At 46.8% G+C, this 72,089-nt stretch overlaps 3 long non-coding RNA genes across 3 annotated transcripts in view; all 3 read right to left on the reverse strand.

The window, feature by feature from the left end:
- Positions 1 to 36,382: 36,382 nt before the first annotated feature.
- LOC142930984 (uncharacterized) lies at positions 36,383 to 40,770 on the reverse strand. The gene is made up of 3 exons (XR_012946979.1): positions 40,578 to 40,770; positions 39,046 to 39,551; positions 36,383 to 38,699 (listed from the first exon to the last, which is right to left on the reverse strand). It is a non-coding gene; the product is annotated as an uncharacterized LOC142930984 (long non-coding RNA).
- An 8,550-nt stretch (positions 40,771 to 49,320) lies between these two features.
- Positions 49,321 to 51,423, reverse strand: LOC142930966 (uncharacterized). Its single transcript, XR_012946963.1, has 3 exons — positions 51,371 to 51,423; positions 50,932 to 51,013; positions 49,321 to 49,591 (listed from the first exon to the last, which is right to left on the reverse strand). It is a non-coding gene; the product is annotated as an uncharacterized LOC142930966 (long non-coding RNA).
- Positions 51,424 to 69,556: 18,133 nt separating this feature from the next.
- The window catches only part of LOC142930985 (uncharacterized), a 3,275-nt gene continuing 742 nt past the window's right edge, over positions 69,557 to 72,089 (reverse strand). The window contains exon 2 of the long non-coding RNA XR_012946980.1: positions 69,557 to 71,692. This is a non-coding gene — a long non-coding RNA (uncharacterized LOC142930985). The remainder of the gene's footprint in view (positions 71,693 to 72,089) is intronic.

Below are 72,089 nucleotides of genomic sequence, written 5' to 3' on the forward strand. Positions count from 1 at the left end.
AACAGCAATGGCAAATATTTGATCAAGTCCTGGGCCTCCCCGAGGTCGACGGAGCCTTAAATGAGTACCGGGCACGATGTGTAATCATCAGTGCTGGGGAAACAAAGGCAGCCGAGCCTGGTGTTGACTACCCACCCCTCGTGTAATCCTGGATCTTCAGAGACGCTTGCTAACAGCACTTGCCCCAAGTCTGTTAAAGGTGATACGATTTTTGTTTTTGTCGTGTGTGTGTGCGTGAGCAACGCCTCGACTTCTGTACGTGTCTGCATGTGTGTGTGTGTGCACATGCACGTGCAAGTGTTTGTGACTGCTGGATTAGTGCATGTCTCTGTGTTCATGGTGTGTGTGTGTGTGTGCCTTCACCGTGTTTGGCTTTTGCAGACTGTGCAGAGCTCTTCTTTGGTTTCTCTGGCGCTTTCATCAGTTTCCAGCGACTACAGATCTACAGAGACGGGTGATATAGCACTCAACGGGTTCTCATCACTCACTCAGTCAACTACTTAAACACTCATTCACTTACTCAGCCACTCAGGTACTCGTTCAACGATCCAACCACTCATGCACTCAACTACACTCTCTCACCTACCCAAGCACTCACTCAACCATTCATTCACCCACTCATCTGCTCAAAAATGCACTCAAATAACCACATTAATCACCAAACCACTAAAATTCCTCACTCAGCACCCATCCGCACAAGTGGTTTGTGAAATGGAATGATGGAGATAATGATGATGATGGAGATGATGATGTGAGCAAAATGTTAGCACACAACAATCACGTGTTACCTCAAACACTTTTGAGTTAGGATCCAATTTCTTTTCTTTAAATGGCAGAGATTTCCCGTCACTGGATGGTAGATACTGCAAGCACAAGCACATGAACAGATGCACAAGCGAACTTTTTATTTTCAATCACTTCCTCGAGTCCCCACGTCTTCATGTTTCCAGGATTTCTGCGTCAATGAAGACCGTTTTATCCAAATCCTAAGTGACCCCGTGTCACGTGTGACCCTGTGCTAATATTGTGTCTCTATGCCTCCTATCTGTCTCTCATTTACCATGCCTCCTGTGTGTTCCCCACGTCCCTAAGTCGCTTGTATCGCTGCATTGTCTTGGTGTCCTTGTAATTCCCGTGTCTCAAAGTCCATGTATCTCCTTGGCACTCAACTACCCCTGTGCCTCCACATGTCCCTGTCTCCCCATGTCTCACCATGCCAAAGGGGTTGACGAACGTCTGCAGGACACGCGCTGCCTTCATCTGGGGACGTGGAGCTCTGAGCAGTGCGAGCCTCGTTCTGCTGCTCTTCGCTGTCCTGCACACCACAGCAGAGCGCAGAGCGCTACAGCACATCGCAGCGCACTACAGCAACATGGCAGCAATTTCAGCACAGCTCAGAATGCGACAGCACACAAGAGAACGCACAGAACGCCCCAGCACATGATGGCTAACACAGCAAACACAGCACGGTACAGAAAGCTACAGCACACGAGATCACACACAGTGCTTTCGCCAGCGGTGTGGGAGATGAGACATGGGTTGGTTGTGGTCGTGTGAGGATGTTGGGCTCACGTCAAACAGGGTGAGGACCGGGCGCGTGGCAGGCACCGCCCTCCGTGCTCCCTCCACTGCACCACACAAAGACAAAAGTCAAAGATCCTCAATATAGCCTTGAAAAGACTTTTAGGGCAAGTGCTGTTAGCGAGCATCTACGAAGGTCAGCACAGAACACGAAGGGGATGGGAGGACCAACACTACACCCAGCCACCTTTGTCTCCCCAGTGCTGATGCTTTACACGCACTGAGTACTCATTTAAGGCTGAATTAATCTAAGGGAGCCCCAGGACCGGTTTAGATATTCGTCACCGGTGTTGGCCAAAAGCAGCAATCGAACTTGGGTCGCCAGGTTAATAGTGCAGCACGCTTACCAGCTAAACTACTGCTGTTCGTCGTGACCGGGAATGGAACTTAGGTCATCAGGAACGTGCCACTACACACTACCACTGCACAACCGTTCTCTAGTGACATACAGACATACGCTAGCACAGAAGATGCACAGAGATACAGACTGAACAATACACACGTGAACACACTCACCCACACACGCGCAATAATATACACGGCCACACACCTGTTGCAACCGCTGACACACAAGACATACGCATGCAGACAGGCAAATAAAGACACGTTAACACCTGTTTGACCACTAGTGGGCGGTATATACTCCGCGAAGGGACAGTCCTTTCTAACTACTGTTCGTAGGTTGGTTTCCTCAAGGTCCTTTCCCAGTCTGTTGGTCAGTAGTTGAGTGGTCCATATTTCTGCTGGACGCTTGGTTTCGTTCTTGATTGTCCGTGACAGGTCGTTGAGTTCTTCTGTTATCATTTGAATTCCTGTAAAGTCTTCAACTTCTTCATCTTCTGGATCCCTATGCTGCTCCGGCATTGACTGTGCCCATATTTGTCGGGATTCAAGGTTCATGACGGGTTTAAGGCGATTCAGTAGTTCGATCCCAATGATCAGCTCTTTTCCTGGGTTCTGCACGACATATAGTGGATGGCTCATGTTGACTTTGTTGAACGTGAGCTTCATCATGACCTTGCCCAATGGCCGCATGTGGGTCCCTTCGCATCCTGAGTAGGTGAGCCTACTTGGCATCATCTGTAACGTTTCATTCTTCCTCTGGACGGCAGTCTGGAGTTCATCAAACATGTCTCTGGATATCATGGATATTTCTGCTCCCGTTTCACAAAGGCCCTGGCTGGTCAGGGTGTCTTGCAGTATTACTTCCACGTGGACTCGTCCGACCGGTCCTACGGGAATTAATTCCCCCAGATGGTACCCTTTACCCTCTGGTACCACCTCGGTGACTGCTTTGGGGTTTCTTGAGTTTCTTATTTTCTCTTGGGCTATCTTTGCGTTGGGTGCGTCCTCTTCCTGCGTGTGTTCTGTTGGTATTCTTGTCTTGGCTGTTCGCATGGGAGTCTTCATACTCTCTTGATGTTCTCTTTCCATCCGAATATAGTGAGCGTATCGACTCCTGTTGGCTGCCTGTGGTCTATGCCCCATTGCTAGCGGAGGCGGCAGTGGGAGACGATATGGGGATTGGTTCGGTGGGCGTCGGCCTCCGCGGGGTAGGTATGATCCGTCATTCGCTCTCCATCCTCCATAGTTCCAAGATCCGCCCTCTTCTATATTCCAGGGCTGTGGCGGCCGTGGGTGCCAGGTCCCCCATGACCCGTTGTCCGGCGTGTTGCTGCTGAGTTTTGATCCTAGTGGATTTGGCGCCCTCTCCTGGGGTGTTTCATGTTCGTTCCGGGTGGTTCTGTTGTTATTCCCTGGAGACTCGTTTCCCTCCAGATTGAGACGTTCTTTGTCTTTGGTGATGATGTGTGTTTTAGCTGTGCTAGTGGTTCTCCGTCCGTTCACCCAGGCCGTGTGGGCCTTGCTTTCAATCTGGCGCAAGGAGGCAGTCTCGGGGTCTAGCATCGTTCCTACTATCTTCACTATTTCAGGTCTTAGTGATTGGAAGAACATAACTTTTAATATCTTCCCTTCTTCCTGGGCGTTGTCCACGTCACCTGCGGAATTTGCTCTCTTGAGGCGTAGGAGATAATCTCGTGGGTCTTCGTCCGCACGCTGAGTCATCAATTTTGCCGCGTTCAATCCTTCAGATAGTGTGGAGTATTCCCCAAATCTATTAACTACTGCTCGGCTTAATTGCTTAAAATCGCTCTTGACCCTATTTGGCAGGGATGTTACCCATGGTCTGGCGGTTTCATGTAAGCTCCTTGACAATAAACATGCTTTTTCTGCTGATTTACCCAGACCCCGGATCTTAGCCTCCTGTCCTACTGTAGCTATGTGGTTGTGTATATCCCTGGTTTTGTTGTGTGGATCGAAATAGGGAATTATGACGAGCGCTTTGTCCATCAATTTCAGAGTCTTACTACTGAATGAGTATTCGGACAGTTGATCGTCGTCAGAGGCGTCAGATTCAGAGGATTTGTCACTCGAGCTGTCCCTGCCTTCGCTATCACTACTGTCATGTTTCCCGTGTCTGTGTCGTGGTCTCCCTCTGTCCGAGGAGGATTCGTATCTGTCCCGTGGCTTGTGTCCCTTATTTCTATTATGTGGGTCTTGTGATCCATGCCTGTGGGTTGGTGTGCGTGATCTCCTTGAGCTGTGTCTATGTGGTGAGTGTTTTTGTCCTTGACCTTCACGCCGTCTACTACGTGTGTGGTGGCTGCTAGGTGATGTGCTGTGTTTATGTTTGTCTTGTGCTACATGGTTGTCGGGATTCCTGTGTTTGTCATTTGTGGTGCGGGTGGTTTTGCGTTGGTAATTTGTATGTGTCGTGCATTTCTCTGGTGAGCTGTCCCTTGTACCCGTGTTATGTTGGTCATGTTTGCGTGAGGTGCGTTTCTCTGGTGAGCTGTCTGAGCTATCTGCATCTGATGGGTCATGTTGGCGTGATGTACGCCTTCCTGGAGAGTGATCCCTGCTGTAGGTTCCACGTCGGTCATGCTTACGTGAGGTGCGTTTTCCAAGTGAGCTGTCTCTGTCATCTGCACCATGTCGGTCGCACTTGCGTAGCGTGCGTCTTTCTGGTGAGCTGACTGAGCTATCTGGAACTGGTTGGTCATGTTTGCGCGAGGTGCGCTTCTCCGGAGAGTAGTCCCTGCCATAGATTCCACGTCGGTCGTGCCTGCGTGGAAGGAGTCTACCAAGTGAGCTGTCTCTGTCATCTGCATCATGTCGGTCGTACTTGCGTAGCGTGCGTCTTTCTGGTGAGTTGTCTATGTCATGTTGCTCGTTTCGCCCCAGCTCCGCCCTTTGTCGCTCTATCAGTACAGAATACCCTGGTGACTTAGGGTTAATATTTTGCCTCTCTCTAACCTCGGGGTGGTCGGCCTCCTGTTTTCCTGTTTGTGTCCGTATTTCCCCTTCCCTCTCCTCGATTTGCGAGGGGGTTTCTTTATCAAAATCGCTTTGCATGGTAGCCAAGTTCATATAATTCGCTTTAAAGTTTAATGAGTGTGGATTGGTGTGTTTATAGTTTAGGTTCCCGAGTTCATATCTCATCGCAGGAAACAGATCTTACGCAAAAATTTCAGGAAAGAATCACACGACCACTTCTGTATTAATCAATTTATTTTCTAATTAAACCTTAACTATAATATGTATGTGAACTCTCAATCTCAGAACTTCAACACGGTATCCACACGGTATCAAGACAGTATCATCAACGACTGTACGATTTCACTTTGATAACACATGGACCCCGCATAAAGCGATGGTTGTTAGTGAAAGAGAGTTATTAGAACTTGCAAATGCTATACTAAACAAAAACCTTAACTTTATAATGAATGATTATACTTGAATTGTCCCCGCAGTATCGCACTCGTTATTGATCATAGATCATATGCAACCCTTATCACGTTGTTAGCACATTGGGTCACAGAACAGGTGATTATTCTGTAGAGTACGCGTGTACGTGCGGCGATTACGAACGAAAGGTACTTTAAAGATTATACGGCGGTAAGAAAAACAATTAAAACAGTTATTATTCTTAAAGGCACAAATCTCAACAGATACATCGGCAGATTATCTGACTACATAATGGCTTGGAGTAAGGGCATGCGATGCTGTGCTCCTTTCCCCTGAAGATCTTACCTGATACCAAGTTTTAATTGATTGTGGACCAGATCGCCTGATGAGGATCTGGTGGGACACACTCTTCCCCACAAGAGCGTGGCTCTACGGAAGAAGGTGTCAAAAATCAATTCGTATTGATGGATCTGTTGAATATTCATGCGATTAAGAGTACAGCCCACTAAATAGTAAAGAGGACAACTATGGATATACTTATAACGACGGGTGGTTGTCACTCGGTCTCGATGTGACGCCTTCACAGTCACTGATGGCCGATAGACTTGAGTGTTGGCTTCTGGTTAAGGACCCGTGTATGTTTGAATGACATGAATTGTTTTGAATAGTCAGTGTTCGGAGTCGATCTTTGTGTAAAACAGACGCCTGCTTGTCGTGTGGTGAGAGGGCGGTGCGCGTCATACGTATAAGTCAATTCGGCGGTCACCGTGTTGAACGGATTCGGATGTCGTCGATACGCTGCTGCAGTTCAGAACGCGGTCGGTAGATGGCGGCCACAGCTCGCTCGCAGCGTGCACGGTGGTTGAGTGTTGACCCGGGTGCGCACTCGGCTGGCGATGCACGGTGTGCACGCAGCCTCGTCGCCAAACAGCGACCCTCACCACCCCGGCGGCAGCAGAGACCTCCGCATCGGCAGAGGCTGACCCACGCAGGGGCGAGTTGAGCTGTCAAGCGGGTCTTGCCCGCCTGCAGATGAGAAGGGGAGCCGCTCCGATGAGTCGAGCCCCCGATGGCCGGCTCCGGTGAGCCGATCGAACTCATCTGAGTTCCGATGAACTGCGGACGAGTCGAGCCGACCCGCTGGTCGCAGCTCGCTCCTGAGTCGACCCCCTGGTCGAACTGAGGTTTCCATGCTCAGGATCCTCTTTTTATGCCCAAAAATCCCTTCACTCGGATCCTGCCCACAAGGCGGGGTTTCTTTCGATTTTTGCTGTGTCAGGATTTGTCCGTATGTATCTGCGTCCGTGTGTGTGTCCGTACGTGTGTCAGTGTGTGTCCTTGTGTGGATCACCCACGGTATATTCCGTTGTCATACTCCTACCATAAAACCCACAAGTAAAACAATCAAATGTTATAAATTGTCTCGAATGCGCCTCCCTGTCTGGGTGCACAACCTGGAGGGAGGGGCGATATTCCCTCCGACTTTCACCGACGCACAAAGAAACGGTTAAGGTTTGTAAAGTTAACATTTATGCCTCACAGTTTCACAGTTATGCTCTGTATGTAACCCAAGTTCTGGGTTACCTTCCAGAGTTGTTTCTCCTACCATGGAGAAACAACCCCCTGAGATTCCGATCAAAACCATCACGTTACCATACATAGCAGGCGTTACCAAAAATATTTCCAAAATTCTAAACAAACACAAGATCCAGGTCCGATTCAGTACAATACACAAAATACGTGATCTAATCCCATCCGTAAAGGATGTCATTTCTGACTTACAGTACCCTGGTGTCTACAAACTGAGTTGCATTTGTGGTGATTGCTATATTGGGGAAACGAAGCAACGTATCTGACCGCATTCACGAGCACAAGTCAGATTTGAAACACGATAGGACAAATTCTTCTGCTGTGGCTGATCATTGCTACCAAAGTACTCTGCAAGACATCTGGATACCACCAAAGATTTGTCCATGAATCCATCCAGATATACAAACATAGTCGTAACTTCAACCAAGAGGATGGTTTAAAATTGAGCATTCATTGCAAGGATGTTATTAATCAAGTAAAACTTTAGCTGCTTTAGAGTTTATATTCATATCCATATCTCCGGTCTTTTACTCCCAGCCTTACACACTACCATCACTAGGAAATTTGACGTGCAATGTTTCAATCGTGCAAATTTGTCCCCCATCCCACTCTCCCCCGCCCCCCGCCGCCCCCCCCCCCCCCCATCCGTTGTACATGAGTACCATGGCCAGGAGCTTCAATAATCTCTGTCCCCCAACACTCACCCCCCTCCCTACCCTGCATCCGTCCTCCCTGGCTCCTCACCCCCTTCTTACCATTTATAATCGCTTGTCACAAATAGCTCTCTCTACTCACCATAGTATTTTTTACTGTGGCTGTTCCACCTGATGACGGAAGCTTGTGTTGCCTCCGAAACGTCGTGATTTGATTTAGTTGTTTTCATTGTTTTTTTACTTTTTACCAACGTGACTTTACCGAAGGAACCAGAGTATACTTAACAATATTAAAACATTTAATTCCCACTCACAACCAACATCAGTGATGATAATCTGAATGGGTCCTGGGCCTCTCCTAGGTCAACTCGGCCTCAAATGAGTACCTGGTGCGGTGTGTGTAAACATCGCTACTGTTGAGTCAAAGGCGACCTTCATAAACGCTGTGAAGGCAGGCCATACAGGGGATCGTTGTCGTGTATGTTTTTGTGTGAGTGCGCTTACATGCCCCCTTGTGTGTGAAATTGTTGGGATCCATTATGCGCCTTCTGACAAACAAGCCAGCATCATCGGGAATCAAGGCAAGTTAAGTTAAAACTGATTTTTCTTTCTATTTACCAACATTTATTTGGTATGTTATGTATAATATAGTATTTATTACAGTATAAAATGCAAATGTACAATATTTTTATGAGTTTAACAATGTTTCCCTTTTAAAAACGGTAAAACAATTTATAGCAATGAGTTATGTGCATTTAAATATAATACATTTTTGACGACCGTCTTATAAACCGTTCGACTTATGAACAGGTGATAAGTCGAGGGCTGCCCATATATTTGACAATATTAAAACATTTAATCCCCCTCAACACTTCCCCCACAACAACAGACGAACTTAATAAGAGCGCGTCCGAACCGATGCAATCTCTTGCGGATGGTTGGTGATTGGGATTTGGGGACCTCAATATTTTTTTCTGCACTGTCCATGTCACTCTGTACCATGGCTTTCATTTGTTCAGCATCGTGAGGCTTAGAGTCTGCCTTAACCGTGCTCTCGGACTCCAGGAGAGGGTTAACAGTGTCGTCTGCGTTTATAGGCAGAGGCAATATGGAGCCCATGCTCGTCTCGGCTCCATTTTGGGTCGCCTCATCGACTGCCTCAATTGAAATATGAAATTCCTCAATATCCAGAGGCTTGATGTCCGCATCAATTCTGGTCTCCGACTCTGGGAGGGGGTCAGCAATTGATGCTGTCGAAGACACAGCAGTGTTCACATCTTCCACCTGAATGCTGCATTTTGTGGTGGATGTTGAGCTAGTGGCTGTAGGCATCTCCACATCCAAAATGGTTCCGGCGCTTAATGCAACAGAAGCAGAAGCCAGGAAGGCGTCAGTCCTTGGCTCAATTAAGGGGACTGCAACGGCGGCTGGAGATGGAAGGAAAGTGGCAGTGGACACCTTAGTGGCCAAAATGGGAATTGCCACTCCGGAAGAGCTGCTGCAAAATGATTCGACTGGAATTTGGCCAGGAGAAGTAAGTTGTGGAATTGAGGGAAGGTGGCAAGGTGCTGGAGCCGGGATGAAGAAGTTGTTGGGGTCCGAATCCAGCCAGCATAATTTGTAGGGGTCCATTGTCTTGGAAGGGATGTTGTAGGGGTCCAGAATAGGGAAGGACTTGGTTGCAGGAGCCAGATGGGAGTTGATCTTGCATGCTGGTGCCTGGTGAAGTCCAGGTGGTGGAGCTGGAGCTGCACTCATCCATGGGTGCTTGAGAGCACTTTTCGGAGTTAGACGGTCATTTGGGTTCCAGCTGAAAACAAAGAGACAAGTACCGATGAGAAGATCAGCAAAATATACATACCCAAATTACACATTATAGTGATACAATAAACTTACATCCACTTGATAAAGTATCTAAGGGTTTGCAGGTATGTGAAGATAGGTATGGTAAGTCCACGCTCAAAGTGTGCGTACACAATGTGTTATCGCTAAAGTAAAGTTCTTCCATTCGGGTACGGGCTTTCTGAGCGGTTCATGACAAACAACTTTATTCAGCTGCATGGCTGAGCAGTATAGGAATTCTAGGTATATGCGCGGAATAATATAATAGTACGTGGTGACGTACCCTTATCACAGTTTTTTTTTCTCGCCATGGGATGACTGCAAGCTAATTTTATAGTGAAAATGTGCAAATGTGCATGGTTTTTATTTGTTTATCTCTGTAATGTGTAAACGGTAATTCCTCACTAAATGCATTTTTTCTTAATACAGAACATCTATTAGCGCGTTAAATGAGGATACAGTACTGCATTTGCCCTTTCATTCTTTACCTAGTTTCTTCTGCAGAGAGATGCAAGATAGCTGTACATTGCAAAGGGGATGCATATTCCCTTATGATATAGAAATTTACTGGAATTTTGTTACAGTTGAGGGAAACTCAAAGAGTGGGACACTCACCATAGGATGGAGCTGATGAAGTCCAGGAACAATGGGTCTCTCGTTTTCAGAAACTCCTTGAGCGGGCAACACTGAGGGGTCTCCTGCAGACATTCCTTGGTCAGTTGCCCAAAGAAGTCTGCAGTGGGTACAATCGCAAACGATGTCATGCATTAAAATATTATTCATGTGCACAAGGCTGTGATGTACAATGAAGGCTGTGAAGGACGTGGGGAAACAACCCAACTTTCACGTAATTGTGCAGCCAGACGAGTGATGTTATAACACCTAATCGCATATTAAAAATAAAATTTGCAGTACTCACAGAAATACCGAGGACCGTCTGGTGCAGCGTGCAGCATCTCAAAGGGTGGTGTTCCCACAATCTGAAAATAAACGATACATTTGATCTCATGTCACTGGCAAGTTAAGAGGCGTTTTCTGTACGTACTTACATACATGGTTCGTATCATATTGATTAAATTATTCATTATTGAGTAATCACTTGATTTCACGTAACATGAAGCTGTTTAAAATTGAATTTGTACTCAAAGTCAAATGAGCATTGAGGCAGTGTTCATAGCCTGGCTGCAGCCCTGAGTCAGTGGTAAAACTCCATTCATACGTCACAGGTGAATATATCTCTATGACAACTAATGTCGACTTCCATAAAAAAGTAGTACTCATTTTATCGACACTGTAGGGCTGAATAAACCCCAACCAGATTTAAACCCTAACCAGATTTAAACCCACAATCTTTCGCTAATAAATATACAAAATTATAAAATTAATGTTACCTTTGTGATGCCAGCGATCTCCTGACTCTCGCTGCTCATTGACATCAGTCGTTTGCCAACAGATATCTCAGCTAGTATGCACCCGGCAGCCCACATGTCAATTGATGTTCCAAACGGCTGGCCCAGCAAGACTTCGGGAGCGTTGTATCCGGGCGTCCCAAAGAAATCATCGGCTGGAGAAAAATAAAAAATACAATATTGCTTAGGTGGCCTGTAGGAGTCATAGTTTCACTAAAAGAATCCCCAATGTGTTCGCACCCTGTCCTGCATGATATGTGACAGTTTTCAAGTTTCAAGTTTTCATTTATTAGGTATAGCCCTGTGAGCCATGCGGCTCTTAAGTCGGGTGCAACCGCAACAAACAGAATATGACAGGACGTGATTTTACACGGAAGTGGACATTCCCAATGCACGGTTGTGAATTGGAGGTCGTAAGGAGTTGTGAGCATTCCCTTAATACCTCGTGTGGAGCTACCATGCGCAGGCATCACTGCGTGATGCCTGTTCACATCCGCATCGTTCACGCAATTTGCATTAACGACGCTATATAAAACACAAAATTATTCCAGATAACAGGATCTGTAGGAATATTTAGAAATGTGATGATGTGTATAAATGTATATAAAGTGTAACTTACGAAATTCATATTCAAAAAAACTTCCTCCGAAGTCGGCCAATCGGATGGCTGCCGTGTGGTGATCTTTCACCAAGATGTTTTCCTGAAAAAATTAAGAAAACGGACGCATTATTTGTATTGTATTTAACCAAATGAGAGTCCATTAAGATGATTCCTGTCTGTATGGAAGAATGGCGTTCATTTTGTGCACTGTACATCTAACGTTATAAGTGTAAATGAATTATTTCTCGAGTCGGAAGCAGGGGGATCAATAACTCTCGTAAAGATGATCCAATACAACATCTTGTACTGAAGTTGGTCATGAAAACAAAACACTTATAATGGGAAGAATTGACATGGCGACTCTTCTCATCGGCGCGAACGGAGTTGTTCCGCAATTCAGGATGGTAAAAAAAGAAAAACCTGAATAATTACGTACAAGAATGAAAATAGGGTCACGGATAATTGGTGTTTCTGTGGACTCTACAGCTGCCATGGATAATGGGAGTCATAGGTAATATGATCACGGATAAGAGCTCTTCTGTATGAGGCAGCTGTGATGGGAATTCAACTGGCCACCACGTGGCAAAGAGCTACAGGTGCATGAGGCGCATACACTGCTCGATATGTTTAAAAGATCACCGTAAAGGTGCAGGCCTGCAATTATTTGCTCACCCCTCTACTTCCAGAAAGGCCTCCATCATTGAGTAGGTCGAGAGAGCTACTTAAATGGTTTTGGGCTACTCGTATACACAGCCAAATGTCTCAAAAGTGGTCGGAGTACCCACACTTTACGCCACCACTTGTGACTTTGTGATGAACTGTGTTGTACTTATTTATCCTTCTGGGTGTATAGAGGTGGTGGGTGGGTGGGTGGTTGGAGAGTTGGGATTTCAGAACCTGTCCACTGTTGCAATTGCCAAGCCGGGAGATCAAATTGAATCGATTCCCTCTGGGTTTAAAGTCTAGTGTGCTACCCATGACACCATGGCAGCGTCCCTTAGACCTGCTTAATTCCTCTAAAAGAAATGTAATGATAAACCCTTACCAGCTTGAGGTCCCCATGGACTACGCCGTTCTTCTTCAGGAAGGCCAGCACTTCCATCAGGGATCGGGCGTATCTCTTGACGGAGGACAGAGTAAATGCTCCGTTCGAGTTCACCACGTCAAAGAGGCTGCCCGCGCTGACAACGGAAAACGCACAACACACAGAGTGCAGGATGGTTAATTAAACACAGCATCAAGCACAAAGGCACCAGCACATCCACACATGCACGGCAAGTCCTAGAACACTAAAAGTGAGGTAAGACATTCGAGGTGTAACAATGCATGGAATACGTGCTGACTGCAGATAGTTGTTTTCTTTTTTGCAAAACTTGGTTACGAAATGGTTAATGCATCTGCTTCTTAACAATGCAGTGTAGCATAGCTAAGGATTGAGCACTGATCGAGATGAAGCAGCTGCCAAGCTTGTAGTTTTACACATCCTGTAAGTGTCACGCTTGTAATGGACTTAGTGTTCTTACTTGATGTAGTCCAACACGAGATAATGGTAATCTCCCACGACGAAGTTTTCCTCAAGCCGGATGATGCTTTTGTGTCTCAACATCTTGAGGAAGCCAGCCTCGTTATATACTTCCGCGTCCGTGACGCTGCGTGAAGAAATACAAACACTTCTGAGAATGTCGAAAATAGGATCATCATTAAAATAGAATTCTTCATGTCGAGGTAGGCACACGTGAGTTTGTGTTGCAGGAAAACTTTTCAGTGAAGATTGTGATGCACAATCATGACTTGGTCTCTCACCTTAATGTGGAGTCAATCATCTTGAGGGCCATCTCCTTGTGGTTCCTGTGGTCCCAGCATCTGAACACCTGGCCAAATGTTCCTTCACCCAGTTTTTCCAAAACCGCATAGCGATTGTTGAGGAGATTTGTCGCCATCTGGTCAAGAGGGAGTGGTGCAGAAGAGTGCAAGCAATCAGTACAAGTGGCCGTTTTGACAGTAGTTTCCTAACTCCTCATTACTCTTTAAATTGAAATTAGTTTCAATAAAAAAAAATCCACATGGGGTTAACTCAACCCGGCATGCCCCTTGGGTTCATTAAATAGGTTCGACTTTTTCAGTCGCTCAAACGGTGCTGGACAATTGTTGCACCCAGTCTCTTCAAATGTAAGTAAGTACAGCCCTGCAATTGCTTGCTCATACAGCTTATGGTGAAAGGGCCTCCACGAGAGGGATCTCTATAGAGTAGTCTATCTGCTCTTTCCCCCTAATGAGACGTATTGATAGAGGTGGGAGTCGCCACACTCGACCACATCACACACGACTTGCTGCCAAACTACCACCTGTGGTGTAACATTTTCACTTCTGGGTGAACATTAAATACACCCAAGAGGAGGACATCCGTGGAGATGGAGCAATGAAATCAGCTCGTTTTTAGATACTAGATGGATTGTTGCATCAAAGGACTTGTGGGAGATGGTAAAGGCTTATCAGGCCTTCATCCACCAATGAATTGATCATGTTTGATGATAGCCTTTATTTCCTGCTTGCATACATTCAGCAAGTTCACAACATTTCTCTCCCTTATCTACTCCTCTAATATCGCTAAATAGGTATCTTAAGTTTGGATATTTTGTCAACTCTCTTTTATAGTTATTTCTTGCCTATATATCTCATTCATACTATGTCTCTTGGCTACAACTCCTTACACCTCTAAATCTTATTTGTATCTAGTTTTATCTAATTGTACGACTTAATTTTGTCCGTATCTCATATCATATCCCTACATGTCTTTGTCTTGTTTGTGTCCTAATTTCATCTCTCTGCATCACCTATGTAGGTGTGATACACACGTGATAAAGCTAAATCACAGGCATAGGTATGCAGTACAGACAGGAAAAAGAGCTTCATAGCTCACCGGATTTCTCCAGCATAAATAAAGATTCTGATATCTTTGATTTGAAGCTTTCGTTACTGCAGGAATCCATACTCTCTGGTTCTTTCGGTAAAAGTCATGTAGATAGTAAAAAAAATAATGAAAGAAATCACGACGTTTCGGTCGCAACACAAGCGGCCGTCTTCAGGTGAGAAAAAATATCTGCTGTTGTGGTTTTATATAGGCACGGGGAGGAGGAGTTTGGCTGTAGAGAGGGGGAGGGTTTGTGGTGTGCATGGACGTGTAGGGCTGTAGAAATTAGCAAGTAAATTGACTTGTAGTCATCGGACAACAAGACACACGGGTGGGTGAGTGAAAATCAGAGAAGATGGATTCAGATTGAGCAATCATTGGAAGGATGTGATCAACTACGTTATATTTTAACTGCTATGATTTTCACTCACCCACCCGTGTCTTGTTGTCCGATGACTACAAGTCAATTTACTTGCTAATTTCTCCAGCCCCACCCGTCCATGCACACCACAAACCCTCCCCCTCTCCCCTGTGAACCTCTACAGCCAAACTCCTCCTCCCCCCCCCCCGTGCCTAACCCCTACAGCCAAACTCCCCCCCCCCCCCCCCGTGCCTAACCCCTACAGGCAAACTCCCCCCCCCCCCCGTGCCTAACCCCTACAGGCAAACTCCCCCCCCCCCGTGCCTAACCCCTACAGGCAAACCCCCCCCCCCGTGCCTAACCCTACAGCCAAACTCCCCCCCCCCCGTGCCTAACCCTACAGGCAAACTCCTCCCCCCACCCCCCGTGCCTAACCCCTACAGCCAAACTCCTCCCCCCACCCCCCGTGCCTAACCCCTACAGGCAAACTCCTCCTCCCCGTGCCTATATAAAACCGCAACAGCAGATAATTATTCTCACCTGAAGACGGCCGCTTGTGTTGCGACCGAAACAGTTCGAAACTAGTAATTTTGGTCTATATAACAGCTTTATGTCTTCCTTAATAAATAAAACAGGTCCCTGCAGGGTGGGCTGGTAGGAACATTGGAATTTTGCGCAATTTTATTACACCCAACAGCACGAGATTTCACTTCGTTAAAGTATTGAAAGGGGACGGACGGACACATTAATCTATTGCAGGCTGGTACACTCAGTTTACAACTTCGTTCCTACCAGTATCAGATAACGTATAGTGTAGTGTGTAGTGTATAGTGTAGTGTATAGTGTAGTGTAGGTAAATTGTAGCATCCAAACTATGAAGAAAAGTGCGCTTGGGTAGGACACGTGGCTAGGAGGGATGTCGATGTTTAAGATGAATCGATGCTTAAAATAAGTCGATGTTTAAGATAAGTCGATGGTTAAGAATAAATCGATGTTTAAGATAAGTCGATGTTTAAGTGGATGTTTAAGATAAGTAAATGTTTAAGATAAGTCGATGTTTAAGATAAGTCGATGTTAAAGATAAGTAAATGTTTAAGATAAGTCGATGTTTAAGTGGATGTTTAAGATAAGATAAGTCGATGTTTAAGATAAGTCGATGTTTAAGTCAATGTTTAAGATAAGTAAATGTTTAAGATAAGTGGATGTTTAAGATAAGTCGATGTTAAAGATAAGTAAATGTTTAAGATAAGTCGATGTTTAAGATAAGTCGATGTTTAAGACAAGTCGATGTATTAGATAAGTCAATGATTAAGATCAGTCGATGTTAAGATAAGTCGATGTTCAAGATAAGTCGATGTTTAAGATAAGTCGATGTTCAAGATAAGTAATTTTTTAAGAAAAGTCGATGTTTAAGATAAATCGATGTTTAAGATAAGTAGATGTTTAAGATAAGTCAATGATTAAGATAAGTCGATGTTTAAGATAAGTAAATGTTTAAGAACAGCACGAGATTTCACTTCGTTAAAGTATTGAAAGGGGACGGACGGACACATGAATCTATTGCAGGCTGGTACACTCAGTTTACAACTTCGTTCCTACCAGTATAAAATAGATTCTTACCTTGCGTTGAGAAAAACAAAAATATCTTGAAGTTTGGAGACGCGATTCTGCTGCTCGCGGCCGTCGTGGGAGCCCAATCGCGTAGAAGTGAAGTCGCCCCGCCCACGTAATGACGCTACGCTGCCCAGCCCCTCCCCCTTCCGGCGTAGCCACGCCCCCTCCAAACTGTGGCCCCGCCCTCCCACGCCACTCTCCCAACACGGCCCCGCCCCTATGTCTCTCCCACTGTCACGGCTTCTGTACATAGACGCCCGCGTTCTGTATAAATATATTTCCCCAACTCTGTACATTTGTAAATATATACACGGAGTGAAACATTTCTGAACATCGATTTTAATGTATTTAATTCAGTGAATGCAGTGTGAACTGAAATATAGCTTTTGTGTTATGGTCGAAACGTGAGAATTTTTATTGTTTTATATATATTTTATTATTTTATCGTTTCCCTTCAACGTGACTTTACCGAAAGAGCTAAGATTATGAAATATAGCTATTAATATGTATATCCCTGCTAACAGCGTCAGTTATATTTTAAAAATATGTAATAATAATATAACTTTTTTGCGAATGTTTTTATTATTGTGTTAGAGTTATACCAGCGATAATTGATCGAAATTATATGCGATATGAAGAAGGGCCATTTCGCAGACTATCCGTTTTCCTTTTCAGCGGTGTTAATGGCGAGTGTGTTGAGTTTTGTTTCGTGTTCGTTTTTGTTTGGCTGTTTTTGCTATAATTTCTATTTTCTGCACCGTTGTACATGTACATGTTTTCACTCTATCGCTTTTGTCATGTTGGTGACCCAGGTCTTGCGCTCTTCTCACCTGGTGAGCCTAAACGTCAAACCCAATCAACGAATCGTTCATTCTTTACACATCGATAGACACCCCTGTATCTTGTTCAACTTTTCCATACCTTAATTTTGTAACCTAATTACGATCCAAACTTGATTTGAAGCTTTCTTGACTGCAGGAATGACTCTTTGGTTCTTTCGGTAAAGTCACGTAGAAAGAAAATAAAATAAACAATAGAATGACATTTCGAGTCCTATTCGGCCGTCTGAAATGCTTTCTTTACGATATTAGGAAACCACTGGTGATATGCACTTTTAAATCTAGATTAAAAACTAACTTATAAAAAAAATGTGTTTAGTTTGTCCTTCCCCCGCATCTCCAATTAGCACGGTTGAATGCAGACGGTGCGAAATAAGTTCAACAACAACCTCCATTCGTGACTCCGTGGCGGTGACATCACCACGGTGATTATGCCAGGCGAAGTGCACTTTAAAGTGAGGCGACTGGCTGATGCACCACCTGTGCACCCAACTGTGCCCACCTACTATGTTTAGCCACCTGGCGCTTGCTCGGGTTTGTGAGCGTCGCTCCATAGCCCTCCGTTCATGCTGAAGGGCGACTGCCTCCAACTACCCAGTAGCGTCCTTCACAAGCCTCCTCCACAGAGGCCGATCTTGACACCGCTGGTACCAGTCATCGGAAAGCACACTTAGCTCTACATCCTCTTGTACCACATGATTACATCTCTTCTCGAGCCCCTGCCACGTCAATTTGGCCCCCTCTATCTGGCTAAACAAAAGCTATTTAGGCATGCGGTGGCTGTACATGCAGGCTCTATAACCCAGCCAACGCAGCCTTGCCTGCCGGAGCTCACCGATTAACTTTGTCGAGCTCTTTCAAGGATTTGTGAGGTCCTCACACAATCCAGCCTGGCTAAACCCAGGATGGATCGTAGGCATGCCAGCCTGAATGTGTCTTACTGGCGAAGATGTTCCATTGGGGGGGGGGGGTCCGCTTTTCCGCAAGAATACAGGAGGGCATGACGGTGGCCGTGAATACCCGAGGCTTCATGTGGAGCAACAGACCAGGAAGCTTCCACACAGCTTTACCCAGCCGATGAACAGATGCCACTCGACTGATTCGGAGTGAGACTTCTGCTATCAAATCGGAGCTGGTCATAAGCACACTGCCCAGGTATGGAAAACTCTCCACTCTCTCGACAACTGCCCCATCACCAATCGGGAGTTGAGGGGGTGGAGTGTTTGATGGCACAAAATACCCAGCCAGGTGCTTAGTTTTGGTGGGGCTGATGGTAAGTTTATAGCACGCTCCAGGTCTAGCAGCAGCGCTTCCAACTTCTTCTAAGTGAACAGCAATCACTAGATCATCAGCATAATGATTGTGAGCAGTCAGGGACTCCAAAAGCATGAAGAAAAAAGTTCAACATTCATTACCACTCCCCACCTTAAACACCTACACACACAGCGACAAAAGACACGTTTGACAAAGTCCCTCCTGCAGGAGAGAAGGCTTAAAAACGTAAAACCAAATTTATTTTTACATCATTTCTTTGCGGTCTAATTGTCAGCACCACAACAACCATGTGGGAACAAGTCATTAAACTGGTAATGTAGGGGGTGCAGGGTTATCAAAAAAGCTTGCGCTTATGTGTGCACATGTGAGTGCTAACATCTATGTTCATGTGATTCTGTTAGAGTGCATGGGCATTGCACGTGTGAAAACTTATTATTTACACGCGCAGGACATGAGTTTCTCATTATTTGATGGAAAGTATTAAAGCTGGTTTATCACTCATTTTGCTGGTGATGCTCAATGTAGCTAGCTGTAGCTGGTATTATCAGCTGTTAATGATAATGTGAGATGATGTTGGTGACACTGGGTGTGTTTTGGGGTGTTGCCGTTGAGTCTGGGTGTTACTGGCCACACAGGGTACTTGTATCCGTGTGTTGTTAACGTCGCAGTTACAGGAGACCCTGTGTGACTCGAGCAGTTGGTATAAACTACGCGTCTTATTTGTACTCTGGTAGACTTTACGAGTTGCTGTGAACTGTGTTGTTAGAATTTACTGGCCGAACAGATGTCGCTATCAACTCCCATGTATTGTTAGATACTCCAGTTGACTCGGTGTTGCTGTTAACTGCGTGTTGTTCGAATTCGCCAGTTGATCCTGGATGTTGCTGTTAATTGCGTTTGTTGTTGATGTCGCCTCGTATCAATGGGAGACGTTTGTTGTCCGCCCTGCACCAATGCCAGTTCACTCCCCTCCAGGACTCTCACCGCCTCTCTTCACATCTTCATTTTTTCGGCCACGCCTGCCGGAAGCCTCCCCTGCATCACGGAGAAGTGAGCAACCGCGGGTCGCACTGGGATGAAAAGTGGAACACTCCCGACCCACATGCCGGCCGCTCAATATAGGACCACAGAGCTTGAGCAATTGTTGGCACTGGTTCTGGCTATTTACCCCGCTTGTCTGTGTATTATCATGCCTCCACGCGAAAACTGCATGTGTTACAAATTCTACCACGTTTATAGATGGAATTTCCATGCAAGATGCTAAATACATGCAGAATATTATTATTTTTAAGATGTGGAGGGACACACACACATGGAAATGCAAGCATCAGGATTTGAGGACACAGATAGTGACCAGTGAATAAATTAAGAGAACAGCCGCCATTGAGTGATGTGACCGTAGCAGCTGTGCCAGGCTAGGTGCATTTTGAGATTATGGAACACAAAATCACCCACATGGAGATATGCAGACATGTGCTTGGCACAGAGGCACATGAAAACGAATGGTTCTTCAGAAATATTATCTGGCGGGCTACAAAAAGTTAGCGATGTAATATCACGTGCCACGCGTACATGTTACGTCACATGACTTATTTACGTCATAATGTCAGCTATGTGACAGCTAATCACCATAGTTTGTCTCCAACTCTCATCCCTATCTCTTGCATATCACTTTTCATCTCACTAACCTGTATCTACAGGTTTCCACAGTTGATTCAGGTTTGGTTTGTGCGATTTCACGTATATGCGACTTACCTATTTCTCCACAAAATTCGCTACATGTCTTTTGAACTCACTCTATATGCCACTTTGCGGTCAGATGTGACACAACATTGCATGTGTACGTATATACTACTCGGCAGGACGCTGTCTTGTGCGGTTTTACTTTGTGTGCCCTTTTTTTTGGAACGTATCCACCGCATAAAGTGAGGGAAACCTGTATTTATACCTCGGCAGGCCACTACAAAAGCCTTCACGGGCCAGATGTGCCAGTGGGAGAACCCTGTGTGATGACATGTGCTATAACGCATCGGTGACACACCGACACGCATGGTAACAATGCTACAGGGGGGCACGTGAAGACACAAGCAGACACGAAGTACCACTGACACAAAGCAACACTGTTGACACCGTTGACACTGAGACACACAAAGGCAAGCAGATGCATGTGCAGACACAAAGGCATACGTATACACAGGAACACACGTGAAAATGCACGGAACCGTGATCTATGATCTAAAGGAAGACGCAGCATGCGTAGTGACACGGAGGGACATGGGGACATGCGGGGAACTAACCGAGAGAAGGTGGGACATTACAGAGACATGTGCGTACACATTTAGACATGCGGCGACCCACAGGGACACACAAGGACATGTGGGGTAAACATTTAGATATGCAAGGTCCGACGCGGACACAAAAGACACGTGAATGCACGTAGGGCGACGTAGGTGATGGGAGAGGGATCTCCAACCGGCCACTGTGTCCCTGCATGTACGTCATGCCCCGTGCCGATCCTCTGAAGACTGTACGACCACCTTGCCCCCGCCCGCACAACTTATGCTGCACAAACACACAACGGATACACGCAAATGTGTACTCAACATCAAACACACACCACACAATGTGCATTCATGCGCACAACAGACACCACGCACACGACACAAAAAGCACGCGGAGCACAAAGATTCAACACACTGCGCAATGCACTACACGACGTGTATCGTGGTAATGGTGGTGGGAATGAAGATGATGTTGACAGTGGTACCAATGAATGTGGTTATGATGGTGGTGACGGCATTAATGATGGTGTTAATGACGTTAAAGGTGAAGGCAACACTGGTTACAGAGATGATGGTAATGGTGTTGATGGTGACGGTAACGGTGATGGTGATGAATATGGTGGTTATGACAGTGATCATGGTAGCGGTGATGGTGTTAAAAGTAGTGGAGATAATACTTTAGTTGTAGGGGTGATGGTTGTGTTATTGATGGTGATGGTGATGACAATGATAGTGGTGATGATGGTGATGAATATGGGAGTTATGATAGTGATGTTGGTAGCAGTGATGGTCATGATGGTGATGATGGTAGCTGTAATGGTGTTGATGGTAGTGGTGATGGTGATAAAACTGTAATATTAGGGGTGGTGATGGTGTGATGACAATGGTAGTGGTGGTTATGATGGCGACGATGATGATAGCGGTGATGTTAAGTACGTACGCACCTTGTCCTGCCGAGTCGTGTGTCTGTTCTGATCTCTTCCTCGAGAGCACCCGGCTGGAACAGGGAACAACTCGCTCACTCGCCCACTCAAACTCGCTCACATTGACCTTCACATACCCACCCTCACACATTGACCTTACCTGTGAAGATGTGTGTGTGTGCGTATCTGTGAAGATGTGCGTTTTTCCCACAATGATGTACATGTGCGCGTGTCTGTGTACCTGTGAAGATGTGGATGTGCACGTATGCACTTGTGAAGATGTGTGTGTACCTGTGAAGATGTGAGCGTCGGCCTCCGTGTACTCATGGGGGGTGAAGTCATCTGGCACGAGTGGTGGCGCTGGCAATGAGTCCGTGTCCGCGCGCTGCCTTTTCCCTCCGACCTCCGTGACCTCGGCTGCCCCCGGTGCCTCTCTACGTGTGGCACCCTGCCCATGGAAAGGGGTAAGGGAGAGGCCGAATGAGAGAGAATGAAGGCAACACAGTGGGAGGGGGTGGGGAGGGGAGAGCGGCAGTGGGGAGGTATTCTGGTTTGTGTCGGATTTTTGTCTTTTCCCCCAATGTTATCCCCACGATGCTACCAGCATCAAGTCACGAGTCACAGGATAGGGTATCGATTCGTTAACCCTCGTCGAGTTATCACCAGCGCACCAGGGAAAGAAAAAACAGTTTATTTCATTATTATTTACTCCTTACCTTTCTTATGCGATTCCCTGTGCACTTTATTTTTCATGCGGTTGCAATTTATTTTGCTCAGTCGGTGTAAGCCGCCGAGTTCGCGACGGGTTTCTTTTTACATTTTTATTGCTCTATGCCCATGTACCATTCCCATTCCGCTGTGATGCGCACCGATGCCCACTTTATTGACGGCAAAAATTTGCACGCCACGACGTAATTCGCTGAAACACATGCAGAATGTTCACAAGAATAACGCATCTGAATTCGTATGCAATTTTGTAAGCAATGTCTACCCCAACACAGGCTGGTGTTCAGATGGAATGGGAAAGGGCAGCAGTGAGTGGGGAGGGGGTGGGTGGGTGGGGACTTAAGGGCACCAGGAGGGGCCGGGTCCCACGAAGCCCAGTCACAAACGCAAGGCCCGGGGGTGCAGGTCCTGCAACAGGTTCCCAGTTCATACTCTTTGGTTCTATTCGGTAAAGTCACGTAGGTAAAAAATAAAACAACAAAAATCACGACGTTTCGGCCACAACACAAGCGGTCGAAACGTCGAGTTTTTTGTTGTTTAATTTTTTACCTACGTGACTTTACCGAATAGAACCAAAGAGTATGGATCCTTGCAGTCACGAAAGCTTCAAATCTAGGTTCCCAGTTCCCCCATTGGCCGTGGAAACGCCGGAGCGCGAGTGAGCGGGGCGCACCTGTTTCTGCTCTCGCACAGTCGGTACGGCGACCGGCTCCTCTTGAGGGCACTCCACCTTCATCTTCTTCTCCGCTGCAGACACGGGGATCCGTCACTCATGGCGCGTGCGTGCAGTAGTGTGCTGGTTAATGCACTGCAAACCCAGTGACCTGATTTCAATTCCCGCTTCCGATCAACAGCAATGGCAAATATTTGATCAAGTCCTGGGTCTCCCCGAGGTCGACGGAGCCTTAAATGAGTACCGGGCACGATGTGTAATCATCAGTGCTGGGGAAACAAAGGCAGCCGAGCCTGGTGTTGACTACCCACCCCTCGTGTAATCCTGGATCTTCAGAGATGCTTGCTAACAGCACTTGCCCCAAGTCTGTTAAAGGTGATACGATTTTTCTTTTTGTCGTGTTTGTGAGCAACGCCTTGACTTCTGTACGTGTCTGCATGTGTGTGTGTGTGTGCACATGCAAGTGTTTTGCGACTGCTGGATTAGTGCATGTCTCTGTGTTCATGGTGTGTGTGTGTGTGCCTTCACCGTGTTTGGCTTTTGCAGGCTGTGCAGAGCTCTTCTTTGGTTTCTCTGGCGCTTTCATCAGTTTCCAGCGACTATAGATCTACAGAGACGGGTGAGATAGCACTCAACGGGTTCTCATCACTCACTCAGTCAACAACTTAAACACTCATTCACTTACTCAGCCACTCAGGTACTCGTTCAACGATCCAACCACTCATGCACTCAACTACACTCTCTCACCTACCCAAGCACTCACTCAACCATTCATTCACCCACTCATCTGCTCAAACATGCACTCAAATAACCACAATCACCAAACCACTAAAATTCCTCACTCAGAACCCATCCGCACGTGTGCACAAGTGGTTTGTGAAATGGAATGATGGAGATAATGATGATGGAGATGATGATGTGAGCAAGATGTTAGCACACAACATCCACGTGTTACCTCAAACACTTTTGAGTTGGGATCCAATTTCTTTTCTTGAAATGGCAGAGATTTCCCGTCACTGGATGGTAGATACTGCAAGCACAAGCACATGAACAGATGCACAAGCGAACTAGCACACACGCGCAAGGAAACAAACAAACGACCCTGTGCATGTCCTATTTTATTTTCAATCACTTCCTCAAGTCCCCACGTCTTCATGTTTCCAGAATTTCTGCGTCAATGAAGACCGTTTTATCCAAATCCTAAGTGACCCCGTGTCACGTGTGACCCTGTGCTAATATTGTGTCTCTATGCCTCCTATCTGTCTCTCATTTACCATGCCTCCTGTGTGTTCCCCACGTCCCTAAGTCGCTTGTATCGCTGCATTGTCTTGGTGTCCTTGTAATTCCCGTTTCTCAAAGTCCATGTATCTCCTTGGCACTCAACTACCCCTGTGCCTCCACATGTCCCTGTCTCCCCATGTCTCACCATGCCAAAGGGGTTGACGAACGTCTGCAGGACACGCGCTGCCTTCATCTGGGACGTGGAGCTCTGAGCAGTGCGAGCCTCGTTCTGCTGCTCTTCGCTGTCCTGCACACCACAGCAGAGCGCAGAGCACTACAGCACATCGCAGCGCACTACAACAACATGACAGCAATTTCAGCACAGCTCAGAATGCGACAACACACAAGAGAACGCACAGAACGCCCCAGCACATGATGGCTAACACAGCAAATACAGCACGGTACAGAAAGCTACAGCACACGAGATCACACACACAGTGCTTTCGCCAGCGGTGTGGGAGATGAGACATGGGTTGGTTGTGGTCGTGTGAGGATGGTGGGCTCACGTCAATCAGGGTGAGGACCGGGCGCGTGGCAGGCACCGCCCTCCGTGCTCCCTCCACTGCACCACACAAAGACAAAAGTCAAAGATCCTCAATATAGCCTTGAAAAGACTATCAGGGCAAGTGCTGTTAGCGAGCATCTACGAAGGTCAGCACAGAACACGAAGGGGATAGGAGGACCAACACTACACCCAGCCACCTTTGTCTCCCCAGTGCTGATGCTTTACACGCACCGAGTACTCATTTAAGGCTGAATTCATCTAAGGGAGCCCCAGGACCGGTTTAGATATTCGTCACCGGTGTTGGCCATAAGCAGCAATCGAACTTGGGTTGCCAGGTTAATAGTGCAGCACGCTAACCAGCTAAACTACTGCTGTTCGTCGTGACCGGGAATGGAACTTAGGCCATCAGGGTCGTGCCACTACACACTAACACTGCACAACCGTTCTCTAGTGACATACAGACATACGCTAGCACAGAAGATGCACAGAGATACAGACTGAAGAATACACACGTGAACACACACACCCACACACGCGCAATAATATACAGGGCCACACACCTGTTGCAACCGCTGACACACAAGACATACGCATGCAGACAGGCAAATAAAGACACGTTAACAGAGACACAGGAATGAATACACACACATATGAATGGAAATGCACGCAATTGAACACAGACATAGACACAAAGATAGTGAAATAAATAATACGCACATACACGCAGCAGCCAAAGAAGGGTCATTGCTTAAAAATCACCTATTATGTAAGTTTTACTTTTAGGACAATGTTACTGAAAAGTATTTTGTTATTTTTGCTTGTGCCCCACTGTAAATGCAGTCAGGACATTATTTGTTATGTCACTAAATTATGTTTAATTTGTACACAGAACATGGCAATTATTTGTATGATTACTACTCAAATTATGAGTGTGATATTAAAAAACAGCACAGTATTTTTTTCATGTCAATATAATGAAATCTACTCGTGACAGGCTAGGTGTACACATCACTGTCACGAATAAAAAAATATAATCCATATCATGAGCTTTGCCGATATAACCAGCACAACTAAGTGTGAGCTACCTTCAGTACCGTGCCTTGTGATTGGCTGCCTGTCGTCCAATGATAAGCCATCGTGAGGACAGAAGAGAGGATTTTCCAATCGCTGTCAAAACACAGAAGAAAATTGATTGAACAATCAGTGCCACACTAGGGTGGGCATACAAATGATACCATTAATGTCACCTTTGGGGGATTGAAACATCTAGAATGTACTTTCAGGGTCAGGCCATGAACCAACAATCACACAGGGGTGTCAACCTACACAACAATCGGAACATTATTCACACTCTAAGGACGGACATGAACTGAGCTCCTCATTGTCACGACGGTTTGGGGACGTGGAATTTAAAAAAAGAACCACAAATGAGAGTTCTGTGCCGAATGAGAAAATGAGATGTAGAGTTGATAATCGCAAGTAAAGAGGGAATTTGTGTGATGAGTTTTGGTCTCTGGTCACCTCTGTCCGGGTGATGAATATTCTCGATGGAGCCTTGATGGGCGTTTCGCTCTGCGGGAACAGCAGCAAAGATTATTAAACAAACGCAACCTTTACTGCAACGAGTCATTATTTTTGCAGTCACTTGTGCCTAGTTGTGACCATCAACTCGCTACATTTGTGAACGTCGTTTAACCACGGGTGGCTGAAACTCCCAAGATCCAAAACCTAGGATCTTAGCCGGGTGGTGTTGGTGGCAAAGTCCTGTAACCCAGCACTATGGAGGCAACAAGGGTGGGTGGATCACACAAATGTTGTTAAACTCCCTTCCCATTGCTTTTCAGGTGTCATAGCATGGCCTGCTAGAAGGGGGTACAGCAAAGGTTGACTTCATCTATTCGTTCTGTATGGGATTGACTGTTGCCTCCTCGCATGTGTGGGTTTTCTCCAGGAACTCCGGTTCCCTCCCATATGTAAACACTCATTAATTGGTTGATAACACCTTCATATATAGACGACCACAAAGTTTGGGGGGAAATTTGGCACAGGCTCACCTCCTGGTAGCCTTTCCCGCTCGTCTGTGGTTCCTCCTCACGCCTCTGAGTCGTTCTCTCGCTTCGAGTGAGCGAATAATGTGCAGTGTCACAAGTTAAAAAAAAATATTATTGAAGCAGTGCCGGATCATTGTGTTTGACCCAGTATTGGCCCCAGGAGCCACCCAGTCACCACCTATATTAAATCCATACTCTTTGGTTCTTTCGGTAAAGTCAGGTAGGTAGAAAAACAATAGATCACGACGTTTCGATCGCAACACAAGCAATCGTCATCAGGTGGGACAACCACACCAACTGCTGTCTTCAGCAGTTGGTGAGGTTGTCCCACTGCTGTCTTCAGCAGTTGGTGTGGTTGTCCCACCTGATGACGATTACTTGTGTTGCGATCGAAACGTCGTGATCTATTATTTTGATACCTACGTGGCTTTACCGAAAGAACCAAAGAGTATGGATTCCTGCAGTCACGAAAGCTTCAAATCAAGATTATATTAAATGTTTTATTATATTTATTTATGAACATTCTGCCTCTGACCACTCGCTATCCCTCTCTCCCTATAACTTTCAGTCTCTGTCTCCCACTCTCTTTTGTCTCTGTTCTCGTTCTCCGACTCTCTTGCCCTATCTATCCTTCATCCGTATCTCAACCCTGGCCGTCCATTATGAACCCCTCGCTGCTCCACCGAGCCGCCTCCGCTTCTGCGCTCACCTTGATGAGCGGGACGAGGCGTGCCTGCTTGATGAGCTGCCACAGCTCATTGGCGTTCTGCCTCACGAGGGGCGGCACCGGATTGCAGCACGCGAGCACGCCCTGCAGCTCCCTGCGTCGGCAACGGCGATGTCAACATGTTAGAGCAGCGACACACGTCACAACACAACGCCAGAGCAATGCAACATCACGGCAAAACCACGTCACAGCAACAACACCATCTCACAGAAACAGCACAACGTTACAACAAGCCAGCACTCCCCCTCTGTCTTGCATCAAACAGCAATGGCGTGGACTAGGGTGCATATAGCCGTTGATACTGGCAAAAGCATAGCCGTTCAAGATGGCGTACATATATCCTATTCATGCTGGTGTACATACGTATATTGTTCATTCTGGCGTATGTGCGTATAGGCAGCTCAGGAAAGTCTATGGATGTATAGCCTAATAAAGTATTACAGCTTTCGTGACTGCATAAAATTACTCATTGGTTTTTTTCGGTAAAGTCACGTATGTAGAAATACAATAAATAATATGATAATATAATTTTATTGTATTTCTACATATGTGACTTTACCGAAAAAAACAATGAGTATGTATAGACTGTTCATCCTGGCGTACGTATGTATATTGTGTTCAGGCTGGCATACGTACGTAAAGCCTGTCTTGTCTGGCGTACGTATATATAGCCTGGTCATTATCAGGATCATACAAACCAATGCTATTACCACAATGCAACCTTCATCATCACCATCATACTATCACCATATCCATATCATCACCAGCATCCAGATCACCATCCACATCAAAACATTATGAGTGGCACCACCATCACCACTATCACTACCACTCTCACTACTAACAGCACAATCATCAGCCACCACCACTATTGCCAACAACAAGAACAGGCGCCATATGCCAATAAGTGTTGGTGACATCACCACGGCGGTTGTCTCAGGCCAGGTGCACTCCGAATCCACGTGCAATGTCGAAGGCTCGCTAACAGGAGCTCACGGAACAGAGCCAGGTCCCATGGGTTGACTGACTGCAATGACTGGGGCAGATGCACCAGCTGTGCACGCGACTGTGCCAACTTGTTGCATTTTAGCCGCCCGGCACTCCGCTCTTTATTGTGAGCATCGCTCTTCTGACCTTCGTTGTTGTTGGAGGGCGAATATTACCACCACTGTCAATACCATCATGGGTATCACTCGCACCACCATCCCAACTGTCCCTGCCACCACCGTGCGCGGCTTACCGAGGCATCTCCTCTGCGATCTTCATGAGCATATGGTTTGGGAGGACTTATCTGTGACAGCAACAGCACAACACACACCGGTCAGGCCAGGGCACTATGCACATCTCAGCAATAACAATAATCACACAGGCCGTACAGGCCCAACAACGCAACAGCGACAGTAATCGTACTACGCAACCATTGACCTACGGCACTTGAATGTGCAGTTTCTACAACTGGTTCAGGATCGCGATCAGGTAAATTAAAAAGTGCTGCGTCGTACACCCCAGTGTTTTACTGTGCTATATTATAAAACACCCGTGTATCGATATTTCCATTTTAATGTGTTATGGTCAAAACGTCGTGATAACTTTTATTGTTTTATATATATTTTATTATTTCCCTTCAACGTGACTTTACCGAAAGAGCTAATAATATGAATTACTGCAGTCACGAAAGTTTTAAATCAAAATTTAGACTGTGTGTTGTTTTGGTGCGGTCTTGGATCGTTTTTGTTGTTGTTTTGCTGCCTTGCCCTAAAGTGCATTGAGTGTTAAAAAATCTACAGTAAATCATGTAATTATGCAATTTTTACTTATATGCTTTATATTCATACATTTGTCGCTACTCTGGACATCTGTGATAAAGAGTTCATAGCTCATCGGATTCCTCCAGTCTAAATAAATATTCTGATAAGTCAAGATAAATATTTTGAACGCTGTGGTGTTGTTCCGTTTGCTGTGTTATTCTACGCTGTCGGAAAGTCCCGTGCTTTGCTGCACTATGCTATGCAGTGCAGTACACGGCTATTTCAGCGCCGCGGGTGCTCTCACCCCTTGCTCTCGTCCTCGGTGCGTGCCGTGCGGTCGCGCCAGGCGTACAGGAGCCGGGCGGCGCTGCTCTGCTGCACATCCAGTGGCTGTTTGTGCTTGTGCAGCAGCTCCAGGTAGGAGTCCTCGGTGAACACCGGCTTGTGGTAGCGCTGAGACACACACACACGCACACAGGGAGAGAGAGGGAGATGGAACCATGCAAGTAGTGACAGCGGCAGCAATAATTACCAGGGTTGTTAAAACGATCATCGGTTAACTGGTAATTGTTTTCAGCATCAATTACCAGTTCTGAAAGTCGGTAACCAATGTTTCCAGTGGGAATTTTTATCGCGAATGCACTAATTAGGATGCATGAACATTAAAACGGTACGGCGGGCCCGAGTCACCACATTGAACATAAATTGGCATTTTGCGACCCCCTCCACTGCCACTGTGTAGCATATTATTACGTTCCAGGGACTCTATGAGATGATAGGACAATAGTCTACACACATTACACCATGAACTATATCACTTCGTTGATCTAGTTAAAAAGATAAATATATTCTTTGATTATTGCTCGAGGCCTTTTAAGGGAATAAACAATATTTTTGGAGGGGTGGGAAAACTTTCCCGATCAAGAGTGAGAGTGGTGGATTTGCTTACAAAGATAGGCTTGTAACTTGCTCACTGGTGGAGCCAGTGGGGGGTGGGGTGTCACGTGCCCCCCCAATGATCCGATCGAAATCCCTAATTTAGATCGGATCATTGGGGTTTATTGGTAATAAATCGGCATTTTGCGAGCCCCACTGCCACTGTGTAGCATATTATTACGTGCCAGGGACTCGATGAGATGATAGGACAATAGTCGGAGTCCGATCACACAACGCGGTTCGAATTCGATCCTCGATCGATGGCTGCGCCATCACCGCACTACGCGTCAAATAAAAACCAAGGGACAAGTCCTTACTTACTAACACTACCTTTTTTCATTGCTGGAGGGGTTGCCCCCCCCCCACACCTGAAAATCCTGGCTCCGCCATTGCCCACGCGCCACTCACCTTGAGTGCCACAGTTCGGTTCTGGTCCCACACAAGCTGCAGGAGGTTGGGTCGGCCCAGCGCCTTGGTGAGCAGGTCGGCGCGGACGCGGTCGTACACGTACAGCAGGTAGTGCGTGTCGGCACGCGCATAGTGCAGCATGTCTGGCAGGAGAGGCCTGTGTGTGTGCGTGCATACGTGGATGTGTGCAAGTGTTGGTGTGCGTGTGTATGCAATTGTGAGTGTGTATGTGTTTGTGTGTGAGTGTGTGCATGCGAGTGTGTATGAGACGCAGATGTTAATGTACCGCAACATTTATCTGTTGACCCATGTTTCATTTCCGGTGAAGGCTAACATCATTTGGGAGTGATATAAAAAACAGTATTGGACCTCGGCCTTAAATGAGCACCTAGTATAAGATATGAACATCACCACTGGGGAAACAAAGGAGGTCAGGCATGATGCTAACCACATTACCCTCTCAAACATTGTGCCAGCCTTAATAGGGGCTCGCTAAGATAACTTGAGTGGGGAGGGGGGGGGTGAAAGTGCTTCATATGTACTGTTCTATGAACCCAGTGATGGACTTTCTACTCACGGCCAACACCTGTGACAATTATCTGAACCGGTCCCGGCCCTCCACTAGCTCGACTCAGCCTCAAATGAGTACCTGGTGTAGCGGTGTGTAAACATCACCACTGGGGAGACAAAGGCGGCCGTGCATGGTACTGGCCACCCACCCCCTCCTTCACAGCACTTTCCCCAACAATTAGTTGAGGCTATACAGGGGATCTTTGCCTTTGTTTTTGTACGTGTGTACAAGTTAGCCCGTGCATGCGCGCGCGTATGCAGAGGTTCGAGCAAGTGCGGCGTGCGTACCGGATGCGCCAGTCAGCCAGCTGGTACTGCTTGTCGGTAGACAGGCTGCAGTAGTGCATGAGGAGGTGGGCGAGCGAGTTTCTGGCGAGGCCGAGGGAGCGCGCCGCTGGGTGCGTGTCGAACAGGCCCACCACGTACAGGCCCAGGTCACGTTGCAGCCACTCAATGTCCGAGTCCGCTCCGTGGAAAACCTGCGCCCCCGCCACACCGCAGCGTCAATCACCACGTCACCGTGGCAATCACTGCGCCACTGCGTCGCCGCGTCAAGCACCACGCCTCTCACGTGGCCGGTGCTCAAGATATGGTTACAACGTCCCTAGTAACCATCGTCGCCGCCGCTGTCAACAAGCCATGGCTGCAGCCAGCCCCCCTTAATTGCTTCCTTTCTCTATTTCCCTTGCTCACTCCGACCTGCTCCCTCCTATTCTTTGGTCCTTTCGGTAAAGTCACCACCACGTAGAAGGGAAGCAATAAAATAATAAAAATATAAAACAATAAAATTATCACGACGTTTCGACTGCAACACAAGCAATCATCATCAGGTGTGAAAACCACAGCAAGAAATTTATTGTTTTATATTTTTATTATTTTATTGTTGCCCTTCTACGTGACTTTACCGAAAGAACCAAGAATATCAATCCCTGCAGTCACGAAAGCTTTAAATAAAAATAAAAATTCTGCTCCCTCCTGTTCTCCCCGTGTAATTCTGCGCCCCGAGATGTTTGTTACGCTTTAGGTGCAATACAAGTGCAATTTATTGTTGTAAACATTCACCCAATGGCATTCATATCGAGTGTGCAGGCAGTGCAATGATACATCTTCTTTGGTTCTTTCGGTAAAGTCACGTAGAATGAGAATAAAATAATAAATTGATAAAAAAAAAATAACACAATAATATTCTCACGACGTTTCGGCCACAACACAAGCGGCCTTCATCAGGTGAAGGGAGCGAGACTGTCTGGTAGGACAGCGCTGGAGTGAGAGAGCCACGTTCAGATCACGGCTTTTAAGCTGTGTGAGAGGAACAAAGAGCCTTGACGAAGGAATTAGCATAAAATTTAGCATTGAAAAGGCTGAATGATTAGCTTGTGACTGGTCACAGAAATAGCTATGTTAAAAGTTAAAGCATACACATCCGCAGAGGCACCCATTGTTAAAAGGAATTAGCATAGAATTTAGCATTGAAATAGCTAAATTAAGGCATTCGCTTGTAACTGCTACAGAAATAGTTACGTTGAAGTCAGAGCATACACATTCACCGAGGCACTTAGTACAAATCAAAACAGGAGAATTTAGCATTGAAATAACTAGGCGAATTTAGCATTGAAATAACTGGGTGATTTGCTGGTGACTGGTCACAGAAATGACTACACATCTGAGCTATTCACAGTACTATATAGTGAACCAATAAAAACTAAAATATAAATTACCTTCATGTTATCAATAAACTCTATATTCTCCAATCAGCTAAGCTACCAACCATAAGTCGTTATATATCACAATGCTATATGGCGAAAAAATGGGTGGATTCTTACCCTCAAATTTCCGTACCACGGATAGCTACGGGCCCCGTTCAGACGGACGAGTTCGTCCATGGTCGGAACAGAGGAGGGGGAGAGAGACAGCTGCGAAGCCCTAGTATACTCCATGTTGTAAACCATACCATTAACCGTGGTGTGAGAGGTATTAAGAGGCAATGCTGGCGAAAGAGCTGCGGTCTGAAGGTCATCGTAAAATTACAATTAATTAAGAACAGAAATGATTTAACACATCTTTCCAGTGGTTACTAAGCCTGAATCCATCTTCTCGGTTGAAATTGTCTCTGTGCTTGTATATGTGAATGGCCTCATGAACGAATCTCTCATGGTAGCCAGTTGGTTTGCAAAGAACCTCCGTCTTGGAGAAGTCAATGTCATGTGAGCCCACTGAATTGTAACAGTGATCTGCCACGGCAGAGGAGTTCGTCTTACCGTGTTTCAAGTCTGCTTTATGTTCGCGGATGCGGTCCGAGATATGTCTTTTGGTTTCTCCAATGTAGCTACTACCACAGAGGCACTTTAGTTTGTAAACGCCCAGGTACTGTATGTCTGGAAGAGCATCTTTTACAGATGGAACTAAATCACGGATTTTGTGTACTGTGTTGAATCGGACCTGGATCTTGTGTTTATTCAGGATTTTGGAGATCTTTTTAGTGACCCCTGCAATGTAGGGTAAGGTGATGGTTTTGAGTGGCTCCACAAGAGGATCCTTCTTCATGACTGGAGTGATGGCTTTGCGGATTGTGTAGTCGGAGTAGCCATTAGCCCTGAGAGCCTGGTGTACGTGCTTGAGTTCACTGGTAATGTGTTCCTGGTCGGAAATGCATTGGGCTCTATGGTATAGAGTCTTGATGAGGCAGTTCTTCTGGGATGGATGGTGGTGGGAATCCGGTTTCAAGTAAGCATCTGTATGGGTAGCTTTCCTGTAGACAGAGTGGCTCATTGAACCATCATGTCTCCTTTTAATTAAGACATCCAGAAAGGGTAGTTTGCCATCTTTTTCGACCTCCATGGTAAATCTGATGGCTGGGTGTATGGAATTGATGTGGTCGCGGAATTGGTCTAGAGCAGGCTGGCCATGTGGCCAGATGACAAAGGTGTCATCAACGTACCTCTTCCATAAGGTCGGGCGTAGAGTGGCAGTCTGGATGGCGTCAGTTTCAAATTTTTCCATGAATACGTTGGCTACAACCGGAGATAGGGGGGAGCCCATTGGGGTGCCCTCAGTTTGTTTGTAGAAAGTTCCATTCCAGGTGAAGTATGTGTTGGTTAAGCAATGTCTCACCAGGGGGGGTACATCAGTATGCAGTCTCTCCCCCTCCTCTGTTCCGACCATGGACGAACTCGTCCGTCTGAACGGGGCCCGTAGCTATCCGTGGTACGGAAATTTGAGGGTAAGAATCCACCCATTTTTTCGCCATATAGCATTGTGATATATAACGACTTATGGTTGGTAGCTTAGCTGATTGGAGAATATAGAGTTTATTGATAACATGAAGGTAATTTATATTTTAGTTTTTATTGGTTCACTATATAGTACTGTGAATAGCTCAGATGTGTAGTCATTTCTGTGACCAGTCACCAGCAAATCACCCAGTTATTTCAATGCTAAATTCGCCTAGTTATTTCAATGCTAAATTCTCCTGTTTTGATTTGTACTAAGTGCCTCGGTGAATGTGTATGCTCTGACTTCAACGTAACTATTTCTGTAGCAGTTACAAGCGAATGCCTTAATTTAGCTATTTCAATGCTAAATTCTATGCTAATTCCTTTTAACAATGGGTGCCTCTGCGGATGTGTATGCTTTAACTTTTAACATAGCTATTTCTGTGACCAGTCACAAGCTAATCATTCAGCCTTTTCAATGCTAAATTTTATGCTAATTCCTTCGTCAAGGCTCTTTGTTCCTCTCACACAGCTTAAAAGCCGTGATCTGAACGTGGCTCTCTCACTCCAGCGCTGTCCTACCAGTCTCGCTCCCTTCACCTGATGAAGGCCGCTTGTGTTGTGGCCGAAACGTCGTGAGAATATTATTGTGTTATTTTTTTTTTTTATCAATTTATTATTTTATTCTCATTCTACGTGACTTTACCGAAAGAACCAAAGAAGATGAATCATTGCAGTCACGAAAGCTTTAAATCGAAATTTAGTGCAATGATACATTGGCAGCAAGCTGGAGGGACCCAGGCGTCGTGCTACAAAGTCGGCGAGGGAGAGGGATGTCTCTCTCCTTGTTTTGCTGTCTCACTCGATTATTTTGTTTATGCATGTCTACGTGCACGTGTGCCTCTCACCTTGACAATGTTGGGGTTGGTGAAGGCCTCGTTGAGGATGTGCAGGTCGTCGCGCAGCATCAGTGTGTCGATAATGAAGTCCTCTTCGCGCGTCGAGATTTGCATGAGGCAGGTGATGCCCAGGAAGGAACGGTATGAGTGATGCTACGGGGCCACGCACAGGAATAGCCGCTCAACGGTGGGCGACAACAAGAGTAGAAGAGGCAGATAGGCGGTCGAGCGGGACGAAAGCACACAGACGGCACAACCCAACAAACCAACCGCACATCACAACTCGATATTATACGACCACACACGTCACACACACATGCTGGCACGCACCCAGACAACAAACACAGATCCCCCGTAGAGCTTTAACAGACTGTTGGGGCAAGTGGTGTTAGAGAGCACCTATGAAGGCCGAAACGGCACACGAGGGGTTGGGTGGCCAGCACCACGCCCGGCCGCCTTTGTCTCCCAAGCGGCAATGTTTTTAAACATCGCACCAGGTACTCAATTGAGGCCGAGTCAAACTAGGGGAGGCCCAGGACCGGTTCAGATAATTGTGCTCTCGCACAGTCGGCGTTTCGACTGCAACACAAGCAATCATCATCAGGTGTGAAAAGCACAGCAAGAAATTTATTGTTTTATATTTTTATTATTTTATTGTTGCCCTTCTACGTGACTTTACCGAAAGAACCAAGAATATCAATCCCTGCAGTCACGAAAGCTTTAAATAAAAATAAAAATTCTGCTCCCTCCTGTTCTCCCCGTGTAATTCTGCGCCCCGAGATGTTTGTTACGCTTTAGGTGCAATACAAGTGCAATTTATTGTTGTAAACATTCACCCAATGGCATTCATATCGAGTGTGCAGGCAGTGCAATGATACATTGGCAGCAAGCTGGAGGGACCCAGGCGTCGTGCTACAAAGTCGGCGAGGGAGAGGGATGTCTCTCTCCTTGTTTTGCTGTCTCACTCGATTATTTTGTTTATGCATGTCTACGTGCACGCGTGCCTCTCACCTTGACAATGTTGGGGTTGGTGAAGGCCTCGTTGAGGATGTGCAGGTCGTCGCGCAGCATCAGTGTGTCGATAATGAAGTCCTCTTCGCGCGTCGAGATTTGCATGAGGCAGGTGATGCCCAGGAAGGAACGGTATGAGTGATGCTACGGGGCCACGCACAGGAATAGCCGCTCAACGGTGGGCGACAACAAGAGTAGAAGAGGCAGATAGGCGGTCGAGCGGGACGAAAGCACACAGACGGCACAACCCAACAAACCAACCGCACATCACAACTCGATATTATACGACCACACACATCACACACACATGCTGGCACGCACCCAGACAACAAACACCGATCCCCCGTAGAGCTTTAACAGACTGTTGGGGCAAGTGGTGTTAGAGAGCACCTATGAAGGCCGAAACGGCACACGAGGGGTTGGGTGGCCAGCACCACGCCCGGCCGCCTTTGTCTCCCAAGCGGCAATGTTTTTAAACATCGCACCAGGTACTCAATTGAGGCCGAGTCAAACTAGGGGAGGCCCAGGACCGGTTCAGATAATTGTGCTCTCGCACAGTCGGCGTTTCGACTGCAACACAAGCAATCATCATCAGGTGTGAAAAGCACAGCAAGAAATTTATTGTTTTATATTTTTATTATTTTATTGTTGCCCTTCTACGTGACTTTACCGAAAGAACCAAGAATATCAATCCCTGCAGTCACGAAAGCTTTAAATAAAAATTCTGCTCCCTCCTGTTCTCCCCGTGTAATTCTGCGCCCCGAGATGTTTGTTACGCTTTAGGTGCAATACAAGTGCAATTTATTGTTGTAAACATTCACCCAATGGCATTCATATCAAGTGTGCAGGCAGTGCAATGATACATTGGCAGCAAGCTGGAGGGACCCAGGCGTCGTGCTACAAAGTCGGCGAGGGAGAGGGATGTCTCTCTCCTTGTTTTGCTGTCTCACTCGATTATTTTGTTTATGCATGTCTACGTGCACGCGTGCCTCTCACCTTGACAATGTTGGGGTTGGTGAAGGCCTCGTTGAGGATGTGCAGGTCGTCGCGCAGCATCAGTGTGTCGATAATGAAGTCCTCTTCGCGCGTCGAGATTTGCATGAGGCAGGTGATGCCCAGGAAGGAACGGTATGAGTGATGCTACGGGGCCACGCACAGGAATAGCCGCTCAACGGTGGGCGACAACAAGAGTAGAAGAGGCAGATAGGCGGTCGAGCGGGACGAAAGCACACAGACGGCACAACCCAACAAACCAACCGCACATCACAACTCGATATTATACGACCACACACGTCACACACACATGCTGGCACGCACCCAGACAACAAACACAGATCCCCCGTAGAGCTTTAACAGACTGTTGGGGCAAGTGGTGTTAGAGAGCACCTATGAAGGCCGAAACGGCACACGAGGGGTTGGGTGGCCAGCACCACGCCCGGCCGCCTTTGTCTCCCAAGCGGCAATGTTTTTAAACATCGCACCAGGTACTCAATTGAGGCCGAGTCAAACTAGGGGAGGCCCAGGACCGGTTCAGATAATTGTGCTCTCGCACAGTCGGCGTTTCGACTGCAACACAAGCAATCATCATCAGGTGTGAAAAGCACAGCAAGAAATTTATTTGTTTTATATTTTTATTATTTTATTGTTGCCCTTCTACGTGACTTTACCGAAAGAACCAAGAATATCAATCCCTGCAGTCACGAAAGCTTTAAATTGTGCTCTCGCACAGTCGGTACGGCGACCGGCTCCTCTTGAGGGCGCTCCACCTTCATCTTCTTCTCCGCTGCAGACACGGGGATCCGTCACTCATGGCGCGTGCGTGCAGTAGTGTGCTGGTTAATGCACTGCAAACCCAGTGACCTGATTTCAATTCCCGCTTGCGATCAACAGCAATGGCAAATATTTGATCAAGTCCTGGGCCTCCCCGAGGTCGACGGAGCCTTAAATGAGTACCGGGCACGATGTGTAATCATCAGTGCTGGGGAAACAAAGGCAGCCGAGCCTGGTGTTGACTACCCACCCCTCGTGTAATCCTGGATCTTCAGAGACGCTTGCTAACAGCACTTGCCCCAAGTCTGTTAAAGGTGATGCGATTTTTGTTTTTGTCGTGTGTTTGTGAGCCACGCCTCGACTTCTGTACGTGTCTGCATGTGTGTGTGTGCACATGCACGTGCAAGTGTTTGCGACTGCTGGATTAGTGCATGTCTCTGTGTTCATGGTGTGTGTGTGTGTGTGCCTTCACCGTGTTTGGCTTTTGCAGGCTGTGCAGAGCTCTTCTTTGGTTTCTCTGACGTTTTCATCAGTTTCCAGTGACTACAGATCTACAGAGACGGATGAGATAGCACTCAACGGGTTCTTATCACTCACTCAGTCAACTACTTAAACACTCATTCACTTATTCAGCCACTCAGGTACTCGTTCAACGATTCAACCACTCATGCACTCAACTACACTCTCTCACCTACCCAAGCACTCACTCAACCATTCATTCACCCACTCATCTGCTCAAACATGCACTCAAATAACCACATTAATCACCAAACCACTAAAATTCCTCACTCAGCACCCATCCGCACAAGTGGTTTGTGAAATGGAATGATGGAGATGATGATGATGATGGAGATGATGATGTGAGCAAGATGTAGGCACACAACAATCACGTGTTACCTCAAACACTTTTGAGTTAGGATTCAATTTATTTTCTTGAAATGGCAGAGATTTCCCGTCACTGGATGGTAGATACTGCAAGCACAAGCACATGAACAGATGCACAAGCGAACTTTTTATTTACAACCACTTCAAGTCCCCACGTTTCATGTTTCCAGGATTTGTGTGTCAATGAAAACCGTTTTATCCAAATCCTAAGTGACCCCGTGTCACGTGTGACCCTGTGCTAATATTGTGTCTCCAGCAACATGACAGCAATTTCAGCACAGCTCAGAATGCGACAGCACACAAGAGAACGCACAGAACGTCCCAGCACATGATGGCTAACACAGCAAACACAGCACGGTACAGAAAGCTACAGCACACGAGATCACACACACAGTGCTTTCGCCAGCGGTGTGGGAGATGAGACATGGGTTGGTTGTGGTCGTGTGAGGATGTTGGGCTCACGTCGAACAGGGTGAGGACCGGGCGCGTGGCAGGCACCGCCCTCCGTGCTCCCTCCACTGCACCACACAAAGACAAAAGTCAAAGATCTTCAATATAGCCTTGAAAAGATTTTAGGGCAAGTGCTGTTAGCAAGCATCTACGAAGGTCAGCACAGAACACGAAGGGGATGGGAGGACCAACACTACACCCAGCCACCTTTGTCTCCCCAGGGCTGATGCTTTACACGCACTGAGTACTCATTTAAGGCTGAATTAATGTAAGGGAGCACCAGGACTGGTTTAGATATTCGTCACCGGTGTTGGCCATAAGCAGCAATCGAACTTGGGTCACCAGGTTAATAGTGCAGCACGCTAACCAGCTAAACTACTGCTGTTCGTCGTGACCGGGAATGGAACTTAGGCCATCAGGAACGTGCCACTACACACTACCACTGCACAACCGCTCTCAAGTGACATACAGACATAAGCTAGCACAGAAGATGCACAGAGATACAGACTGAACAATACACACGTGAACACACACACCCACACAGGCGCAATAATATACACGGCCACACACCTGTTGCAACCGCTGACACACAAGACATACGCATGCAGACAGGCAAATAAAGACACGTTAACAGAGACACAGGAATGAATACACACATATGAATGGAAAGGCACGCAATTGAACACAGGCATAGACACAAAGATAGTGAAATAATACGCACATATACGCAGCAGCCAAAGAAGGGTCATTGCTTAAAACATCACCTATTATGTAAGTTTTACTTTTAGGACAATGTTACTGAAAAGTAGTTTGTTATTTTTGCTTGTGCCCCACTGTAAATGCAGTCAGGACATTATTTGTTATTTATTTCACCAAATTATGTTTAATTTGTACACAGAACATGGCAATTATTTGTATGATTAGTACTCAAATTCTGAGTGTGATATTAAAAAACAGCACAGTATTTTTTCATGTCAATAAAATTAAATCTACTCGTGACAGGCTAGGTGCTCTCATCAACTGTCACGAATAAAAAAATATAATCCATATCATGAGCTTTGCCGATATAACCAGCACAACTAAGTGTGAGCTACCTTCAGTACCGTGCCTTGTGATTGGCTGCCTGTCGTCCAATGATAAGCCATCGTGAGGACAGAAGAGAGGGTTTTCCAATCGCTGTCAAAACACAGAAGAAAATTGATTGAACAATCAGTGCCACACTAGGGTGGGCATACAAATGATACCATTAATGTCACCTTTGGGGGATTGAAACATCTAGATTGTACTGTCAGGGTCAGGCAATGAACCAACAAAATCACACAGGGGTGTCAACCTACACGACAATCGTAACATTATTCACACTCTAAGGACGTACATGAACTGAGCTCCTCATTGTCACGACGGTTTGGGGACGTGGAATTTTAAAAAAGAACCACAAATGAAGAGTTCTGTGCCGGATGAGAAAAAGAGATGTCGAGTTTATAATCGCAAGTAAAGAGGGCATTTGTGTGATGAGTTTTGGTCTCTGGTCACATCTGCCCGGGTGATGAATGTTCTCGATGGAGCCTTGATGGGCGTTTCGCTCTGCGGGAACAGCAGCAAAGATTATTAAACAAACGCAACCTTTACTGCAACGAGTCATTATTTTTGCAGTCACTTGTGCCTGGTTGTGACCATCAACTCGCTACATTTGTGAACGTCGTTTAACCACGGGTGGCTGAAACTCCCAAGATCCAAAACCTAGGATCTTAGCCGGGTGGTGTTGGTGGCGAAGTCCTGTAACCCAGCACTATGGAGGCAACAAGGGTGGGTGGATCACACAAATGGTGTTAAACTCCCTTCCCGTTGCTTTTCAGGTGTCATAGCATGGCCTGCTAGAAGGGGGTACAGCAAAGGTTGACTTCATCTATTCGTTCTGCATGGGATCGACTGTTGCCTCCTCGCATGTGTGGGTTTTCTCCAGGAACTCCGGTTCCCTCCCATATGTAAACACTCATTAATTGGTTGATAACACCTGCATATATAGACGACCACAAAGTTTGGGGGGAAATTTGGCACAGGCTCACCACCTGGTAGCCTTTCCCGATCGTCTGTGGTTCCTCCTCACGCCTCTGAGTCGTTCTCTCGCTTCGAGTGAGCGAATAATGTGCAGTGTGTCACAAGTTAAAAAAATATTATTGAAGCAGTGCCGGATCATTGTGCTTGACCCAGTATTGGCCCCAGGAGCCACCCAGTCACCACCTATATTAAATCCATACTCTTTGGTTCTTTCGGTAAAGTCAGGTAGGTAGAAAAACAATAGATTACGACGTTTCGATCGCAACACAAGCAATCGTCATCAGGTGGGACAACCACACCAACTGCTGAAGACAGCAGTTGGTGTGGTTGTCCCACTGCTGTCTTCAGCAGTTGGTGTGGTTGTCCCACCTGATGACGATTGCTTGTGTTGCGATCGAAACGTCGTGATCTAATATTTTTCTACCTACGTGACTTTACCGAAAGAACCAAAGAGTATGGATTCCTGCAGTCACGAAAGCTTCAAATCAAGATTATATTAAATGTTTGATTATATTTATGAACATTCTGCCTCTGACCACTCGCTATCCCTCTCCCCCTATGACTTTCAGTCTCTGTCTCCCACTCTCTTTTGTCTCTGTTCTCGTTCTCCGACTCTCTTGCCCTATCTATCTTTCATCCGTATCTCAACCGTGGCCGTCCATTATGAACCCCTTGCTGCTCCACCGAGCCGCCTCCGCTTCTGCGCTCACCTTGATGAGCGGGACGAGGCGTGCCTGCTTGACGAGCTGCCACAGCTCATTGGAGTTCTGCCTCAAGAGGGGCGGCACCGGATTGCAGCACGCGAGCACGCCCTGCAGCTCCCTGCGTCGGCAACGACGATGTCAACATGTTAGAGCAGCGACACGCGTCACAACACTACGCCAGAGCAATGCAACATCACGGCAAAACCACGTCACAGCAACAACACAATCTCACAGAAACAGCACAACGTTACAACAAGCCAGCACTCCCTCTCTGTCTTGCATCAAACAGCAATGGCACGGACTAGGGTGCATATAGCCATTAATACTGGCAAAAGCATATCCGTTCAAGATGGCGTACATATATCCTATTCATGCTGGTGTACATACGTATATTGTTCATTCTGGCGTATGTGCGTATAGGCAGCTCAGGAAAGTCTATGGATGTATAGCCTAATAAAGTATTAAAGCTTTCGTGACTGCATAAAATTACTCATTGTTTTTTTTCGGTAAAGTCACGTATGTAGAAATACAATAAATAATATAATAATAAAATTTTATTGTATTTCTACATACGTGACTTTACCGAAAAAAACAATGAGTATGTATAGACTGTTCATCCTGGCGTACGTATGTATATTGTGTTCAGGCTGGCATACGTACGTAAAGCCTGTCTTGTCTGGCGTACGTATATATAGCCTGGTCATTATCAGGATCATACAAACCAATGCTATTACCACAATGCAACCTTCATCATCACCATCATACTATCACCATATCCATATCATCACCAGCATCCAGATCACCATCCACATCAAAACATTATGAGTGGCACCACCATCAACACTATCACTACCACTCTCACTACTAACAGCACAATCATCAGCCACCACCACTATTGCCAACAACAAGAACAGGCGCCATATGCCAATAAGTGTTGGTGACATCACCACGGCGGTTGTCTCAGGCCAGGTGCATTCCGAATCCACGTGCAATGTCGAAGGCTCGCTAACAGGAGCTCACGGAACAGAGCCAGGTCCCATGGGTTGACTGACTGCAATGACTGGGGCAGATGCACCAGCTGTGCACGCGACTGTGCCAACTTGCTGCATTTTAGCCGCCCGGCACTCCGCTCTTTATTGTGAGCATCGCTCTTCTGACATTCGTTGTTGTTGGAGGGCGAATATTACCACCACTGTCAATACCATCATGGGTATCACTCGCACCACCATCCCAACTGTCCCTGCCACCACCGGCCCCACCACCACCGTGCGCGGCTTACCGAGGCATCTCCTCTGCGATCTTCATGAGCATATGGTTTGGGAGGACTTATCTGTGACAGCAACAGCACAACACACACCGGTCAGGCCAGGGCACTATGCACATCTCAGCAATAACAATAATCACACAGGCCGTACAGGCCCAACAACGCAACAGCGACAGTAATCGTACTACGCAACCATTGACCTACGGCACTGGAATGTGCAGTTTCTACAACTGGTTCAGGATCGCGATCAGGTAAATTAAAAAGTGCTGCGTCGTACACCCCAGTGTTTTACTGTGCTATATTATAAAACACCCGTGTATCGATATTTCCATTTTAATGTGTTATGGTCAAAACGTCGTGATAACTTTTATTGTTTTATATATATTTTATTATTTATTGTTTCCCTTCAACGTGACTTTACCGAAAGAGCTAAGAATATGAATTACTGCAGTCACGAAAGTTTTAAATCAAAATTTAGACTGTGTGTTGTTTTGGTGCGGTCTTGGATCGTTTTTGTTGTTGTTTTGCTGCCTTGCCCTAAAGTGCATTGAGTGTTAAAAAATCTACAGTAATTCATGTAATTATGCAATTTTTACTTATATGCTTTATATTCATACATTTGTCGCTACTCTGGACATCTGTGATAAAGAGTTCATAGCTCATCGGATTCCTCCAGTCTAAATAAATATTCTGATAAGTCAAGATAAATATTTTGAACGCTGTGGTGTTGTTCCGTTTGCTGTGTTATTCTACGCTGTCGGAAAGTCCCGTGCTTTGCTGCACTATGCTATGCAGTGCAGTACACGGCTATTTCAGCGCCGCGGGTGCTCTCACCCCGTGCTCTCGTCCTCGGCGCGTGCCGTGCGGTCGCGCCAGGCGTACAGGAGCCGGGCGGCGCTGCTCTGCTGCACATCCAGTGGCTGCTTGTGCTTGTGCAGCAGCTCCAGGTAGGAGTCCTCGGTGAACACCGGCTTGTGGTAGCGCTGAGACACACACACACGCACACAGGGAGAGAGAGGGAGATGGAACCATGCAAGTAGTGACAGCGGCAGCAATAATTACCAGGGTTGTTAAAATGATCATCGGTTAACTGGTAATTGTTTTCAGCATCAATTACCAGTTCTGAAAGTCGGTAACCAATGTTTCCAGTGGGAATTTTTATCGCGAATGCACTAATTAGGATGCATGAACATTAAAACGGTACGGCAGGCCCGAGTCACCACATTGAACATAAATCGGCATTTTGCGACCCCCTCCACTGCCACTGTGTAGCATATTATTACGTTCCAGGGACTCTATGAGATGATAGTACAATAGTCTACACACATTACACCATGAACTATATCACTTCGTTTATCTAGTTAAAAAGATAAATATATTCTTTGTTTATTGCTCGAGGCCTTGTAACAGAATAAACAATATTTTTGGAAGGGTGGGCAACTGTCCCGATCTAGAGTGAGAGTGGTGGATTTGCTTACAAAGATAGGCTTGTAAGTTGCTGACTGGCGGAGCCAGTGGGGGGTGGGGTGGCACGTGCCCCCCCAATGATCCGATCGAAATCCCTAATTTAGATCGGATCATTGGGGTTTATTGGTAATAAATCGGCATTTTGCGACCCTCACTGCCACTTTGTAGCATATTATTACGTGCCAGGGACTCTATGAGATGATAGGACAATAGTCTGAGTCCATAATTGGTAATAAGTAATGGCTAAGCAGTTTCAGCGACTCGCAGAATTGTGCGCAGTCGCGATGCCGACCACACAACGCGGTTCGAATTCGATCCTCGATCGATGGCTGCGCCATCGCCGCACACGCGTCAAATAAAAACCAAGGGACAAGTCCTTACTTACTAACACTACCTTTTTTCATTGCTAGAGGGGTTGCCCCCCTCCCCACCTGAAAATCCTGGCTCAGCCATTGCCCACCACTCACCTTGAGTGCCACAGTTCGGCTCTGGTCCCACACAAGCTGCAGGAGGTTGGGTCGGCCCAGCGCCTTGGTGAGCAGGTCGGCGCGGACGCGGTCGTACACGTACAGCAGGTAGTGCGTGTCGGCACGCGCATAGTGCAGCATGTCTGGCAGGAGAGGCCTGTGTGTGTGCGTGCATACGTGGATGTGTGCAAGTGTTGGTGTGCGTGTGTATGCAATTGTGAGTGTGTATGTGTTTGTGTGTGAGTGTGTGCATGCGAGTGTGTATGAGACGCAGATGTTAATGTACCGCAACATTTATCTGTTGACCCATGTTTCATTTCCGATGAAGGCTAACATCATTTGGGAGTGATATAAAAACCAGTATTGGACCTCCCCCAAGACTGACTGGGCCTTAAATGAGTACCTAGTATAAGATATGAACATCAGCACTGGGGAAACAAAGGAGGTCAGGCATGATGCTAATCAGCCTTAATAAGGGCTCGCTAAGATAACTTGAGTGGGGAGGGGGGTGAAAGTGCTTCATATGTACTGTTCTATGAGCCCAGTGATGGGACTTCAATTCCTCACCCTGGCGAACTAGATTCAGCAGTCTATTCAGGCGACACGGGGGATCTTTGTCCTTGTGTGTGAATGTGTAAGCAGTAGAGTAGCGGCTAGCACCCTGTGCTATGACCTGGTGAAACGAGTTCGATTTCTACTCACGGCCAACACCTGTGACAATTATCTGAACCGGCCCCGGGCCTCCACTAGCTCGACTCAGCCTTAGTTGAGGCTATACAGGGGATCTTTGCCTTTGTTTTTGTAAGTGTGTACAAGTTAGCCCGTGCATGCGCGCGCGTATGCAGAGGTTCGAGCAAGTGCGGCGTGCGTACCGGATGCGCCAGTCAGCCAGCTGGTACTGCTTGTCGGTAGACAGGCTGCAGTAGTGCATGAGGAGGTGGGCGAGCGAGTTTCTGGCGAGGCCGAGGGAGCGCGCCGCTGGGTGCGTGTCGAACAGGCCCACCACGTACAGGCCCAGGTCACGTTGCAGCCACTCAATGTCCGAGTCCGCTCCGTGGAAAACCTGCGCCCCCGCCACACCGCAGCGTCAATCACCACGTCACCGTGGCAATCACTGCGCCACTGCGTCGCCGCGTCAAGCACCACGCCTCTCACGTGGCCGGTGCTCAAGATATGGTTACAACGTCCCTAGTAACCATCGTCGCCGCCGCCGCCGCTGTCAACAAGGCATGGCTGCAGCCAGCCCCCCTTAATTGCTTCCTTTCTCTATTTCCCTTGCTCGCTCCGACCTGCTCCCTCCTATTCTTTGGTCCTTTCGGTAAAGTCACCACCACGTAGAAGGGAAGCAATAAAATAATACAAATATAAAACAATACAATTCTCACGACGTTTCGACTGCAACACAAGCAATCGTCATCAGGTGTGAAAACCACAGCAAGAATTTTATATTTTTATCATTTTATTGTTTCCCTTCTACGTGGTGACTTTACCGAAAGAACCAAGAATATGAATCCCTGCAGTCATGAAAGCTTTAAATAAATAAATAAAATTCTGCTCCCTCCTGTTCTCCCCGTGTAATTCTGCGCCCCGAGATGTTTGTTACGCTTTAGGTGCAATACAAGTGCAATTTATTGTTGTAAACATTCACCCAATGGCATTCATATCGAGTGTGCAGGCAGTGCAATGATACATTGGCAGCAAGCTGGAGGGACCCAGGCGTCGTGCTACAAAGTCGGCGAGGGAGAGGGATGTCTCTCTCCTTCTTTTGCTGTCTCACTCGATTATTTTGTTTATGCATGTCTACGTGCACGCGTGCCTCTCACCTTGACAATTTTGTTGGGGTTGGTGAAGGCCTCGTTGAGGATGTGCAGGTCGTCGCGCAGCATCAGTGTGTCGATAATGAAGTCCTCTTCGCGCGTCGAGATTTGCATGAGGCAGGTGATGCCCAGGAAGGAACGGTATGAGTGATGCTACGGGGCCACGCACAGGAATAGCCGCTCAACGGTGGGCGGACAAACAAGAGTAGAAGAGGCAGATAGGCGGTCGAGCGGGACGAAAGCACACAGACGGCACAACCCAACAAACCAACCGCACATCACAACTCGATATTATACGACCACACATGTCACACTCACATGCTGGCACTCACGCAGACAACAAACACAGATCCCCCGTAGAGCTTTAACAGACTGTTGGGACAAGTGCTGTTAGAGAGCACCTATGAAAGCCGAAACGGCACACGAGGGGTTGGGTGGCCAGCACCATGCCCGGCCGCCTTTGTCTCCCAAGCGGCAATGTTTTTAAACACCGCACCAGGTACTCAATTGAGGCCGAGTCAAACTAGGGGAGGCCCAGGACCGGTTCAGATAATTGTGCTCTCGCACAGTCGGTACGGCGACCGGCTCCTCTTGAGGGCGCTCCACCTTCATCTTCTTCTCCGCTGCAGACACGGGGATCCGTCACTCATGGCGCGTGCGTGCAGTAGTGTGCTGGTTAATGCACTGCAAACCCAGTGACCTGATTTCAATTCCCGCTTCCGATCAACAGCAATGGCAAATATTTTATCAAGTCCTGGGCCTCCCCGAGGTCGACGGAGCCTTAAATGAGTACCGGGCACGATGTGTAATCATCAGTGCTGGGGAAACAAAGGCAGCCGAGCCTGGTGTTGACTACCCACCCCTCGTGTAATCCTGGATCTTCAGAGATGCTTGCTAACAGCACTTGCCCCAAGTCTGTTAAAGGTGAAACGATTTTTTTGTCGTGTGTTTGTGAGCAACGCCTCGACTTCTGTACGTGTCTGCATGTGTGTGTGTGTGCACATGCACGTGCAAGTGTTTGCAACTGCTGGATTAGTGCATGTCTCTGTGTTCATGGTGTGTGTGTGCCTTCACCGTGTTTGGCTTTTGCAGGCTGTGCCGAGCTCTTCTTTGGTTTCTCTGGCGCTTTCATCAGTTTCCAGCGACTACAGATCTACAGAGACGGATGAGATAGCACTCAACGGGTTCTCATCACTCACTCAGTCAACTACTTAAACACTCATTCACTTACTCAGCCACTCAGGTACTCGTTCAACAATCCAACCACTCATGCGCTCAACTACACTCTCTCACCTACCCAAGCACTCACTCAACCATTCAATCACCCACTCATCTGCTCAAACATGCACTCAGATAACCACATTAATCACCAAACCACTAAAATTGCTCACTCAGCACCCATCCGCACAAGTGGTTTGTGAAATGGAATGATGGAGATAATGATGATGGAGATGTGAGCAAGATGTTAGCACACAACAATCACGTGTTAACTCAAACACTTTTGAGTTAGGATCCAATTTCTTTTTTTGAAATGGCAGAGATTTCCCGTCACTGGATGGTAGATACTGCAAGCACAAGCACATGAACAGATGCACAAGCGAACTTTTTATTTTCAATCACTTCCTCGAGTCCCCACGTCTTCATGTTTCCAGGATTTGTGCGTCAATAAAGACCGTTTTATCCAAATCCTAAGTGACCCCGTGTCACGTGTGACCCTGTGCTAATATTGTGTCTCTATGCCTCCTATCTGTCTCTCATTTACCATGCCTCCTGTGTGTTCCCCACGTCCCTAAGTCGCTTGTATCGCTGCATTGTCTTGGTGTCCTTGTAATTCCCGTGTCTCAAAGTCCATGTATCTCAATGCCACTCAACTACCCCTGTGCCTCCACATGTCCCTGTCTCCCCATGTCTCACCATGCCAAAGGGGTTGACGAACGTCTGCAGGACACGCGCTGCCTTCATCTGGGACGTGGAGCTCTGAGCAGTGCGAGCCTCGTTCTGCTGCTCTTCGCTGTTCTGCACACCACAGCAGAGCGCAGAGCGCTACAGCACATCGCAGCGCACTACAGCAACATGACAGCAATTTCAGCACAGCTCAGAATGCGAAAGCACACAAGAGAACACACAGAACGCCCCAGCACATGATGGCTAACACAGCAAACACAGCACGGTACAGAAAGCTACAGCACACGAGATCACACACAAAGTGCTTTCGCCAGCGGTGTGGGAGATGAGACATGGGTTGGTTGTGGTCGTGTGAGGATGTTGGGCTCACGTCAAACAGGGTGAGGACCGGGCGCGTGGCAGGCACCGCCCTCCGTGCTCCCTCCACTGCACCACACAAAGACAAAAGTCAAAGATCCTCAATATAGCTTTGAAAAGACTTTTAGGGCAAGTGCTTTTAGCGAGCATCTACGAAGGTCAGCACAGAACACGAAGGGGATGGGAGGACCAACACTACACCCAGCCACCTTTGTCTCCCCAGTGCTGATGCTTTACACGCACTGAGTACTCATTTAAGGCTGAATTAATCTAAGGGAGCCCCAGGACCGGTTTAGATATTCGTCACCGGTGTTGGCCATAAGCAGCTATCGAACTTGGGTCGCCAGGTTAATAGTGCAGCACGCTAACCAGCTAAACTACTGCTGTTCGTCGTGACCGGGAATGGAACTTAGGCCATCAGGATCGTGCCACTACACACTACCACTGCACAGCCGCTCTCTAGTGACATACAGACATAAGCTAGCACAGAAGATGCAGAGAGATACAGACTGAACAATACACACGTGAACACACACACCCACACACAAGCAATAATATACAGGGCCACACACCTGTTGCAACCGCTGACACACAAAACGTACGCATGCAGACAGGCAAATAAAGACACGTTAACAGAGATACAGGAATGAATACACACACATATGAATGGAAATGCACGCAATTGAACACAGACATAGACGCAAAGATAGTCACAGAAATAATACGCACATACACGCAGCAGCCAAAGAAGGGTCATTGCTTAAAACATCACCTATTATGTAAGTTTTACTTTTAGGACAATGTTACTGAAAAGTATTTTGTTATTTTGCTTGTGCCCCACTGTAAATGCAGTCAGGACATTACTTTTCGATTTAAAGCTTTCGTGACTGCAATGATTCATCTTCTTTGGTTCTTTCGGTAAAGTCACGTAGAATGAGAATAAAATAATAAATTGATAAAATAAAATAACACAATAATATTCTCACGACGTTTCGGCCACAACACAAGCGGCCTTCATCAGGTGAAGGGAGCGAGACTGTCTGGTAGGACAGCGCTTGTGTTGTGGCCGAAACGTCGTGAGAATATTATTGTGTTATTTTATTTTATCAATTTATTATTTTATTCTCATTCTACGTGACTTTACCGAAAGAACCAAAGAAGAGGACATTACTTGTTATTTATGTCACTAAATTATGTTTAATTTGTACGCAGAACATGGCAATTATTTGTATGATTACTACTCAAATTATAAGTGTGATATTAAAAAACAGCACGGTATTTTTTCATGTCAATAAAATGAAATTTACTCGTGACAGGCTAGGTGTACACATCACTGGTCACGAATAAAAAATATATAATCCATATCATGAGCTTTGCCGATATAACCAGCACAACTAAGTGTGAGCTACCTTCAGTACCGTGCCTTGTGATTGGCTGCCTGTCGTCCAATGATAAGCCATCGTGAGGACACAAGAGAGGGTTTTCCAATCGCTGTCAAAACACAGAAGAAAATTGATTGAACAATCAGTGCCACACTAGGGTGGGCATACAAATGATACCATTAATGTCACCTTTGGGGGATTGAAACATCTAGATTGTACTGTCAGGGTCAGGCAATGAACCAACAAAATCACACAGGGGTGTCAACCTACACGACAATCGTAACATTATTCACACTCTAAGGACGGACATGAACTGAGCTCCTCATTGTCACGACGGTTTTGGGACGTGGAATTAAAAAAAAGAACCACAAATGAAGAGTTCTGTGCCGGATGAGAAAATGAGATGTCGAGTTTATAATCGCAAGTAAAGATGGCATTTGTGTGATGAGTTTTGGTCTCTGGTCACCTCTGTCCAGGTGATGAATGTTCTCGATGGAGCCTTGATGGGCGTTTCGCTCTGCGGGAACAGCAGCAAAGATTATTAAACAAACGCAACCTTTACTGCAACGAGTCATTATTTTTGCAGTCACTTGTGCCTGTTTGTGACCATCAACTCGCTACATTTGTGAACGTCGTTTAACCACGGGTGGCTGAAACTCCCAAGATCCAAAACCTAGGATCTTAGCCGGGTGGTGTTGGTGGCGAAGTCCTGTAACCCAGCACTATGGAGGCAACAAGGGTGGGTGGATCACACAAATGTTGTTAAACTCCCTTCCCGTTGCTTTTCAGGTGTCATAGCATGGCCTGCTAGAAGGGGGTACAGCAAAGGTTGACTTCATCTATTCGTTCTGTATGGGATCGACTGTTGCCTCCTCGCATGTGTGGGTTTTCTCCAGGAACTCCGGTTCCCTCGCATATGTAAACACTCATTAATTGGTTGATAACACCTTCATATATAGACGACCACAAAGTTTGGGGGGAAATTTGGCACAGGCTCACCGCCTGGTAGCCTTTCCCGCTCGTCTGTGGTTCCTCCTCACGCCTCTGAGTCGTTCTCTCGCTTCGAGTGAGCGAATAATGTGCAGTGTGTCACAAGTTAAAAAATTATTATTGAAACAGTGCCGGATCATTGTGTTTGACCCAGTATTGGCCCCAGGAGCCACCCAGTCACCACCTATATTAAATCCATACTCTTTGGTTCTTTCGGTAAAGTCAGGTAGGTAGAAAAACAATAGATTACGACGTTTCGATGGCAACACAAGCAATCGTCATCAGGTGGGACAACCACACCAACTGCTGAAGACAGCAGTTGGTGTGGTTGTCCCACTGCTGTCTTCAGCAGTTGGTGTGGTTGTCCCACCTGATGACGATTGCTTGTGTTGCGATCGAAACGTCGTGATCTAATATTTTATACCTACGTGACTTTACCGAAAGAACCAAAGAGTATGGATTCCCGCAGTCACGAAAGCTTCAAATCAAGATTATATTAAATGTTTGATTATATTTATTTATGAACATTCTGCCTCTGACCACTCGCTATCCCTCTCCCCCTATGACTTTCAGTCTCTGTCTCCCACTCTTTTGTCTCTGTTCTCGTTCTCCGACTCTCTTGCCCTATCTATCCTTCATCCGTATCTCAACCGTGGCTGTCCATTATGAACCCCTCGCTGCTCCACCGAGCCGCCTCCGCTTCTGCGCTCACCTTGATGAGCGGGACGAGGCGTGCCTGCTTGACGAGCTGCCACAGCTCATTGGCGTTCTGCCTCAAGAGGGGCGGCACCGGATTGCAGCACGCGAGCACGCCCTGCAGCTCCCTGCGTCGGCAACGACGATGACAACATGTTAGAGCAGCGACACGCGTCACAACACAACGCCAGAGCAATGCAACATCACGGCAAAACCACGTCACAGCAACAACACAATCTCACAGAAACAGCACAACGTTACAACAAGCCAGCACTCCCTCTCTGTCTTGCATCAAACAGCAATGGCATGGACTAGGGTGCATATAGCCGTTGATACTGGCAAAAGCATATCCGTTCAAGATGGCGCACATATATCCTATTCATGCTGGTGTACATACGTATATTGTTCATTCTGGCGTACGTGCGTATAGGCAGCTCAGGAAAGTCTATGAATGTATAGCCTAATAAAGTATTAAAGCTTTCGTGACTGCATAAAATTACTCATTGGTTTTTTCGGTAAAGTCACGTATGTAGAAATACAATAAAATTATATTATTTATTGTATGTATAGCCTGTTTATCCTGGCGTACGTATGTATATTGTGTTCAGGCTGGCATACGTACGTAAAGCCTGTCTTGTCTGGCGTACGTATATATAGCCTGGTCATTATCAGGATCATACTAACCAATGCTATTACCACAATGCAACCTTCATCATCACCATCATACTATCACCATATCCATATCATCACCAGCATCCAGATCACCATCCACATCAAAACATTATGAGTGGCACCACCATCAACACTATCACTACCACTCTCACTACTACCAGCACAATCATCAGCCACCACCACTATTACCAACAACAAGAACAGGCGCCATATGCCAATAAGTGGCGGTGACATCACCACGGCGGTTGTCTCAGGCCAGGTGCACTCCGAAGCCACGTGCAGTGTCGAAGGCTCGTTAACAGGAGCTCACGGAACAGAGCCAGGTGCCATGGGTTGACTGACTGCAATGACTGGGGCAGATGCACCAGCTGTGCACGCGACTGTGCCAACTTGCTGCATTTTAGCCGCCCGGCACTCCGTTCTTTATTGTGAGCATCACTCTTCTGACCTTCGTTGTTGTTGGAGGGCGAATATTACCACCGCTGTCAATACCATCATGGGTATCACTCGCACCACCATCCCAACTGTCCCTGCCACCACCGGCCCCACCACCACCGTGCGCGGCTTACCGAGGCATCTCCTCTGCGATCTTCATGAGCATGTGGTTTGGGAGGACTTATCTGTGACAGCAACAGCACAACACACACCGGTCAGGCCAGGGCACAATGCACATCTCAGCAATAACAATAATCACACAGGCCGTACAGGCCCAACAACGCAACAGCGACAGTAATCGTACAACGCAACCATTGACCTACGGCACTGGAATGTGAAGTTTCTACAACTTGTTCAGGATCACGATCAGGTAAATTAAAAAGTGCTGCGTCGTACACCCCAGTGTTTGACTGTGCTATATTATAAACAACCGTGTATTGATATTTCCATTTTAATGTGTTATGGTCGAAACGTCGTGATAATTTTTATTGTTTTATAAATATTTTATTATTTATTGTTTCCCTTCAACGTGACTTTACCGAAAGAGCTAAGAATATGAATTACTGCAGTCACGAAAGTTTTAAATCAAAATTTAGACTGTGTGTTGTTTTGGTGCGGTCTTGGATCGTTTTTGTTGTTGTTTTGCTGCCTTGCCCTAAAGTGCATTGAGTGTTAAAAAATCTACAGTAATTAATGTAATTATGCAATTTGCACTTATATACTTTATATTCATACATTTGTCGCTACTCTGGACATCTGTGATAAAGAGTTCATAGCTCATCGGATTCCTCCAGTCTAAATAAATATTCTGATAAATCAAGTTAAAAATGTTGAACACTGTGGTGTTGTTCCGTTTGCTGTGTTATTCTACGCTGTTGGAAAGTCCCGTGCTTTGCTGCACTATGCTATGCAGTGCAGTACACAGCTATTTCAGCGCCGCGTGCGCTCTCACCCCGTGCTCTCGTCCTCGGCGCGTGCCGTGCGGTCGCGCCAGGCGTACAGGAGCCGGGCGGCGCTGCTCTGCTGCACATCCAGTGGCTGTTTGTGCTTGTGCAGCAGCTCCAGGTAGGAGTCCTCGGTGAACACCGGCTTGTGGTAGCGCTGAGACACACACACAGACGCACACAGGGAGAGAGAGGGAGTGACAGCGGCAGCAATAATTACCAGGGTTGTTAAAACGATCATCGGTTAACTGGTAATTGTTTTCAGCATCAATTACCAGTTCTGAAAGTCGGTAACCAATGTTTCCTGTGGGAATTTTTATCGCGAATGCACTAATTAGGATGCATGAACATTAAAACGGTACGGCGGGCCCGAGTCACCACATTGAACATAAATCGGCATTTTGAGACCCCCTCCACTGCCACTGTGTAGCATATTATTACGTTCCAGGGACTCTATGAGATGATAGGACAATAGTCTACACACATTACACCATGAACTATATCACTTCGTTGATCTAGTAAAAAAGATAAATATATTCTTTATTTATTGCTTGAGGACTTGTAACGGAATAAACAATATTTTTGGAGAGGTGGGAAAACTGTCCCGATCGAGAGTGAGAATGGTGGATTTGCTTACAAAGATAGGCTTGCAACTTGCTCACTGGTGGAGCCAGTGGGGGGTGGGGTGGCACGTGCCCCCCCAATGATCCGATCGGCATTTTGCGACCTTCACTGCCACTTTGTAGCATATTATTACGTGTCAGGGACTCTATGAGATGATAGGACAATAGTCCGAGTCCATAATTGGTAATAAGTAACGGCAAAGCAGTTATAAGTGACTCACAGAATTGTGCGCAGTTGCGTATACAGGACACGACTTCCCTGAAGGCATCAACACCTTCAGCGAGCGCGAAGCCGATCACACAACGCGGTTCGAACTCGACCCTCGATCGATGGCTGCGCCATCGCCGCACACGCGTCAAATAAAAACCAAAGGACAAGTCCTTACTTACTAACACTATCTTTTTTCATTGCTGGAGGGGTTGCCCCCCCCCCCCCCCACCTGAAAATCCTGGCTCAGCCATTGCCCACGCGCCACTCACCTTGAGGGCCACAGTTCGGCTCTGGTCCCACACAAGCTGCAGGAGGTTGGGTCGGCCCAGCGCCTTGGTGAGCAGGTCGGCGCGGACGCGGTCGTACACGTACAGCAGGTAGTGCGTGTCGGCACGCGCATAGTGCAGCATGTCTGGCAGGAGAGGCCTGTGTGTGTGTGGCGTGCATACGTGGAAGTGTGCAAGTGTTTGTGTGCGTGTGTATGCAATTGTGAGTGTGTATGTGTTTGTGTGTGAGTGTGTGCATGCGAGTGTGTATGAGACGCAGATATTAAAGTACCGCAACATTTATCTGTTGACCCATGTTTCATTTCCGGTGAAGGCTAACATCATTTGGGAGTGATATAGTAACCAGTATTGGACCTCCCCCAAGACTGACTGGGCCTTAAATGAGTACCTAGTATAAGATATGAACATCAGCACTGGGGAAACAAAGGAGGTCAGGCATGATGCTTACCACATTACCCTCTCAAACATTGTGCCAGCCTTAATAGGGGCTCGCTAAGATAACTTGAGGAGGGGGGGGGGGGTGAAAGTGCTTCATATGTACTGTTCTATGAACCCAGTGATGGGACTTCAATTCCTCACCCTGGCCAACTAGATTCAGCAGTCTATTCAGGCGACACGGGGGATCTTTGTCCTTGTGTGTGAATGTGTAAGCAGTAGAGTATCGGCTAGCACCCTGTGCTATGAACCTGGTGAAACGAGTTCGATTTCTACTCACGGCCAACACCTGTGACAATTATCTGAACCGGTCCCGGCCCTCCACTAGCTCGACTCAGCCTCAAATGAGTACCTGGTGTAGCGGTGTGTAAACATCACCACTGGGGAGACAAAGGCGGCCGTGCATGCTACTGGCCACCCACCCCCTCCTTCACAGCACTTTCCCCAACAATTAGTTGAGGCTATACAGGGGATCTTTGCCTTTGTTTTTGTACGTGTGTACAAGTTAGCCCATGCATGCGCGCGCGTATGCAGAGGTTCGAGCAAGTGCGGCGTGCGTACCGGATGCGCCAGTCAGCCAGCTGGTACTGCTTGTCGGTAGACAGGCTGCAGTAGTGCATGAGGAGGTGGGCGAGCGAGTTTCTGGCGAAGCCTAGGGAGCGCGCCGCTGGGTGCGTGTCGAACAGGCCCACCACGTACAGGCCCAGGTCACGTTGCAGCCACTCAATGTCCGAGTCCGCTCCGTGGAAAACCTGCGCCCCCGCCACACCGCAGCGTCAATCACCACGTCACCGTGGCAATCACTGCGCCACTGCGTCGCCGCGTCAAGCACCACGCCTCTCACGTGGCCGGTGCTCAAGATATGGTTACAACGTCCCAAGTAACCATCGTCGCCGCCGCTGTCAACAAGGCATGGCTGCAGCCAGCCCCCCTTAATTGCTTCCTTTCTCTATTTCCCTTGCTCGGTCCGACCTGCTCCCTCCTATTCTTTGGTCCTTTCGGTAAAGTCACCACCACGTAGAAGGGAAGCAATAAAATAATACAAATATAAAACAATTAAATTATCACGACGTTTCGACTGCAACAGAAGCAATCATCATCAGGTGTGAAAACCACAGCAAGAAATTTATTGTTTTATATTTTTATTATTTTATTGTTGCCCTTCTACGTGACTTTACCGAAAGAACCAAGAATATCAATCCCTGCAGTCACGAAAGCTTTAAATAAAAATAAAAATTCTGCTCCCTCCTGTTCTCCCCGTGTAATTCTGCGCCCCGAGATGTTTGTTACGCTTTAGGTGCAATACAAGTGCAATTTATTGTTGTAAACATTCACCCAATGGCATTCATATCGAGTGTGCAGGCAGTGCAATGATACATTGGCAGCAAGCTGGAGGGACCCAGGCGTCGTGCTACAAAGTCGGCGAGGGAGAGGGATGTCTCTCTCCTTCTTTTGCTGTCTCACTCGATTATTTTGTTTATGCATGTCTACGTGAACGCGTGCCTCTCACCTTGACAATGTTGGGGTTGGTGAAGGCCTCGTTGAGGATGTGCAGGTCGTCGCGCAGCATCAGTGTGTCGATAATGAAGTCCTCTTCGCGCGTCGAGATTTGCATGAGGCAGGTGATGCCCAGGAAGGAACGGTATGAGTGATGCTACGGGGCCACGCACAGGAATAGCCGCTCAACGGTGGGCGGACAAACAAGAGTAGAAGAGGCAGATAGGCGGTCGAGCGGGACGAAAGCACACAGACGGCACAACCCAACAAACCAACCGCACATCACAACTCGATATTATACGACCACACACGTCACACACACATGCTGGCACGCACCCAGACAACAAACACAGATCCCCCGTAGAGCTTTAACAGACTGTTGGGACAAGTGCTGTTAGAGAGCACCTATGAAGGCCGAAACGGCACACGAGGGGTTGGGTGGCCAGCACCACGCCCGGCCGCCTTTGTCTCCCAAGCGGCAATGTTTTTAAACATCGCACCAGGTACTCAATTGAGGCCGAGTCAAACTAGGGGAGGCCCAGGACCGGTTCAGATAATTGTGGTCTCGCACAGTTGGTACGGCGACCGGCTCCTCTTGAGGGAGCTCCACCTTCATCTTCTTCTTAGCTGCAGACACGGGGATCCGTCACTCATGGCGCGTGCGTGCAGTAGTGTGCTGGTTAATGCACTGCAAACCCAGTCACCTGATTTCATCGCTTGCGATCAACAGCAATGGCAAATATTTGATCAAGTCCTGGGCCTCCCCGAGGTCGACGGAGCCTTAAATGAGTACCGGGCACGATGTGTAATCATCAGTGCTGGGGAAACAAAGGCAGCCGAGCCTGGTGTTGACTACCCACCCCTCGTGTAATCCTGGATCTTCAGAGACGCTTGCTAATAGCACTTGCCCCAAGTCTGTTAAAGGTGATACGATTTTGTTTTTGTCGTGTGTGTGTGTGTGTGAGCCACGCCTCGACTTCTGTACTTGTCTGCATGTGTGTGTGTGTGCACATGCACGTGCAAGTGTTTGCGACTGCTGGATTAGTGCATGTCTCTGTGTTCATGGTGTGTGTGTGTGTTCCTTCACCGTGTTTGGCTTTTGCAGGCTGTGCAGAGCTTTTCTTTGGTTTCTCTGGCGCTTTCATCAGTTTCCAGCGACTACAGATCTACAGAGACGGATGAGATAGCACTCAACGGGTTCTCATCACTCACTCAGTCAACTACTTAAACACTCATTCACTTACTCAGCCACTCAGGTACTCGTTCAACGATCCAACCACTCATGCGCTCAACTACACTCTCTCACCTACCCAAGCACTCACTCAACCATTCATTCACCCACTCATCTGCTCAAACATGCACTCAAATAACCACATTAATCACCAAACCACTAAAATTCCTCACTCAGCACCCATCCGCACAAGTGGTTTGTGAAATGGAATAATGGAGATAATGATGATGGAGATGATGATGTGAGCAAGATGTTAGCACACAACAATCACGTATTACCTCAAACACTTTTGAGTTAGGATCCAATTTCTTTTCTTGAAATGGCAGAGATTTCCCGTCACTGGATGGTAGATACTGCAAGCACAAGCACATGAACAGATGCACAAGCGAACTTTTTATTTTCAACCACTTCAAGTCCCCACGTCTTCATGTTTCCAGGATTTGTGTGTCAATGAAGACCGTTTTATCCAAATCCTAAGTGACCCCGTGTTACGTGTGACCCTGTGCTAATATTGTGTCTCTATGCCTCCTATCTGTCTCTCATTTACCATGCCTCCTGTGTGTTCCCCACGTCCCTAAGTCGCTTGTATCGCTGCATTGTCTTGGTGTCCTTGTAATTCCCGTGTCTCAAAGTCCATGTATCTCCTTGGCACTCAACTACCCCTGTGCCTCCACATGTCCCTGTCTCCCCATGTCTCACCATGCCAAAGGGGTTGACGAACGTCTGCAGGACACGCGCTGCCTTCATCTGGGGACGTGGAGCTCTGAGCAGTGCGAGCCTCGTTCTGCTGCTCTTCGCTGTCCTGCACACCACAGCAGAGTGCAGAGCGCTACAGCAACATGAAAGCAATTTCAGCACAGCTCAGAATGCGACAGCACACAAGAGAACGCACAGAACGCTCCAGCACATGATGGCTAACACAGCAAACACAGCACGGTACAGAAAGCTACAGCACACGAGATCACACACACAGTGCTTTCGCCAGCGGTGTGGGAGATGAGACATGGGTTGGTTGTGGTCGTGTGAGGATGTTGGGCTCACGTCAAACAGGGTGAGGACCGGGCGCGTGGCAGGCACCGCCCTCCGTGCTCCCTCCACTGCACCACACAAAGACAAAAGTCAAAGATCCTCAATAAAGCCTTGAAAAGACTTTTAGGGCAAGTGCTGTTAGCGAGCATCTACGAAGGTCAGCACAGAACACAAAGGGGATGGGAGGACCAACACACACCCAGCCACCTTTGTCTCCCCAGTGCTGATGCTTTACACGCACTGAGTACTCATTTAAGGCTGAATTAATCCAAGGGAGTCCCAGGACCGTTTTAGATATTCGTCACCGGTGTTGGCCATAAGCAGCAATCGAACTTGGGTCGCCAGGTTAATAGTGCAGCACGCTAACCAGCTAAACTACTGCTGTTCGTCGTGACCGGGAATGGAACTTAGGCCGTCAGGAACGTGCCACTACACACTACCACTGCACAACCGCTCTCTAGCGACTTACAGACATACGCTAGCACAGAAGATGCACAGAGATACAGACTGAAGAATACACACGTGAACACACACTCACACACACGCAATAATATACATGGCCACACACCTGTTGCAACCGCTGACACACAAGACATACGCATGCAGACAGGCAAATAAAGACACGTTAACAGAGAAACAGGAATGAATACACACACATGTGAATGAAAATGCACGCAATTGAACACAGACACAAAGATAGCGAAATAAATAATATGCACATACACGCTGCAGCCAAAGAAGGGTCATTGCTTAAAACATCACCTATTATGTAAGTTTTACTTTTAGGACAATGTTACTGAAAAGTATTTTGTTATTTTTGCTTGCGCCCCACTGTAAATGCAGTCAGGACATTATTTGTTATTTATTTCAATAAATTATGTTTAATTTGTACACAGAACATGGCAATTATTTGTATGATTACTACTCAAATTATGAGTGTGATTAAAAAACAGCACAGTATTTTTTCATATCAATAAAATGAAATCTACTCGTGACAGGCTAGGTGTACTCATCAACTGTCACGAATAAAAAAATATAATCCATATCATGAGCTTTGCCGATATAACCAGCACAACTAAGTGTGAGCTACCTTCAGTACCGTGCCTTGTGATTGGCTGCCTGTCGTCCAATGATAAGCCATCGTGAGGACAGAAGAGAGGGTTTTCCAATCGCTGTCAAAATACAGAAGAAAATTGATTGAACAATCAGTGCCACACTAGGGTGGGCATACAAATGATACCATTAATGTCACCTTTGGGGGATTGAAACATCTAGATTGTACTGTCAGGGTCAGGCCATGAACCAACAAAATCACACAGGGGTGTCAACCTACACAACAATCGGAACATTATTCACACTCTAAGGACGGACATGAACTGAGCTCCTCATTGTCACGACGGTTTGGGGACGTGGAATTAAAAAAAAGAACCACAAATGAGAGTTCTGTGCCGGATGAGAAAATGAGATGTAGAGTTGATAATCGCAAGTAAAGAGGGCATTTGTGTGATGAGTTTTGGTCTCTGGTCACCTCTGTCCGGGTGATGAATGTTCTCGATGGAGCCTTGATGGGCGTTTCGCTCAGCAGGAACAGCAGCAAAGATTATTAAACAAAGGCAACCTTTACTGCAACGAGTCATTATTTTTGCAGTCACTTGTGCCTGGTTGTGACCATCAACTCGCTACATTTGTGAACGTCGTTTAACCACGGGTGGCTGAAACTCCCAAGATCCAAAACCCGGGTGGTGTTGGTGGCGAAGTCCTGTAACCCAGCACTATGGAGGCAACAAGGGTGGGTGGATCACACAAATGTTGTTAAACCACCCTTCCCGTTGCTGTTCAAGTGTCATAGTATGGCCTGCCAGAAGGGGGTACAGCAAAGGTTGACTTCATCTGTTCGTTCTGTATGGGATCGACTGTTGCCTCCTCGCATGCGTGGGTTTTCTCCAGGAACCCCGGTTCCCTCCCATATGTAAACACTCATTAATTGGTTGATAACACCTTCATATATAGACGACCACAACGCTTGGGGGGAAATTTGGCACGGGCTCACCGCCTGGTTGCCTTTCCCGCTCGTCTGTGGTTCCTCCTCATGCCTCTGAGTCGTTCTCTCGCTTCGAGTGAGCGAATAATGTGCAGTGTGTCACAAGTAAAAAAATTATTATTAAAGCAGGACCGGATCATTGTGTTTGATCCAGTATTGGCCCCAGGAGCCACCCAGACACCACCTATATTAAATCCATACTCTTTGGTTCTTTCGGTAAAGTCAGGTAGGTAGAAAAACAATAGATCACGACGTTTCGATCGCAACACAAGCAATCGTCATCAGGTGGGACAACCACACCAACTGCTGAAGACAGATGACGATTGCTTGTGTTGCGATCGAAACGTCGTGATCTATTATTTTTCTACCTACGTGACTTTACCGAAAGAACCAAAGAGTATGGATTCCTGCAGTCACGAAAGCTTCAAATCAAGATTATATTAAATGTTTGATTATATTTATTTATGAACATTCTGCCTCTGACCACTCGCTATCCCTCTCCCCCTATGACTTTCAGTCTCTGTCTCCCACTCTCTTTTGTCTCTGTTCTCGTTCTCCGACTCTCTTGCCCTATCTATCCTTCATCCGTATCTCAACCCTGGCCGTCCATTATGAACCCCTCGCTGCTCCACCGAGCCGCCTCCGCTTCTGCGCTCACCTTGATGAGCGGGACGAGGCGTGCCTGCTTGACGAGCTGCCACAGCTCATTGGCGTTCTGCCTCACGAGGGGCGGCACCGGATTGCAGCACGCGAGCACGCCCTGCAGCTCCCTGCGTCGGCAACGACGATGTCAACATGTTAGAGCAGCGACACGCGTCACAACACAACGCCAGAGCAATGCAACATCACGGCAAAAACCACGTCACAGCAACAACACAATCTCACAGAAACAGCACAACGTTACAACAAGCCAGCACTCCCTCTCTGTCTTGCATCAAACAGCAATGGCGTGGACTAGGGTGCATATAGCCGTTGATACTGGCAAAAGCATATCCGTTCAAGATGGCGTACATATATCCTATTCACGCTGGTGTACATACGTATATTGTTCATTCTGGCGAACGTGCGTATAGGCAGCTCAGGAAAGTCTACGTATGTATAGCCTAATAAAGTATTAAAGCTTTTGTGACTGCATAAAATTACTCATTGGTTTTTTCGGTAAAGTCACGTATGTAGAAATACAATAAAATTATATTATTTATTCATTGGTTTTTTCGGTAAAGTCACGTATGTAGAAATACAATAAAATTATATTATTTATTGTATTTCTACATACGTGACTTTACCGAAAAAACCAATGCGTATGTATAGCCTGTTCATCCTGGCGTACGTATGTATATTGTGTTCAGGCTGGCATACGTACGTAAAGCCTGTCTTGTCTGGCGTGCGTATATATAGCCTGGTCATTATCAGGATCATACTAACCAATGCTATTACCACAATGCAACCTTCATCATGACCATCATACTATCACCATATCCATATCATCACCAGCATCCAGATCACCATCCACATCAAAACATTATGAGTTGGACCACCATCAATACTATCACTACCACTCTCACTACTACCAGCACAATCATCAGCCACCACCACTATTACCAACAACAAGAACAGGCGCCATATGCCAATAAGTGGTGGTGACATCACCACGGCTGTTGTCCCAGGCCAGGTGCACTCCGAAGCCACGTGCAGTGTCGAAGGCTCGCTAACAGGGGCTCACTGAACAGAGCCAGGTGCCATGGGTTGACTGACTGCAATGACTGGGGCAGATGCACCAGCTGTGCACGCGACTGTGCCAACTTGCTGCATTTTAGCCGCCCGGCACTCCGCTCTTTATTGTGACCATCGCTCCTCTGCCCTTCGTTGTTGTTGGAGGGCGAATATTACCACCACTGTCATTACCATCATGGGTATCACTCGCACCACCATCCCAACTGTCCCTGCCACCACCGGCCCCACCACCACCGTGCGCGACTTACCGAGGCATCTCCTCTGCGATCTTCATGAGCATGTGGTTTGGGAGGACGTATCTGTGACAGTAGGAGCACAACACACACCGGTCAGGCCAGGGCACTATGCACGTCGCAGCAATAACAATAATCACACAGGCCGTACAAGCCCAACAACGCAACAGCAACAGTAATCGTACTACGCAACCATTGACCTACGGCACTGGAATGTGCAGTTTCTACAACTGGTTCAGGATCGCGATCAGGTAAATTAAAAAGTGCTGCGTCGTACACCCCAGTGTTTTACTGTGCTATATGATAAAACACCCGTGTATCGATCGATATTTCCATTTTAATGTGCAATTTTATTGGGGGACTGTGTGTTGTTTTGGTGCGGTCTTGGATCGTTTTTGTTGTTGTTTTGCTGCCTTGCCCTTGAGTGCATTGAGTGTAAAAAAATCTACAGTAATTAATGTAATTATACAATTTGTACTTATATACTTTATATTCATACATTTTTCGCTACTCTGGACATCTGTGATAAAGAGTTCATAGCTCATCGGATTCCTCCAGTCTAAATAAATATTCTGATAAATCAAGTTAAAAATTTTTAACACTGTGGTGTTGTTCTGTTTGCTGTGTTATTCTACGCCGTCGGAAAGTCTCGTGCTTTGCTGCACTATGCTATGCAGTGCAGTACACGGCTATTTCAGCGCCGCGTGTGCTCTCACCCCGTGCTCTCGTCCTCGGTGCGTGCCGTGCGGTGGCCCCAGGCGTACAGGAGCCGGGCGGCGCTGCTCTGCTGCACATCCAGTGGCTGCTTGTGCTTGTGCAGCAGCTCCAGGTAGGAGTCCTCGGTGAACACCGGCTTGTGGTAGCGCTGAGACACACACACACGCACACAGGGAGAGAGAGGTAGATGGAACAACGCAAGTAGTGACAGCAGCAATAATTACCAGGGTTCAGACTTGTTTGGTATGCTTCTCTCTCTGTGTCCCATGTTGTATCTGTGTTAGTTCCACCCTACTTGGGTGTCTGTATATACATCTGGGGTTATGTGTTTCCTCTATCTCGTAAATTTAGCTCCTCTGTACCTGATGATGGCTGCTTGTGTTGCAACCAAAACGTCGTACGCTATTATGTAATTTAATTATTTCTCATTTATACGTGACTTTACCGAAAAAACCAAAGAGTAATTACCAGGGTTGTTAAAACGATCATCGGTTAACTGGTAATTGTTTTCAGCATCAATTACCAGTTCTGAAAGTCGGTAACCAATGTTTCCAGTGGGAATTTTCATCGTGAATGCACTAATTAGGATGCATGAACATTAAAACGGTACGGCGGGCCCGAGTCACCACATTGAACATAAATCGGCATTTTGCGACTCCCTCCACTGCCACTGTGTAGCATATTATTACATTCCAGGGACTCTATGAGATGATAGGACAATAGTCTATACATTACACCATGAACTAGATCACTTCGTTGATCTAGTTAAAAAGATAAATATATTCTTTGTTTATTTCTCGAGGCCTTTAAACAGAATAAACAATATTTTTGGAGGGGTGGGAAAATTTTCCCGATCGACAGTGAGAGTGGTGGATTTGCTTACAAAGATAGGCTTGCAACTTGCTCACTGGTGGAGCCAGTGGGGAGTGGGGTGGCACGTGCCCCCCCAATGATCCGATCGAAAACCCTAATTTAGATCAGATCATTGGGGTTTATTGGTAATAAATCAGCATTTTGCGACCCCCACTGCCACAGTGTAGCATATTATTACGTGTCAGGGACTCGATGAGATGATAGGACAATAGTCCGAGTCCATAATTGGCAATGAGTAACGGCAAAGCAGTTATAAGTGACTCACAGAATTGTGCGCAGTTGCGTATACAGGACACGACTTCCCTGAAGGCATCAACACCTTCAGCGAGCGCGACGCCGATCACACAATGCGGTTCGAATTCGATTCCAAGGGACAAGTCCTTACTTACTAACACTACCTTTTTTCATTGCTGGAGGGGTTGCCCCCCCCCCCACCTGAAAATCCTGGCTCAGCCATTGTCCACGCGCCACTCACCTTGAGTGCCACAGTTCGGCTCTGGTCCCACACAAGCTGCAGGAGGTTGGGTCGGCCCAGCACCTTGGTGAGCAGGTCGGCGCGGACGCGGTCGTACACGTACAGCAGGTAGTGCGTGTCGGCACGCGCATAGTGCAGCATGTCTGGTAGGAGAGGCCTGTGTGTGTGCGTGCATACGTGGATGTGTGCAAGTGTTGGTGTGCGTGTGTATGCAATTGTGAGTGTGTATGTGTTTGTGTGTGAGTGTGTGCATGCGAGTGTGTATGAGACGCAGATGTTAATGTACCGCAACATTTATCTGTTGACCCATGTTTCGATGGTTACGTCCCTAGTAACCATCGTCGCCGCCGCTGTCAACAAGGCATGGCTGCAGCCAGCCCCCCTTAATTGCTTCCTTTCTCTATTTCCCTTGCTCGGTCCGACCTGCTCCCTCCTATTCTTTGGTCCTTTCGGTAAAGTCACCACCACGTAGAAGGGAAGCAATAAAATAATACAAATATAAAACAATAAAATTCTCACGACGTTTCGACTGCAACGCAAGCAATCATCATCAGGTCTGAAAATTACAGCAAGAATTTTATTGTTTTATATTTTTATTATTTTATTGTTGGCCTTCTACGTGACTTTACCGACAGAACCAAGAATATCAATCCCTGCAGTCACGAAAGCTTTAAATAAATAAAAATTCTGCCCCCTCCTGTTCTCCCCGTGTAATTTTGCGCACCGAGATGTTTGTTACGCTTTAGGTGCAATACAAGTGCAATGTATTGTTGCAAACATTCACCCAATGGCATTCATATCGAGTGTGCAGGCAGTGCAATGATACATTGGCAGCAAGCTGGAGGGACCCAGGCGTCGTGCTACAAAGTCGGCGAGGGAGAGGGATGTCTCTCTCCTTGTTTTGCTGTCTCACTCGATTATTTTGTTTATGCATGTCTACGTGCACGCGTGCCTCTCACCTTGACAATGTTGGGGTTGGTGAAGGCCTCGTTGAGGATGTGCAGGTCGTCGCGCAGCATCAGTGTGTCGATAATGAAGTCCTCTTCGCGCGTCGAGATTTGCATGAGGCAGGTGATGCCCAGGAAGGAACGGTATGAGTGATGCTACGGGGCCACGCACAGGAATAGCCGCTCAACGGTCGGCGGACAAACAACAGTAGAAGAGGCAGATAGGCGGTCGAGCGGGACGAAAGCACACAGACGGCACAATCCAACAAACCAACCGCACATCACAACTCGATATTATACGACCACACACGTCACACACACATGCTGGCACTCACCCAGATAACAAACACAGATCCCCCGTAGAGCTTTAACAGACTGTTGGGACAAGTGCTGTTAGAGAGCACCTATGAAGGCCGAAACGGCACACGAGGGGTTGGGTGGCCAGCATCCATGCCCGGCCGCCTTTGTCTCCCAAGCGGCAATGTTTTTAAACATCGCACCAGGTACTCAATTGAGGCCGAGTCAAACTAGGAGAGGCCCAGGACCGGTTCAGATAATTGTCACGGGTGTTGCCCATGAGTGGGAATCGAACTCGGGTGGCTGGGTTCATAGTGTAGAATGCTAACCACTACACTACAGCTTCCCACAAACTGACACTCACGCCGACACACACACACACACTCACACCGCCCTTACCTCAAGGTCCACAGTGAACTCCTTGCACTGGAGCAGCTTTTCGTTGACCTGCGCTAGTTCTTCCAAGGAGGTCACTAAGGTCAGTGGCGTCTCCTCCAGAGGCCGGAACTTCTGCTCAACGGCACCATCAAGACCATCAACATCACAAGCAGAACCAACAACATCAGCACCATCAACAATAACACCAACAACCACTACCAGCTCCATGTTCATCATCTCCATCAACACTGTTAAAAGTAACATCACCAGCAGTAGCACCAGCACTTTGTTGTGTGTATACGTGTATGTGAGGAGCGGTAGCGCACAACGCTATGAACCCAGCGACCCAAGTTCGATTCCTGCTCAAAGCCAACACCAGTGACGATCACTTGAACCGGTTCTGGGCATCCCCTTGGTCGACTCAGCCTCAACTGAGTAAATGGTGCAGTGCGTAAACATTAGTACTGAAGAGATAAAGGTGGCCGGGTGTGGTATCGACCACCCAGCCCCTCGTTTGCCATGCCGGCCTTCGGAGGTGCTCGCTAACAGCACTTGCCGCAAAAGTATGTTCAGGTTATATGGGGGATCTTTGTCTTTGTATGTATATATACATTCGTGTGTGTACTTGTGTGTACGTGTGTGTTCACCTGTGGTTCTGGCTCTTGAAGGAGCTCCTCACTGGGAGTGAAACTCTCCAGCTCAAACTGGTATGGTGGGCAAAGCTGCACGCACACATGGGCACACAACAGCAGCAACAATTCAGCACTGGCTGGTACCATCAGCACACCATCAGCACCAGGCAAGGTGCATTCCAAAGCCATGACGATCAGTGAATACTCACTGATGGGAAGTCACAGGACAGAAGCACACTTGTATGAAACACAAATACACACTGGTGTGTACCAATGTCTATTTGTTTGTGTATCTAATTTGCATTTGTGTGTCTGCATGTAACCGTACACATATTCTTTGGGTCTTTCGTTGAAGCCACATAGATAGATCAAATAATAAAAAATAATAAAGATAAAAAATAACAATATCACGACGTTTTGATCACAACACAAGCTATTGTCATCAGGTGAGAAATATCGCAGGAGAGCTGCTGAGAATATATGGTGGGAGCGCTGCTAAGGAGTTATAAAGGTTTGGGATGGGTGTAGCGGAAGGGTCAGTGGGCGGGCTAGAGATTAAATTTGTATGTAAATGTAAGATCGGGTAAATCTTGACAAACGAAGCTGTGGGGGTGGCCATTGTATTTTGAGAGATTAGCATGTCAATGTAAGAGATTAGCATGTCAATGTAAGAGATTTGCTTGTCAATGTAAGACATTTGCTTGTCATTGTAAGAGATTAGCATGTCAATGTAAGACATTTGCTTGTCAATGTAAGCTCGGAGAGAGCTCGGCAAGAACATTGCCACATGGAGGTGGAAAAGGATGGCAAGCCGCCATTTACTAACACCTCTAAAAGTGGTTGTGTTAGTGAATGTAACGCAGAGAGTTGAAATGTAACTGCTCACATAGGTAAGTAGAGAGGGAACATCACAGCCAGTTATGACCTAAACTGGTTAATAACGTCCTTCCAATGATTGCTCGGTTTGTACCCATCTTCTCGGTTGAAATCGTGTCTGTGTAATAAGATCAGGTAAATCTTGACAAATGAAGCTGTGGGGGTGGCCATTACATTGTGAGAGATTAGCATGTCAATTTAAGGAATTTGCTTGTAAGCAATCGTCACCATATGACGATTGCTTGTGTTGCGATCGAAACGTCGTGATATTGTTATTATTTTTATTATTTCTATCTTTATTATTTTTTATTATTTGATCTATCTACGTGGCTTTACCAAAATACCCAAATAATATGAATTCCTGCAGTCACGAAAGCTTTAAGTCAAGATTTAAGTGTACACATCTTTGCGCAACTGTTTACATCAGTGTATGAGTCGATATATTTGCGCCTCATATTACAATTGGAGAATTTCTGAACTGGTCTTGAGCCTTTGCTAGGTGAACTCCACCTTGAATGAGTACCTGGTGCAGTGTATATACTGTACATCCGTAATGGGGAGATAACCAGCACCTCGGCATGGTGTTTCCCACACTACCCCCTTGTGTGCTGTGCCAATCTTCATAAGTGCTCACAAACAGCACAACAATCTATATTATCTCCTGCCAGTGAGCCTTCAACACTTCACGTGGCCTCAGAGTGTACCTAGCCTAGCACTAGTGGTAAATTGTGCTTGTTGTTGTTTTATGTGCCTGCATTAGTACGTATATACATTCATCTTATTGTGTTGATGCATGCATGAGTACATATCTTTGTGCCTCCGATGGTATTGGTGTGTGCATCTGTGCGTGTGTCTGTATGTTAGTGTGTGTGTGTGTACGTACACGTCTTCCTGTGTATGCGTACGCTGCTGGTGCAGGAGGTCAGCGAGGGCGGGAGGTACGTCCAGGTCATCCGGGCGCACGTCCCGGCGTAAACGCAGTGCTGCAATCACACAAACACACATTCACACCAACCTCATTAGCCGTCGTTTATCACTGCTGGGTAAAGGCCTCCCCATACTTCACTGTCGAGTGATTCAACAATTCATCTCACGTCTGTGCATGAGCAAATCTCATCACACAATCACCACGGTGGTCATATTAAAAGATTCACTCCTTTGGCTGTTATTTCATTAACTTTCTTGTCCATCCTTTTGAGTAAAGCTTCCTGCCAAAGGCAACTTGATTCCCCAAAACAATCCATATTTTATTTCCATTTGTTTTCCAGTTTGTATTCGTCTTCTTCTTGTCAGTAATTCCCAGCATGCACCTCGATGTAATTATTTGCATACATAACAGCTTTTATGCAATATTCTAGATTTGCAGTTTTCGTGACTGCAATGATCCATACTCTTTGGTTCTTTATGTAAAGTGATCCATGTCACAGCATGAGAAGATTTGAGATGCATTAGTCATTTATTACATGTTAACATATGTGCTTATTTGTACGAGTGTGATGAATATTCAGCGAGAGATGAATATTCTTTGAGTGCCATTTCAAAATGCTCGGCCTCATGTGGTTACGGGATATATAAAGTGCAGTCGCACCTCTGATTAGCACGGTTGGCTACGTAAGACGGTGCGCAAAAAATTTCAACACACATCAAAGTCATGGGTTGTATGAAATGTGGTTGCATGCCATCTGGCCCCATGGGCCGTATGTGTCCCTGATGTGTTTCCGTATCTGCTGGCAGCGGCTTGAGGGCATTGGGCTTCACACGCAGCTTGGGCAGGAAAGGCACGTTTGAGTTGTCCACTCTCTGCGTGAAGCTGAGCTGTGGCCGTGCGATGTTCTTGGCCTGCAGCGCGTGGAATGTGCGGCCTCGCGCCGAGGCAAACTCCTGGTTCTGCGTGAGAGCCGAGATGCTGACTCAGCAGAGTACTGAAACGTTGAGTCAGCGGATCACTGTCGACGACAACTAGGCATGCAACGTTACAGATTCATTAAAATTGATTTGTACGTTTAAGACACACGCTTTGAATTGAGTGTGTCACGTTTTATATTAATTATAGTCATACAGCAGTGAACTGACAGAAGGTTGAAACGTGTTTTCAATCTTCTGGTGACTAGATGGAGACCATCTCAATACACCTGAGATTTCGGTGGCTGAAACCCAGATTAAAACCCAGGATCACAGTGGTACCAGCTCAAGTATCTCTGATCCAGTATTAATCGTAAGCCACCCAACCACTTCATACATATGTCTTGTGTGTGTGGGGGTCCCAAATGCCTTTGTTGTGTGTATGTCACAGTTGGTGCATCTGCCAATCATCTAAGACCGTCTCCTGTGATCTTCAGGCAGCGAGGATCCAACACTTCACGTATAACGCGTGTGAATTTAGTGCATACTCGTCGTGTGTTGCGTCGTGAATGTCGTGTATTTGTGTACCCGACGATTCCACGAGGACACGATGGTCTTGGGGGGCAGGGTTCCCTGGGGGAGCACGGGGGCCTTATTTTTGTTCACCCCTGATACCTCGTCCAACAACGTGCCCTGCACCACACAGGGAAAAATTATTACACAACCACATGCACAACAGACGACAATCACTACACGAAGCAAAACAATGACACAACCACATACACAACACAACTATGTAACTACACACAGCGACATAATTACACAATTGTATACACAAGGCATAAAAGCCACGTAAAAAAAGTATACAATCACATACAACACTCAACAATCACATGACATCACATGACACCTACTACTCATGTCGCAACAACCATACACCCTATTTACAACTCCATTTACAACTCACTCAATCAGCACTTCATCGATGAGGGCCTCCCCATGCAATTTGGGTTGAGGGGGTTAATTGACCATACTTCACATTTGTTCAGTGTGGGTTAGTGTGTTGGTGGGGAGCATCAATGTGGGAACG

Source organism: Petromyzon marinus, chromosome 46 (genome assembly GCF_048934315.1).
Source record: "Petromyzon marinus isolate PM22_M1 ecotype Great Lakes invasive population chromosome 46, UKy_Petmar_22M1.pri1.0, whole genome shotgun sequence".
Taxonomy (NCBI): domain Eukaryota; kingdom Metazoa; phylum Chordata; class Hyperoartia; order Petromyzontiformes; family Petromyzontidae; genus Petromyzon; species Petromyzon marinus.